The sequence below is a fragment of the Ranitomeya variabilis genome, chromosome 8, assembly GCF_051348905.1.
Source record: "Ranitomeya variabilis isolate aRanVar5 chromosome 8, aRanVar5.hap1, whole genome shotgun sequence".
NCBI lineage: Eukaryota > Metazoa > Chordata > Amphibia > Anura > Dendrobatidae > Ranitomeya > Ranitomeya variabilis.
The window spans coordinates 73,733,074-73,805,162 of record NC_135239.1 but is presented as its reverse complement, the minus strand read 5'-3'; positions in this window follow the sequence as shown (position 1 = coordinate 73,805,162).

Sequence of the window (72,089 nt, the reverse complement as noted above, 5' to 3'; positions counted from 1 at the left end):
TGATTTAGACACAGGTTTCCCAAACGCTTCTCGAGAAGCTTTATCTATATATACTACAGCACAGAAGCATCTATCATTTTTGAGTCTATAAAGCAACAAGAAGGAAAAAACTGGAGGCTTGTGAATTATTTTGTGAGCAGTGGTGTGTAGCAGGATAACTGTCTGTCATTTCATTTTACTTGGGGCAAATACATCTTTAATTGAATTTATTCCAATGATCAGAAAGCCCAAAGACAGAATTCAAATTTTGTATGTGCAGTCTAGGTGAAAGTTATTAATGTAGTACATACGTTAATTACTATTTCGCACACATCTTATAGATTTTGTTTAATTCACTTTCTTATTAAAAAGGTGTTTGAAGAAATTAATACATTATGCTAATGAGTATTTCATTTATTGAAATTCCAGCTATAAAGAAATAATGGCTGGCAAAACTGCAGTTTTGTATGTGGATATTAAGAAAGCATAAACATAATCACAAAATGATAATAATAAATCACTGAAGCTCATTGGACGCTATGAGGAAATTAAGCTTATTATTTAGAATGGAATAGGGTGCTACTGGGACAGGTTTCATGTTACATATGGACTGCCAATGATTAACACATAAACAAAGTAACAACATTCAAGCTATATTTTTGTACCTCTGAATGTTTATATGCTAATCAGCCCAATTTGCACACTAAGCAGCTATGTCAGCAAGCTAAACCACGACTATCCTAGTGTAACACCTGTACAAAGACAGCATAAGACTGTAAAACATGCCATACACATTAGATGACTGTCAGATGAACAATGTTTTGGCCAATGATTCGACCGAGTGCTCCCATACACAGAAGTCCTCAATAGGAATCCGTCCAGCCGGCCTGTGGCCAAGGGGGTGAGCAGGCCAAGGCCTACAGTGGAAGTGCTGCCTTGTTCTCTCAGATCTATTGCGCTGATGATCTTTGCAGCAGACATGCCTAGTGATGCTCCTGTCGCGGTGCATGCCAGATGGAGAAGTTGAGGATATCGCCATGCAAATGATCTCACTGAGAAGGGCAGACAATGTGTGGGGGAGTAGGTGCAGCCTGGCTACATATGGTGGCAGGATACCCTTATTGCTACAGGCACTACTGGAGATGTGCCTGGCAGGGGATCTTCAAGAGACAGCCACCGAGGGTGGCTGTGGCAGGATCCATGGCAGAGATGGCGTCATCCAGGAGGAGAAATGCCAAGGGAAGCAGGAGAGTGGCTTCAGGTCGAGACACAGCACATTCATTTGCAAGCATCCCAGTGCCCCCTGCTGAGATGGTGGCTAAGGGTGCGGGCAGTGAGCAACAAATGGAGTCAGAGGGATCTGAATCCGGTGAGGAGTGATGTATGGATGATGGGCAACTGGATTCAGGAGCTACAGCTGGAGGGTTCACAGTGACTGTACAGCCTGCTTAGTATGATACTATGCCTTGTCTATTGCCCCAGGGGTTTAGGACAGAGCAAGATTTGAGAGGCCAGCAAATATTACCCATTTCCTAACACTGTAAAGTAACACACTGGCGCTATGTATTGGCCTGAACCTTCAGCTGCAAGCACCTTGGCACGTAGTGTGCAACCCTGCCACCCAATATTAAAATTAGAATAAAATCAACAAACAGGTGCTGCGCTAGCAGGAGGAACTGTGACTAGGAATACATCTCAGTCACCTACCTCACTGTTATGAACTGATGTGTCCACTTGGGACAATGAGCTGCTGCAGACCGTCCTCTGCTATCTTGGAAGATCTGTGATTAGAACAGTGCAGCCACGTGAACGATGCACTACCATCCGGGGAGCGTCCTCCCGTAGTGCTGAAAACCCCACCAGTCTCGCCGCTGTAGTGTCCGGCAGGCAGCTACGGCCGATAGCGCCGCCGTGCAGTGGCGTGGTGAGCGGGGGGCGTGGCTTACTAGGTGACGTCACCAGTCCGTATGACAGACACTAACAGGGGCCAATCCCGACGCGTTTCGAGGGTGCCGACCCTCTTTACCCATTTCCTATCATGACTGGATCGGTGGTGGAGTCGGGGTTATTGCCTGCCGAAGCTTGGTTACCATTGCAGGCGGTATCGGCTATTGCAGGCAGCAATTCAATTTGGACAGTCACAGGTAGTGGTGTTTTGCTATAGGTGTGTTGGTGTCGGTTTAGACTGAGAAGGACAAGGCGGATACACTTAAGCTAGATGGCAGGGTAAAAGGGAGATTTATGTTTGTTTTGAAGGGTCATTGGGGGCACACTTAAAGAAAGAAGTGAGGGAAAAGATTTGAGAAATGTAACTTGGATAAGTGTAAGAAAGATGATAGTAAGAAGGAGGAGGAAAAGCACAGGTGGCGTTTGATTGCACAGATGTTTGTCAATTGGCTTCAGGAGCTTGCAATTTTAGCAAGTGTTATTAGTGAAATGGTGCCTGAGAACTGCCCTGGACAGAATGAGGTAATGATGGACAGGCTTGGTTGGGGTATGATGAGCTATTCAGGCAAAGGAAAGCACTGCGGCCGAGCGGTAATGGGAGAGAGGTATGGCCCCTTTGTGGTACGGACAGTGCTTTCTTGGGAAGCAAGTAGCGGTAACCAATCGTCAGTATCAGGGGGAGTTAATCAGGGAGCTCAGGAGTCCACAGAAAAATCAGGAGCATGCTGGTAGTTTAATGACAGTCAGTACAAATATGGCACCAGTTGTAAGTTTGGGCACATGTGTTCCCATTGTAGCAGAATTTTGCATGGGGTCGCTAAATGCTTGAAAAAAGGAAAAGGAAAAGGTTCCGCTTTTACTAGCCAAGGGGGTGACTACAGTGAATTATCTCGCGATGGCCTTTTTTCTACACTCCCTGACAGAAGTTATGTCGCTTATCCATGTTATGTAAATAAAAGCTTATAACCTGACGTTAATTTCATCCATTGGTTATATAAATTATTCTTTTAAAAGCTGAAACCCTCCGAAATGTGGTTTAGGTTAAGAAAATAAATTGGCATCAATGCAGAAATATTGATCAGTTAATAGACCCAGAATGGTCAGATTTTGGCAAGACAAAAGTTTTGTCGCCTGGTCATATAATGCACCCAATCCTAGTTTACATCCTCACCTGTGTTCAGTAAATGATCGGTTAATTAGTGTGTGTGTATAACAAGAAACCCAGCACCCCAGACCTTCACTTGAACGGCAACTTGAGTTCTGACAACATGCCAAAAATACATCCAGTGACCAAAGCCTGGATTTTCAAGAGGCTGAAGACCAGATCCACTGCAGAGGTGGCTGGCACTTTTAATGTGTCTCAGCATCAAGTACAAAAAATTAAAAAAGATTTGAAGAGACTGGAGATGTGTTTGACAAGCCCAGGTCTGGCAGACCCTGCAAGACAACTGCTCAGGAAGAAAGTTTGTTGGTTAGAAAATCCAAAGCCAGACCCTCTTCCACTGCAGCAGAGCTCCAACAGGCTTGGTCACTTCAAGTCCCTGTGTCAAATAGAACAGTTTGTAGGATTCTGTCTCGAAATGGCCTCCATGGTCGAATCATTGCTCAGAAGCCTGCACTAAACGAAAAGCTAATAAAAAAACATGTGGCATTTGCAAAGTCCCACAGCCTGCTAAACAGATGGACTCTGGAAAAGTGTCAGAAGGTGGATTTCTCTGATGAATCTTCAGTAGAATTACACCACAGCTGCCGCAAACACTGCAGGAGACCTACTGGAGCCCATAAGGATCCAAAATACAGTTACATTTGATGGTGGAAAGATCATGGTCTGGGGTTACATTCAGTATGGGGATGTGCAAAACATTTGCAAGGTGGAAGGCAATATCAATAGCCTAAAATATCAAGAAGTACTAGCTACCTCTTATATTTCAAATCATAAAAGGGGTCAAATTCTGCAGCAGGATGGTGCTCCATCTCATACATCCATCTCTACAACAAAGTTCCTCCAGGCAAAAAAGATCAAGGTGCTCAAGGACTGGCCAGCCCAGTCACCAGACAAGAACATCATTGAGTATGTTTGGAGAAGGATGAAAGAAGAAGCATGGAAGACAAAAACAAAGAATCTAGATGAACTCTGGGAGGCATGTAAGACTGCATTCTTTGCTATTCCTGATGACTTCATTAATAAATTCTATGAATCTTTGTTGAACCGCATGGATGCAGCCCTTCAAGCTCATGGAAGTCACACAAAATATTAAATATGACTCTAATAGCACCACAACTTCATTCACCAATGTTATGCAACATATATTTGTATTTTAAGTTAATTATTTGTTTCAATATAACATTACTTTCTGTGGGAGACAAAACTTTTGTCTTGCCAAAATCTGTCCATTCTGTGTCCATTAACTGATCAATATTTCTGCATTGATGCCAATTTATTTTCTTAATCTAAACCACATTTTGGAAGGTTTCAGCTTTCAAAATAATAATTTATACAACCAATGGATGAATTTAACGTCAGGTTATAAGCTGTTATTTACATAACATGGATAAGCGACATAACTTCTGTAAGGGAGTGTAAGTAGGTTCCCTGATAAGATGAAGGTCGAAGTTATTTTTACGTTTTTCTTTTAGGTTTTCAGATTTCATCTCCAGGTCATTAGGTTCCATTTTCGGTGAAGAATCTGCGGTCAGCTTTGGAATATCCTATGGTGGTTATTGAAAAACTGAGGAAGGAAGTGAAGTTGGGGCGCATGGCTGGCCTGTTTTGTTGTTTACTAGTTAATGATGTAATTATTTCCCATTGGGACTGGTGCTTAAAAAAGAACCAAAAACATTTAGGCTGATTCATCATCTGTCTTACTCAATAAAAAACTCAGTTAATTATGGTATTGACCATGACTTATGCTCGGTGGTATATTCATCATTTGATGTGGCTGTCCAGTGGGTGCATCATTACTGGCCAGGGTCTTTATTAGCAAAAGCATACGTTGAGTCATTGTTTAGGTTGCTACCAGTGCATCCTGGGAGTATCCGGTTGTTAGGTTGATATTGGAATGGTGAGTATTATTTGGATAGATACTTGGGTGGTAAAAGATGTTTCAGTTTTGCAGTCAGTCAGTCATTCATTATCTGGATGATTTTTTGTTCATAGGCCCCCCAGAGTCGTTAGTTTGTCAAAATTTATTGTCAACTATGGAATGGGTAGCGGAACAATTGAGGGTCCTCCTAGTGAAGGAAAAAACAGAGGACCCCTGTACTGTTTTAAGTTTTTTAGGCATTCTAATTGATTAGGTTCACATGGAATGTTGATTTCCAGAGAATAAATTGTACGTGCTAAGGCAGCAAGTTGATAGAGCGCAAAAATTGCGTAAAATGACATTGAAGGAATTGCAGTCCCTGTTAGAGAGATTAAATTTTGCTTGTAGGATTATGCCTATGAACATAATTTAGTGCTGAAGATTGGTTCGGCAACTGCAGGTGTTAGAGCTGCATATCATTATATCCATTTGAAAAAGTATCATATAGAGGATTTGATAATCTGGAAAATGTTCTTGCAAAATTTTAATGGAAGGTTATTAATTCAAAATTAGGTGGTCATTGGTCAACAGTTTTGATTGTGAGATTTATATTGACCCGGCGGGCAGTGCTAGCCACTATTGTAAGGGTCAGTACAGTGTGGGCAAATGGCCAGAGTTTTTTGGAAGGTTCATGATTTTCTTAAGAATCTTGTTTTGCTTGAATTGTTTCCTATAGTTGTTGCTGTTTCAATATGGGGTTTGATTTTTCTGAATCAGAAGGGTAGGTTTCATTGCAACAATATGAGTGTGGTTTCAATTATTGATAGCCTCTCTGCCTTATGTTTGCTTAATTAGGCTGCTCAGGGAATTAGTATTAAGTTATCTCGAGTTGAATGCTTTGGTATCAGCAGTTCATGTTACTGGGGTCCAAAATTCTATTGCGGATGCCTTACCTCACTCCAAGTGGGATTGTTTCTACATGCTGGCACCAGAAGCAAAGAGGTCAGGAAAGGAATGCCCTTCGCATCTATGCAAGCCAGTTCTGGAAGAGTGGGATGACAGATTCGGAATTCAATTTCCTGTCAGACATGGGCTTCGTATGAGGTGGCATGGCAGGTAGAGGATAGCTTGGTTTTGTATTGGGGTTATGTTGCATCAGAGGAGGACAGGATGTTGGCAGTTTTGTTTTTTGTGGGTAGAGCAGAGGATATGGGTTTGTCGGTAGCGAGGATTAATTTGTTAATTGCAAGTCTTGCCTTCGGTTTTAAATTACAGGGTCGGAGTGATGTAACTAAGTTGTTCTTGGTTAGGCAGGCTTTAAAAGGTTACAGAAGGGGGCATAGGCAGAAGGATAAGCATAGGTCAGTGTGGTTTGGTGTTTTGGAGAAGCATTGGAATGTATTCAAGCCAAATTAGAAAAGAAAGGCAGCACTCACCGGGCATCCGAGTCAAAAGAGCTTTATTCCACACACGTTAAAACATCTTCACGGCCGGGGGTGTGCTGTGACAGAGAGTGCAGTGGGCCTGACGACGGCCGTTTCGCGCCTGCTGGCCCGTGGAAGGAAGGGCCCTTTGTAAATAATTTATTTCCATCCCATTTCCGGCAAAGGAAGGGCCCTTTGTAAATAATTTATTTCCATCCCATTTCCGGCAATTTTGAGAATGGGATTGTGGGAATTGGGCCTTAATCTGGCTGTTTATGTTTCTCACTCGTTCAGGATTGGCGCAAAAACTGAAGCAGCTAGCAGAGGCTTGCCTATGGAGGAAATTAGACGAATTTGGAGATGGAGTTCTAACCATTACTTGTCTTACATAAGGCGTTGACCTTGGGTAGAGATAAGTGGCTGTTTTCTTATTTGGATAATTGCTGAATTAGTATTTTGTGGTTATTCTTTGTAGGTCGCATTCTGTTTTTAGCATGGATTTTTGTAAACTTCTTGCATTGGGGGTGCTATGTGCTGACATCAGGCTGGACGGTAGGCAATTAGGCGAGCGAGTTGCAATTTAGTAGCTTGGCTTTAGAGGGATGGTGTGAAGCTGGGTGTTACCAGAATTTCATAAGGCAGCTTGATGGGATGGGATGCCGGATTATTTGGTCCTAAATATGGGAGGGAATGATTTGGGGGCAAGTCCGATGAGGGAATTATTGAGGAATATTCACTTTAAACTGCTGAGATTGTGGGCATCTTCCCTGAAGATTTTAGCATTCTGGTCAGATAATGTGCTGAGGAAAAAATGGAGATTGACAAGATGTGAAAAGGGTATCAACAGGGCAAGGGTGAAGATGAACAGGGCATTTTCTGTTTTTGTGTCTAGGAATGGGGGTATTTGTGTGAGACATCAAGAATTGGAGTCCAGAGAAGGAAACTTTTGGTTGAATGATGGCATATACTTCACATCAATTGGAATTGATTTGTGGGCACTCTCTCTTCATCAATGGATTGAAAGGGCTTTGGTTGTGTTGGGGGACTCATGAGCCTGAAGTGTCAGGGCTGTTTGTGGCAGTGGGTTGGCACATATTTGGTGGTTGAAGGAATTATATGGATTATTCCCTTCAGTATTAAATGGAGTAGAGGTTGATCTGGCATTTGGTTGGGCACTGGACATGGTTTGATCCTGGGAGCTTGCAGTGTGGTAAGCTACCATGTACTATGGCAGAATGCTGCCCTTGAGCTGGGGGTTAAAGGCTGAGGGTAAGATGTTTGGATGGAAAATAAAGTATGGTGGTGCCAAATCTCTTATCTTACAAGACTTCCCCCCTCTCTTTTTATGGTATTGTTCGTAAAGTTTAATGCAGTATTATTAAATATATGGCCACTGTGGCCAAATTATCCAAAGCTATTATGTTTCAGTCTTTTAATTTGGTGTTGGTGTGAGCAGGTTGCGGGATGCAGTAATGGACAGGAGACAGAGCAAGAGTTAACTTGGTTTGTTGGAACAGGGGCATACTCCTCGCAGGTAGGAGGAGGTAGGGTAAAACTGGAGTGTGTAATAGAGATAGCAACAGTTCTCAAGAGTTAACTTATCAGTCTGACGGCTTCCTGACTGAAGAGTCCACAATAGGTGTGGTGGCACCAACATGGTCAGCGCGGGATGGATCTGGTGTCACCCTGTAGGTGTCCTTGAGTCGAATCCCAATGGCAGCGGCTTGTCATCAGCATCTTTAACGAGTTCCTTGGTCCGGCATCTACTGTGCAGGGTGCAATACAGTCCACAACACTAATGGAGCCTAACGTGGCTTGGCAGATGTGTACCGGGTGATGAGAGCACAGTTGTCGGTGAGTCACCTGGTCTTTGCTAAGCGGTGCCCGTGCATTACTCACAGGCCCAGAGCATCTGGCATCTCAGGTTGCGGGAGCCAGTGGGCACACAGCAAGATACTGGTCATAGTCTTTGTGAGTTACTGCAGGGAAGCACGAACGCGGGCCTGCGCTATTCCAGTGCTCAGTAGTCGGAGCACTCTCTTGTCCCTGCCATGCGCTGTCTCTTCTGGCCAAGTCTGTCTGTCTGCTTATGCACATGCTCAGCCTCTTACTCAGTAGCCATGCCCCTGCTCGGTCGTGCAAAGGTCGATCCCGGACAACAGAGACAGCCCCGACAGTTCCGGACCCGACACAAGACAGGTACCCCTGGTCCGGTCCTTCTTTTTACATTGGTATGGGTTAGTTAGATAACATTTGATCCGAATAAGCTATAACCAGTCAAGAGTTTTAGTTTGGATTATTTTAACCCCTTTCTGACCTCGGACGTACTATCCCATCTGAGGTCAGAAGCCCCGCTTTGATGCGGGCTCCAGCGGTGAGCCCGCATCAAAGCCGGGACATGTCAGCTGTTTTGAACAGCTGACATGTGCCCATAATAGGCGCGGGCAGAATCGCAATCTGCCCGCGCCTATTAACTAGTTAAATGCCTCTGTCAAACGCAGACAGCGGCACTTAACTACCGCTTCCGGCCGGGCGGCCGGAAATAAGTGCATCGTCGACCCCCGTCACATGATCGGAGGTCGGCGATGCTTCTCCATTGTAACCATAGAGGTCCTTGAGACCTCTATGGTTACTGATGTATGGTAGCTGTGTGCACCACCCTGTGGTCAGCGCTCACAGCACACCTGATTTTCTGCTACATAGCAGCGAACATAAGATCGCTGTTATGTAGCAGAGGCGATCGCGTTGTGCCAGCTTCTAGCCTCCTATGGAGGCTATTGAAGCATGGCAAAAGTTAAAAAAAAGTTAAAAAAATGTGAAAAAAATAAAAAAAATATAAAAGTTTAAATCACCCCCCTTTTGCCCCATTCAAAATAAATCAATAAAAAAAAATCAAATCTACACATATTTGGTATTGCCGCGTTCAGAATCGCCCGATCTGTCAATAAAAAAAAGCATTAACCTGAACGCTAAACGGCGTAGTGAAAAAAAATTAGAAACGCCAGAATTAGGTTTTTTTGGTCGCCGCAACATTGCATTAAAATGCAATAACGGGCGATCAAAAGAACATATCTGCACCAAAATTGTATCATTAAAAACGCCAGCTGGGCACACAAAAAATAAGCCCTCACCCGACCCCAGATCATGAAAAATGGAAACGCTACGGATATTGGAAAATGGCGCAATTGTTTTTTTTTTTTTTGCAAAGTTTGGAATTTTTTTTCACCACTTAGATAAAAAAGAACCTAGTCATGTTAGGTGTCTCTGAACTCGTAATGACCTGGAGAATCATAATGGCAGCTCAGTTTCAGCATTTAGTGAACCTAACAAAAAAGCCAAACAAAAAACAAGTGTTGGATTGCAGTTTTTTTGCAAATTCACCGCACTTGGAATTTTTTTCCCATTTTCTAGTACACGACATGCTAAAACCAATGAAGTCGTTCAAAAGCACAACTCGTTCTGCAAAAAATAAGCCCTCACATGGCCAAATTGACGGAAAAATCTAAAAGTTATGGGTCTGGGAAGGAGGGGAGTGAAAAACGAACACGGAAAAACGGAAAATCCCAAGGTCATGAAGGGGTTAAGAGGCACTAAATGCTTAATGCTTACAGTATTCAAATGAGAGACTACTACTACCTAATGTTTCAGATCCAACCAAGAAAATAAAAAGTGTGAACATTTGATTCAAGTCCATGTAGTTTGTTACTTCATACAGTCTCCTACCAATGTGTCAATCTTTACCTACTGACTGTCAAAAAGGTCTTACTATTCTTGTTTTACAGACCCTGCCATGAATATCTCTGCATTTCAGATCCAGATTCTGCTACTCAAGGATTCTGTCCATCACATGTGTTTGCTTAAAAATTGGATTAGGTAATCACTACCGGACAATAAGGCACGACTCATTCACACTCAACGAAACTGATAGTCAGACAGCCTTTCCATTTTGACCCTGAAACATACTGGCCTCCATAACACTACCCCTTTTCCCCGACTACTCCACACATTCCAATCTAGTCCAGTACTATATTACCAAGTTAAACAAACTATCACACAGATGACTATGATCAACATCAGCCTTCAGCAGTACCAAAGTCTAACACAAAGTTTAGGAATCTATCCCTAACACATCACTAGCTCCTTGACTTTTTCCATAGCCTGAGCAGATGAACGAGAGCCAATTACTGTAGTCTGATGAACCACTTTGACTGGCCTCTTCAATGGTAGCCTACAAAGAACACATGTATGCTAACTTTTTCCATGCCTAGATGCTTGACCCATAGACCACTGGGAAACTAGAGAATGACAAAAAAGCGCAATATAGTCTTATCCGAGTAAACATATGAATAATTGTGCTCAACTGGTTGGTAGATTTGTGTTCATAAAACCATTGAAAAAACATAGGCTACTGCAGAACAATGAGGAGAGACCGAGGAAGAAAACGGAAACAAATGGGTTAACCTGCACTGCCGTAGAAGACTGATAAGAATACGGGAATCAAAGTATTGCAGTTTATTTGTCAACACATTTCGAAGTATTAAAACTTCTTCATCAGGACCAACCTTGTAATAGATAAATATTACAGTTTGATAGTAAAAAAAACAGTTATTGAATAGATATAGAAATAAAGTATAGTGTAAAGTTTCAAAATACAGACCACATTAGTGATATATGAAAGTGGCCTTAGGGAGAGGTTATGATATTTAGGTCCAGTGTAAATCAGTAGACTTGACTATAAACCTTGTAAATGTGGACTTTCATAGCACTCAATAAAACGGCTCTTCTAGCACCAGCCATGTTCTGGTAGAATTCAGGGAGGGGGTTAAAAAATCAATTTGAGAAAAAAATGATAGTTAAAGTTATTCAAGCTTTTGCTTGGTGCATTATCATAATACAATTATCTAAATTGCCACACTGAATAAACTAAAACACCAAAATACATTTGCAGAATCTCATAAGAGAGCAAAGAGTATCATCTCCATATCATATCCCAGCAACTTCAAAGCTTTTTACATCAAATGCAGCGATTTAACTGCGGAGAGAAGGCATTTATTACACTTATTTCAATTTATTCTCTTTTTTTCTAGTGTAACAGAGAATTTATATTTAATAATTGACTTTAAGAAAACATTAGTGGAAATGCCATAAATATGACACATAGACATGAAATCCTGTCGCTGCGTAGGTGAAACTGCCGATGTTAAACGCTTTAATCTTAATGGAGAGAGCTATTTTATCTTGTTAGAAATCGCTGTACAATAGTCTCTTCCACGCTCCAAATGACAGGCTGTGACACAGGCTGCATTACATGACAATTGGTACTTTCAACCCAGGTGACAATTGCTTGTAAAATACACATTATCAAAGCTATGAAGAACACAGTAGACTGATTTAATATGTGAAAAAAAAAATCTCTGTCGGGTTTTTGAAAACTCACCAGATATTGTATCAAAGAAATAAAAAGTGCACTATAGTGGTTCCATAGTAAATAACAGCACAGGTTTATTTTGGAACATGACAATTGCTAGTCTGGACAACTGGCAATAGCACTGATGTCGGGACCACACTCAGTCGGAGCAGCCTTTGGAAGTGGGGAATCACCAGAAATAATACACAAGACACGTCTCGTATAGTGTATCACTGGGAAGTCTCTGAAGCACGCCTGCCTTCAAGGTGCTATCCCCTCTTTATATAGTTGTACAAGTAGTTTCAGTGGTTATACAAGTTTTGCTTGTTTAAACAAAGAGAGAAAAGAGAAGACAAAAAAAACAGTTTCGGCTATGTGATAGTTTCACAACAAACAAAACAGTACAGTTTCGCCTAAGTGGCAGTTTCACAAGCAAAAAATAGGATTTCACACTATAGCTAAAATGTCCTTGAATGGACAGGTCAATATTGATCACAAATTCTTTTTGGTTCATTGAGGTAACCATTTTTGTTCCGCTCTTCACAATCCCCCCTTTGACATATTCCATTCAAGACCTTGTCATATAGACGATTATTTTAGTCATTCTTTTTGTGATATTACAAAAAAAACTTTATATTCTCGCATCCATTACACAAAATTTATTTGTGCATACCGAGATACCCTTGAGTACAACCTTGAATAATACATATATAATTACAATAACTATAACTGTATGTATTAGGCTTTGCATAATCCCGGTAACCCACCCACCGATCCCCCTGAACCAATTGGCCGGGTTAAGAAAAGAAAAGGTATCTGACCACCAGCTATCCTTATTTTGGTCATTGTCTTTGTCATACTGATCCCTGAGTCGTTGTACGTCTTCTAATTTAAATCTCATACTCATAGTACTATTCGGGTCTATATAATGACAGCAGGTGGGTCCGATGATTTGACACATACCCCCTTGTGAGGCAGTTAGGTAATCCAATACCAGGGTATGTTGGTTAGTGACTATTATAAGCTGATTCTGTACAGCTATACTAGTATTTAATATGTCCAATATATCCCAAATCTGGTCACGTAGATAATCCGTGGCTCTAACTAATTTATCCCACATCTGTGTTAACATAGGATAAATAAAAATGGTACTAGCAATTTTGTTGGGAATTCCCATTTGTACTATATGTGGCCTCCCCAAGGGACGTGGTGAGTTATCTGCAGCTCTTTTATACAGTGTGTGCTTGGGCACGGCTTGCATATTCACTTGTTTGTTCGAAATTATGAAAGTAGCCGGGGTTGCGTATTATTTAACAAATCATGCACTAATTTTCTATGATGTTGTACGAATCTATTGTTCAAAGGGGCTAGAGAATTCAATCTTTCCCATGCCTCTGTTGAGGTTAACATTATTAACATCAATATCATGAGTCTTATACTGCTTTTTTGCAATGGCTTGCATGTATCCATGATGCCTTTCCTTCAAGCTTGACTGCTGTTGGAGTTGTTAACAGGACTTGGAAAGGTCCGTCAAATCTCGGTTCCAGAGTCTTTCTGGTGTGTCTTTTCACGTAGATTTGATCACCAGGTTCCAACTTGTGGCCTCCTTCGAGATTTTCTGGATCTGGAAGGGAAGCAAAAACTTGCGAATGCACTTTAGTTAAACGTTTTTGTAATTCTTGTACATAAGCAGTTAAAGTCTCAGTATTCAACATCAGTTGTTGTGGAAAATAACAACCCAAATTTGCTGCTCTACCAAAAAGAATCTCATGTGGTGACAGCTTAGCCTTCCCCCTTGGGGCGTTTCGGATGGAATACAGGGCAAGTGGTAGACACTCGGTCCAAGGCTTTCCTGTTTCTGCCATGGCCTTCTGGATTTTTAATTTTATTGTTCCATTTAATCTTTCCACTTTACCTGAACTCTGTGGGTGATACGGAGTGTGAAACTGGTTTTCTACTCCCAACATTTTCATAACATTCTGGAATATTTCTCCAGTAAAATGGGTACCCCTATCTGACTCGATCACCTCAGGCATGCCATAACGGGGTATCAGTTCATGTGTTATTTTAATGGCAGTAGTTTTTGCTGAGGCTTTATGAACTGGATAAGCCTCTGGCCACCCTGAGAACATGTCCACACACACAAGCACATATTCGTATCCATTGTACCTAGGAAGCTGGATGTAGTCGATCTGGAGTCTTTGAAAGGGATACAGTGGTCTTACATGATGCTTGGTTGGGGTTTTAATGGTCTGACCTGGATTGTGTGCCAGGCATATAGCGCATGCAGCACACATGTTCCGAGCGAAATTACCAAAGCCTGGAGCCAACCACCTTTCTTTTACCTTGAGCATCATACCGTTTGCCGATACATGCGTAGGTAGGTGGAGGTCACTCGCCACTGCGGGGTACCAGGCTCTGGGTAAACACAACAAAGTTCCTTTTTTCCATAATCCTTGCTGATCTTCTGCCCCTTTTTTCTGCCACTGCCCTCGTTCTTCGTCGTCTACCTGTTTCTGAGCTTCCTTCAATCTCTCCTCATCATCTTCAGAGCTATCTAGTGTGTGGGCATGATGTAAGGGTTTACATGCTGCCTGTTTTGCTGCTTTGTCGGCTTTATCATTACCCCTGGCTTCCTCGGTGTCGAGTCTCACATGTGCAGCTACCTTTATCACCGCTATTTCTTTAGTTTCTTGTGCTGCCTCCAGAATCTGTCTAATGAGGGAGGCATGTTTAACAGGTTGGCCTGAAGCAGTCATATAACCTCTGGCTCTCCATATTACGCCAAAATCGAAAATAATGCCATGTGCATATCTAGAATCAGTGTATATGTTTGCTGTCTGATCTTTGGCTATTTTTAGAGCTTCAACTAATGCCGTAAGTTCTGCTTCTTGTGCAGACTGATTAGCAGGGTGAGGTTCTGCTTTCAGCACTTCATGCTGAGTTACTACCGCATAACCTGTATGAAATTGTCCATTCATATCTGCATATCTACTGCCATCTATGAAAAGTTCAAATGTAGCATTACAGAGTGGCTTGTCACGTACATTACGTAAGCCCTGAGTCTCTTGTTCCATTAATTGTACACAATCATGCATTGACTCTGATGGGTCAAAGGAGTTGGAGAGTGCAGTTTCCTCAGGTATGGTACCCCCCTCAGACTCTAAAGGGAGCAAAGACGCGAGATTAAGAGTCTGAACCCTGGCAAAGGAAATGTTGGGCGGCAGTAGTAGGGAACATTGGAGACGGAGGTGTCTGGCCATTGAAATATGTTTAGGTTGGACCTGGTTAAGAATGCCATGTACATCATGAGTGGTCTGAACTAGAAGTGGGTGATCAAGAACAATCTCAGAAGCTTTATCTAATAACAGTGAAATTGCGGCTACTACTCTTACACAAGAAGGTGCGGCTCTAGCTACAGGGTCCAGATGAGCTGATATGTATGCCACAGGTCTCTGTTTGTTTCCATGTTTTTGTGTGAGCACCCCTGTAGCATGTGAGGATATCTCAGCTGCCATCAATTGAAAAGATAGCACCTTTAGCAAATAAAAATTTGGATACAAAGGTTTTAGGGCCAAAGCTCACATTTAAAGGTTTTGTAAAGGGCAACGCCTGAATTTTACCATCATACCCTTCTGCATATGTTACCTTTGAGGATATATTGTCAGGATATTGTAAAAAGTCTTGATTTAAAATGGAGGATGTTGCTCCCGTATCTATCAGAAAAGGTACATTTTTACCCTCAACCTCAACTTGTATTATTGGTCTTCTAGAAGGAAGAGAGACCTGCATAACCTTCAGTCATTCTGAGCTGTCTGTTTGATCAGGCGCTGGGTTGTTTATCCTATTTTTGGGTACAAAGGTTCCTGAATCTATATCTGCTTTTCTCTTCCTACATTCCCTTTGGAAATGTCCTGGCTTCTTACAGTAATGACAAGTAAACTTTTGATTAGCAGAGCCAGTATTAGCCTGTGCAATTCTTACTGGCTTAGAATTTTCTCTTAAGTCCATTTCTATCCCTACAGCTTTCTGTCTAGCCAGGTGTGGGTCTTCCAAGGTTCTCCAATCAGGGGTTGCGGCCTTAAGCTTTTCCTTCACTTTTGGAGACAATCCATCTATAAAGGTTTTTGTAACTAACCTCATCATTCCTGAAGCGGTTAGATCCATGCCTTCATCTCTGAAATTATTTTCTACACTTAGATAATATTCGTCTACTGATTGTCCAGATTTCTGAGCCACCACTCCCGTTGTTCCTCTCTGCCTCTGTTTTTCCCTCATGAAAACCATTAAGTGATCTACAAATTGCGTACCTGATTCTATCGTTTGTAAGGCACCATCTCCTGCCTGGGGCCTATGTACCTGTAGATTTGCTAATAGCTCCTGGAAGAGTCCAGGAGTCATTTTCATTCTACATAATTCTTCTCCATCTGCCCAAACTCCAGCGTGAGTCTGCATAATTTGCTGTATATATTGTGCAAATCCAACTGGACACTGGGTGGGATCTGGTGCGTTATGCAAGAGAGACATGCCTTCAGCGGGGGACCAAGGGAAATATTGTCGAGTTTGGTGATATCTAGTTCCCATTACTCCGTCAGCACCAGGTTCCCTAAAGGGTCTTGGTACTACCCTAACAGGGGCAAGTACAGCGCCATGTCTAGGTGTACCACAGGCTAGGCAATCATTTCTCCAGTCTGGATTTTGTTGTCCACAGTGCGGACATACCCATCCTCCTGGTCCGGCTAAACTTTGAGGTGGTGTTTGGAGAAAAGATGGGGCATGTGGGTTAAGGTATGGGGGTGGGGTGTTCTTATATTCCACATTTTGTTTTTCTCCATAGCCTGCGGGTCTAATACACCCCTTTTTATTCTGTTGATTATATGTCCATCCCTCTTTTTCTGCTACGCTAGAGACATCAATCAACGCTTGGATCTGATCTATCCATTTCTTGTCTCTGGTTATGCCTTTTTTTTTTCCTGAATTCCTTCCCATTTTTTTCTACTAAAGGCTTCTGCCTTAGTAACTCCAAACTTACTAAAAAATCTTTCTCAGCCCCTTAGTGGCATCTTCACCACTTCTCTCCTTTATGATAGTATAGATATCTAATTCTTCTGGTTCCGACTTTGTTTGCTTATTCCCCATTTTCTTATCCTGAGCTTTTTTCTTTTCTTGCCCTAGGTGGCGTTTGGGTATGAGAATACCTCGTTACCTTCTTCCTAAGGAGCTAGGATGTTTAACGGCTTCTGCGTACCGTGTTGATGTAAGAAAATCCTGATTCCTACACCTATAGCAAACAACACAAATGCAACCAGACAGAGGATCAAAATACAACGTATCTTGTCCCAGGCTAATTTATCTGTCCTGGGCTCATACTATCATACACTTATCCGTCACCAGGTTTTCGTCAAAGACAGGATCAGAGATTGAACATAGGCGCGGAGGTCTCCCCGAAAGGACGCAACCACGTTGCCCAGTGGGACAGTCACTTCTTCTGTTTCAACACCCTGGGCGGCTTATAGGGCTATTCCCAACTTCCACACACCTTCTATTCACATTCACTCTCATTCAATGCCGTACTCCGTGAGGTGGTCAATTCCTGAGTAGTTCAAGAACCCGAGCTATAGGTATCCTCCTCTACTAGAACTACCCGCTAAAGGACACGACACAGAAAATCTTACGGACAGTGCAGGGCAGATATAAGAGATCTAACAGTGTCTCTTACCTGGCCAGGTTTTTATTCATCTGCCGTCCATTATCCCAGATTCTCTTTTCGTTCGTATTCTGCCGGTGTTCTTGAAGGAGTACATAGACCTCGGGTCCCTGTTCGGGCGCCAGGAAATGTCGGGACCACACTCAGTCAGAGCAGCCTTTGGAAGTGGGGAATCACCAGAAATAATACACAAGACACGTCTCGTATAGTATATCACTGGGAAGTCTCTGAAGCACGCCTGCCTTCAAGGTGCTATCCCCTCTTTATATAGTTGTACAGGTAGTTTCAGTGGTTATACAAGTTTTGCTTGTTTAAACAAAGAGAGAAAAGAGAAGACAAAAAAAACAGTTTCGGCTATGTGATAGTTTCACAACAAACAAAACAGTACAGTTTCGCCTAAGTGGCAGTTTCACGAGCAAAAAATAGGATTTCACACTATAGCTAAAATGTCCTTGAATGGACAGGTCAATATTGATCACAAATTCTTTTTGGTTCATTGAGGTAACCATTTTTGTTCCGCTCTTCACACTGATTTTTTTGTCGGTGCTTATAAATATGAGCAGTGGTCTAGCATCGGTTCCCTCCCTATGCCTAGGGCACGGCAAGTGTTTTGCACCCTCAATCCCGTCAGATATAAACTGTTAAAAATAAATATAAAAGGGGCATTCATTAAAGATTTCCCCTGATCACTTCCTGTGGACGGAGAGTAATGAAACTTGGCCCCCTTGACGCGGGTTGTGAGCTTGCATATCTTGACCAAATATCGACTAATACCTCACATATTTTATATGTATTTTCTGCACTTTATTTTTCAGGGTGCAGCTGGACTCATTTGGTCTTGTAAACCGTGGTGTCTGTTCATATGGGATGCATTTAGATAGCACTGGGCAGCCCACCTGATCAAATAGTATGGGCATCACTAATAGGCTGTTAACCTGGATGTTATGCATCACCTGTATGTGAACATACCAAGCAACCACCCCCTCCATGGATTGGTAGGCTGTGAGTGGTTGTCCCATCAGTATTTTTGCACCTGTGTTGTCGCCATCTTAACTACATGGGTCCACTGCATCCTGATAGTGCATTTGTTTGGATGTCTGGGCAGGTAAACAACACCGCCTACATACAACTTACTAAAGTAGGAGTGTTTGAATATGTTCTGGTATTTTAGGCGTTTTTAAGGATGGCCAGAAACCTATCCATTAAAAAACGCCACTTCTAAAAAAAAGACAGAAAAAAAATAATGAAAGAAGCAGTCTGTGGATATGATGTCCCAGAAACCATTGAAAGTCATAGGGGTAAACAATTTGCTACAGAAATAATGAAAGAAATGATGCAGGCTCTGTAAATAGAGAATTCCATCCATACCCTCTATCTTCCCGAGACCAATGGCAAAGTGGAAAGTTTTAGTGGGAAACTTAAGCTAAAATTTCAAAAAGAAATGGCAGACACAGGAAATAAATGGGTGAAGGGCTTGTCCATTGCACTCTTTTAAGTTAGACACACCACAAGTAGGAAGACAGGCTTTTCCCTGTTCAAGGTCCTTTTTGGTAGTGAACACAGTTTTGATGGGGTAGGAACTAGATTGGGAATTCTAAATAGAGTTCAACTAGAACTTCTGACCAATAAGCTCTCCAAGGTTGAGGATTATGATTCACAAGATTATGCCACAATTATTATCAAAAAGTTTCAAGACCCAAATAAAAGGGCTAGAAGTCGATAGTAATTTCTACACGGAAAAATAAGGTGAATTGTTATTATTATTATAGCGCCATTTATTCCATGGCGCTTTACATGTGAGGAGGGGTATACATAATAAAAACAAGTACAATAATCTTAAACAATAAAGGTCACAACTGGTACAGGAGGAGAGAGGACCCTGTCCGAGAGGGCTCACAATCTACAAGGGATGCGTGCGGATACAGTAGGTGAGGGTAGAGCTGGTCGTGCAGCGGTTTGGTCGATCGGTGGTTACTGCAGGTTGTAGGCTTGTCGGAAGAGGTAGGTCTTCAGGTTCTTTTTGAAGGGTTCGATAGTAGGCGAGAGTCTGATATGTTGTGGTAGAGAGTTCCAGAGTATGGGTGATGTGCGAGAGAAATCTTGTATGCGATTATGGGAAGAGGAGATAAGAGGGGAGTAGAGAAGGAGATCTTGTGAGGATCGCAGGTTACGTGCAGGAAAGTACCGGGAAACGAGGTCACAGATGTATGGTGGAGACAGGTTGTGGATGGCTTTGTATGTCATGGTTAGGGTGTTGTACTGGAGTCTCTGGGTAATGGGGAGCCAGTGAAGGGATTGACAGAGAGGAGAAGCCAGGGAATAGTGGGGGGACAGGTGGATTAGTCGGGCAGCAGAGTTTAGAATAGATTGGAGGGGTGCGAGAGTGTTAGAGGGGAGGCCACAGAGCAGGAGGTTACAGTAGTCGAGGCGGGATATAGTTTCACACAAAACCCTAAAAATGGGCCCAGCAAAATTGTTAGCACTGTTCCAAAATTGTGTGTAATCAACTTTGTTTCAATCATATGATGCTCATTCAAACTCACCTGTGGCAAGTAAAGGTGAGGGCAATATGAAAATCCTACCTGAAACCAGATAAAAAGGGGAGAAGTTGACTCAATCTTTGCATTGTTTGTGTGTGCCACACTAAGCACGGAGAACAAAAAGTGGAGAAGAGAACTGTCTGAGGACTTGAGAACCAAAATTGTTGAAAAAGATCAACAATCTCAAAGTTACAAGTCCATCTCCAGAGTTCCTTTGTCCATAGCGCGCAACATAATCAAGAAGTTTACAACCTATCGTGCTGTAGCTGATCTCTCTTGACACAGATGGCAGAGAGAAATTGATGAAACGTTGTAACTCAGGATAGTCCGGAAGGTGATTAGCAGCGTCAATCAAGTTCCAAAGACATTTAAGCTGTCCTGCAGTCTCACGGTACATCATTGTCAGCTCAAACTACCCGTCAACATTTGAATTAAATGAAACGCTATGGCAGGAGACCCAGGAGGACACCAGTGCTGATGCAGAGTCATAAAAATGCTAGACAGCAAATGTACAGGTGCTTCTCACAAAATTAGAATATCATCAAAAAGATAATTCATTTCAGTTCTTCATTACAAAAAGTGAAACTCATATATTACATAGAGTCATTACAGACAGAGTGATCTATTTAAAGTGTTTATTTCTGCTAAAGTTCATGATTATGGCTTACAGACAATGAAAACCAAAAAGTCATTATCTCAGTAAATCAAAATGCTTTATAACACCAGCACGAAAAAAAGATTACAAAATCCAAAGAAATGTTGGTCTACTGAAATGTATTTTCAGTGAATGCACTCAATACTTGGTTGGGGCTCCTTTGGCACCAATTACTGCATCCATGCGGCGTGGCATGGAGGTGGAACACCTGCCAGGGCCGTGGGGTACTCAGTACCAGGTCAGGTACTTAAAGGGACGTGCCACAGCGGCGGTGATCCAGTCCGTGGCCCTGGGCGCCCATGTTAAAGGAAAGGTCTTTAAAGGGGTTTTTGAAATAAAAAAAGTTTGTGACACACCTGTGATATTCAGTCAGAGGTGACTAACGCTGCTAAAAGGGGTCCTCTGCGGTGATGTTATGGCAGCCAGATGGTATAACTTCCCACAGGTGAAGTAGGTCCCCAGGTCTCCCCGTGAATAGATGGAAGATGGTGAGTGGTGCAGTAAAGAATGAAGGACGCAGTTGTGTAGTCTTTTTACCTGGTTTACTGATGGTAGCAGGCAGCCACAGTCCAGGGCACCAGATCAAAGGTACAGGCAGGGTCTGGCCGGCTTGGAAGCGAGTTCAGAGTCCAGCCTTGCCAGGTGGAGTTAAAAGCCTTCCTTCTAGCGCTGGGTTGTTGTAGTTCCTTACTGCCTATGGCTTCTTAGCAAGGTCCTCTATCCTTAAGTGAAGTGGGACACAACCTCATATGAGAGGTAACTCGAGCCTTTTTACAGGGTCTCTATCATGACCTGGGCTCTACGTGTCACTGTGTCTTCTGGGTATTAGGGTGGACAGGTTACGTGTAGTCTAGCTGTCCTACCGGTTTCTGCTGTGCCTCCTAGAGTATGACACAACCTTGGTCTTCCGGCTACCGGTATCTGCGCTCTATCAGGGAGGTAACCCAGCGCCAGCTATTCTCCTTTGTTGTCACACTCCTGTGCTTCACTCTCCGGCACGTTAGCTAAAAGCTGTTCTTCCTTCTGTATCTCGCCATCTAGGAGCTACAGCAGTTCAGGCTGTATGGCCCCTCCCTTGTCCTTCTGCCTCAGACTGCTCCAGTCTCCTGTCTGGCACAAACTATCTAAATCTTCCTAACTATCTAGCAACTGCCTAGCAACTAACTCCTCCTCCTGACCAGAGTGAGCAGCTCCCCTGAAGTCGTGTGTAGGGTTCCCCCTTCTGGCCTGGAGTCAGAACCGTGTGGTATGTGCTAATTACCTGTTAAGTGGAATCTTCCATCGCTTCCAAGCGTGACATCACTCTCCCCATAAGGAAAGCAATGCCACTGTGACAACCAGGAACCTGGGGCATCACAGAGTCAATCGGCCTGTGGCACTACTGAGGTGTTTTGGAACCGAGGTTGCTTTGATAGCAGCCTTCAGCTCATCTGCATTGTTGGGTTCTGGTGTCTCTCATCTTCCTCTTGACAATACCCCATAGATTCTCTATGGGGATAAGGTCAGGAGAATTTGCTGGCCAATCAAGTACAGTGATACCGTTGTTTTTAAACCCAGTATAGGTACTTTTGGCAGTGTGGACAGGTGCCAGGTCCTTCTGGAGAATGAAATTTCCATCTCCAAAAAGCTTGTCAGCAGAGGGAAGCATGAATTGCCCTAAAATTTCCTGGTAAATGGCTGCACTGACTTTGGTCTTGATAAAACACAGTGGACCTACACCAGCAGATGACATGGCTCCCCAAACCATCACTGATTGTGGAAACTTCACACTAGACCTCAAGCAGCTTGAATTGTGTGCCTCTCCACTCTTCCTCCAGACTCTAGGCCCTTGATTTCCAAGGTCTAGTGTGAATTTTCCACAATCAGTGATGGTTTGGGGAGCCATGTCATCCGCTGGTGTTGGTCCACATAATATGCTCGCGTACTACTGCTCTGTCCGGGATCAAGCGCTGTTCTGCTTCACTTCTCAGTGACATCACTGCAATTTCTACCAGCCAGTTCATTCTATGATTATGCATGAGCTAGAAGTCTCTTTTAGGCCCCCTTCAAATGACCATGTTTCCAGTGCGTGTGGTATCCTTAAAAAAAAACAGATACCCCTATCCATTATAATCTATGTTTTTACACGAGCGATGTGTCCATGCAAAACACACAGAGAAATTTCCATTTTTTCTGGCAGCTCGGATGACAAGGTCCAATTAAAGTCTGTGGGTCTGTGAAAAACAAGTACAGCACACAGGTGGCAGATGGCATGTATAGGAGAAGCTTTGTAATTTCATTCTTTCTTTAACCACAGTAATGGAAAATACTGATGACACTAGTACTGTTTTTTCACTTACGTGTTTAAACACAGACAATGTAAGGCTATGATACCCCACAGAATGACATTGTGAAAGCCAATGCACAGTATGACCTGCAAAGTCACTGCAAAGCAGTTATGCCTTGGAGAGGTGGAGTAGAATGGTGCTGAATAGTGTTGAGCGATACCGTTCGATACTTGAAAGTATTGGTATCGGAAAGTATCGGCCGATACCGGCAAAGTATCGGATCCAATCCGATACCGATACCCGATACCAATACAAGTCAATGGGACTCAAGTATCGGACGGTATCCCTGATGGTTCCCAGGGTCTGAAGGAGAGGAAACTCTCCTTCAGGCCCTGGGATCCATATTAATGTGTAAAAGAAAGAATTAAAATAAAAAATATTGCTATACTCACCTCTCCGACGCAGCCTGGACCTCACCGAGGGAACCGGCAGCGTTGTTTGCTTAAAATTCGCGCGTTTACTTCCTTACGTGAAGTCCCGGCTTGTGATTGGTCGCGTGCCGCCCATGTGGCCGCGACGCGACCAATCACAGCAAGCCGTGACGTAATTTCAGGTCCTTCAGGATTTTAAAATTACGTTCTGGCTTGTGATTGGTCGTGTCGCGGTCACATGGGCGACGCGACCAATCACAAGCCGTGACGTCACGGGAGGCTGGACACGCGCGCATTTTAAAATGCACGCGTGCCCTGCCTCCCGTGACGTCACGGCTTGTGATTGGTCGCGTCGCCCATGTGACCGCGACGCGACCAATCACAAGACAGAACGTAATTTTAAAATCCTGAAGGACCTGAAATGACGTCACGGCTTGCTGTGATTGGCCGCGTCGCGGCCACATGGGCGACGCGACCAATCACAAGCCGGGACGTCACGGGAGGCAGGACACGCGCGCATTTTAAAATGCGTGCATGTCCAGCCTCCCGTGATGTCACGGCTTGTGATTGGTCGCATCGCCCATGTGACCGCGACGCGACCAATCACAAGCCAGAACGTAATTTTAAAATCCTGAAGGACCTGAAATTACGTCACGGCTTGCTGTGATTGGTCGTGTCGCGGCCACATGGGTGGCACGCGACCAATCACAAGCCGGGACTTCACGTAAGGAAGTAAACACGCGAATTTTAAGCAAACAACGCTGCCGGTTCCCTCGCTGAGGTCCAGGCTGCGTCGGAGAGGTGAGTATAGCAATATTTTTTATTTTAATTCTTTCTTTTACACATTATTACATTAATGTTGTTTCGATACCGATACCCGATACCACAAAAGTATCGGATCTCGGTATCGGAATTCCGATACCCGCAAGTATCGGCCGATACCCGCAAGTATCGGCCGATACCCGATACTTGCGGTATCGGAATTCTCAACACTAGTGCTGAACACTGAATAGAGCAGCGGTAGGTGAGTATATTAAAACACTCACCGTACATGACATGCACATATACACAGTAAATAAAAATATACAGTAGATGGGAGTGTGATGTTAGTTACTACTCTCTGAAAAGCCATGAGGCTTGGGTAATCAAGGGGTCAGGGGGCAGGTACCAAGAGGGCTCGTCATTTACAAAGGGGTAAGACAAAAGGCATAATCAGGTCAAAGTCCAGAGTCAGAATTTCAAGGTCAGAGTACATCAAGACAAAAGGGGTGATACAAACAGGTAGTTAATAGGCAACTCCAGGATCCTGCAACAAAAGGTGAGAATGTGTGAATTCAGAGCAAGGCACAGAGGACAAACCACACAGAGCTTAAAGCTACAACTGACGACTCTCTGGGGCAGACAGCTCAGTTAAATAGCTGGGCAATCACCTGGAACAGGGAACACCTGAAGGAAGCTCAGCACCTCCCAGTCCCAGTTTGGACGGCTGAGCTGTCACTCAAAACACCAGCAGCTCAGCACGCCCCCACACTAGATTTGATGACTAAGCTATCAATCAAAATACTAACAGTTCATCGCTCCCATCAATAGATTGGACGACAGAACTGTTAATCACTGTGTCCAAGATACACTGAGCAATGGAATCGTTACAGGGAGTGCTTCTTTAATATGGTCCTGCCTTTTGTCAATCCTGAACACTGCTTTTAAATACACTACTTAGAAAATTTCCCTTTGGACAACCAATAAGAACTGTACAAAACTGCTGAGACCAACAGAATACAAAGAACTCGAAACAAAGTTGCATGAAAGGAGGGATAGTATAGGTGATAACGAGGTCCAGGAAAGTTATTTCATAACCAATCTCTTTCTATTAAAGGTTTTTCCAGGCCATGAAGAAAACTATCAAGGAAGTGCAGCATTGGGTTTACTTACTATGAGTAATGTGCACATGATGTCCTATATCATGCAATTTGTGTGTTTGCGGTCATATGCTGACAGTTTTCGCCTCCACTTCTTTCAATGCTTCACTGAGAGAATAGGAAGATAAAGAACCGTAGTTGCCTTGTGACCGTAAGTATACAAAGCGGATATGAGCAGTTAAATGAAACACGGCAGAATCCTAACAGTGTGTATATTACACACGGTTAGGATTTGTATCATTACATTTTATCAGTACTTATCTACTTGGCCCAGAAACCCATTTAACTACCCCTGTAAGATTATCATTGGTTTTCTTGTTTCACATAATCAGGCTCGAAAAGAGTTTCTCTGCTGACGCATCAATACTAAACTGCTGCATTTTACATATGACTTCAATTTCTCAACATAGTTGTAAGGTTTTAATTTAGATTAATTTAATTTAGATGTACATTTTTTTTTATTTATTATTATTATTATTATTATTATTATACACAGCCAAATTCAAGCAGTTACACCTCTAAACAGTTTATTTTACTAACTTTTTATGAAGATGATTCTCAAAAAAGAAATGCTATACGGTAATTGCTTTCAGGGCAGATATAAAGTCTCTTAAAGAAAAATTAATGCTACTATTTTTTTAACTAGGGCAAATAAAATGGCTACATTTAGCATCACCTCTTGCTTTGTCTCATAGAAAACTTTAAATGGTATATAAATTAATGTTTATATGTAACAAGAAAATACATTTCACAGTATTAATGGAAGGTTTTGTTCTTTAACACGACATGCAATTTTCTTTCTGTACAGCATTGATTGCCAAGGAAGTAAAGGAGTGCTGTCAGTGAAAGATTAGAAAATTTAAGGCTGCATTTAGAAAGTCAGCCAACCATTAGCCAATGCTCTTAATTACATTTAATAAATGTGCAATCTTTTTAATGAATCCAAAGCAAACATTTGGAAAACGGCTTTGAGATCCTATTATAATGCTCAAGGCTCTTAAAAAATGTATGTCTTTTGCAATAGATTTGAGCCAGTTGTCTTAGTCAATTTTTTAAATGGAAAACACTGAATTATTGTAAACTAATGCATGAAAGCATAAAAGAGCTTCAGACGTTCTGTTATTGTTCTGATCAGATACCACGCTTGGATATAACTGTAATCTCAATTATTTTGATCACAAAATTATTGTTAGCCACAAAGCTTGGTTTTCGGAACTCAAATGAAGCTCGCAAGAAACTGTTCGCTGAACCTTCTTCAGAGGTGAAGAGGTGCCTGTTCTTGTACATGACTAATAAAAAGCTCACAGTCCTGTTACACAATTAGGTTGATACTTGGGGATCCTAGGACAGAGTAATGTAGCCATTCTCCTTTCGCCGCATCTTCTATGCATCAGATAGATAGACCCATCCGACTTAGTAACTTTCTGACACAATATGTACTGACCCAGCAGGGGGGTCGGTGAGCGGACTGCATGACACACACAATGGGATGATATAGGGAAAAGGAAGGCCCTACCGATAGGGAATGATGGATAGTCACCACCTGAACTCTAACCTGAGTCTGTCCCTGCACTCCCCTAACACCCTAAGTGGGTCCTTCCCCCACCGCTGTCAGGAACCTTGTCCCTCGCTGTCACCTCACACTGCCCTGGCTAGTGCACTGTCCAGCAAGAGCGCTAGTCTCACCACTGCAAATGCTAACAAACACAGGGGAGAGTGACAAACAAAAGAGGGACAAGGAATAAACACAACACTTAGCCTCCAGACTCCGCTGCCAAGCACCACACCGCAGGTAACACAGAAACAGGACTCCAAAACTCCCGAAATAGCTGACACCAGAGAGCATGCAACTGCATGGCTAGTCTTCATAGTAATCATCATCAGCTGATGAATCAGGTGACCATTTAAAGGATGGTGGGAGTGGTCACCACCCACATCAGTTGACAGAGCAATTCTGCAGTTGCAGCAAAATTGCCAGCCAGGGAAAAACTGACATTAACCCCCACTGGTCATGAAAGGACAAAAGCTACATTTAAAATCAGAGCTGTCACGTATCCAAAAATGGATTGTGACACTCTCTTTTGGAGTGGTTTCCCCTTTGACATTCTCCATGAACCACTCACCACCTCTTTTCTTGTCCAACCGCTCCACCTGTTACACCACCCTCTTCTTGAATTTCCTGACCAGAACATATTCATTAAATTAGTATTCTCTGAGATATAATACACAAGCTTGAAAAAAGGGGAATGCCCCCCAAACATCAGTCACGCTGATCCTGCACCAGGAGCATCTCTGAATGTCTGGAATAGCCTCTACCTTCATTTCTCAGCCTGTTTTCCAGAGGTGAATGTAATAAGAGTCTCTCAGGTTATAAGATTATAGAACGCTTGGCGATGTGTATTATTATTACTTTTAAAAAAATCAATTTATTTCAAATAGGAATCCAGATGGAACACACACAAGTTTTTTTTATTGTATAGTGTAGAGGCCAAGATCCTAAATTCAGTGATGTGTCACTTACTGGGCTGCTTGCTGCTGATTTGATTAAATCACTGTTTATCAGCAGGAGATTATCACTAGAGTCCTCTATATTAATAAGCTCTGTATAACCCCGTCCCCACCACTGATTAGCAGCTTTCTGCCTATGCATAATGTACACAGAAAGCTGCCAATCAGTGGTGTGGGGAGGGTTAAACAGAGCTCAGCATTCACAGAACTGGTAGATCTGCTGCAGATAAAGCAGTGATTTTTATCAAAAGTGCAGCAAGCAGCTCAGTAATTATTGGATCCAGTTGGATGAAATACGTAAGGTGGACTGCGCTGATGGAGTAAATCGATTCTTCAACACTGATGATGATGATACTTTTGCTTATTCACAAAGTGTTTGAACGCTGTAACATTATCTTTATCTAGTGAGCAATCACTTGATTTTTCACTCGTTTTTTCCCTTGATAAAGACACCAGTACGGCATTGAAACAAGTTGTGCATAAAAAACTTTATTATCATCATCATTGTTAAAGAATGTATTCACTCCAGCAGAGCAGCCCACCTCACGTTTCTCATATAACTCAATACTATATTTCCTGGAGGGATTATCTACCAGCCACGGGGCAGCAGTGGCTGTTTTTCTTCATGCCTAGATAGGAGTTTTACCTGCCACAACTGTACCAGGTGAGCGTTAACCAAGCACTTACCCACTCTCCCTCCATGCGGTACCACCCTATTGTGCAAACTGTTCCCCACAACGAGATTCAATTAAACTGCCCAGTAAGGCTTCTTTCACACTTCAGTTGTTTGGCGTCAGTTTGAATCCGCCATTTTCCTCAAATAGCGGATCCGCCATTTTTTTTGGCGGATCCGCTATTTTCCCATAGACTTGCATTAGCGACGGATTGTGACGGATGGTTGTCCGTTCCATCTGCCATGTGACGGATCCGTCGAAATTTGGCAGACGTTATCTACACATAGACGGACATTATAACGTTTTTTTGTCTGCGCCGAAATGGCGGTTCACGACGGATCCGTCGCATCCGTCATTCCATAGAATGGCCGCCTATGGGCGACGGATCCGTCGCCCCAATCCGCTTTTTCAATTGCGCATGCTCCAAAAAGTAAATACTTTTCCCAGACAACCCCCAAGTAACGGATCCGTCAAAAAAACAGATCCGTTAGAACCGTTTTCTCAACAATTCGTCCGTCCGTCTGTCGATCCTTCACTATGTCGGAGCAGACTGACGCCAAACAACTGAAGTGTGAAAGAAGCCTAAGTGACACATCACTGAAATCAGGGTCCTTGCCCATAAATGTTCTCAGGTGGGGTAGCAAACACCTGGAGATAGATTCCTTTTAAAAATATAAGCAATGTTTTGAAAACCTACATGTTGGTTGTTCCATCATTACATTTTAATTAAATACAGGCGATGAAACTGCCCACAGTCCACCTGCCCACCTATCCACAGCAGCAATAGGACAGAATCTTACACATTCTCCCTCCTTCAATCTTTTCATTAATACAAGCTTAAAGGGAACGTGTTAGCCTGCAGACATGAGGTCAATCTTCAGGTTAATAACAATAGAAAGGTGCCTGACTGCTGTACTTAAAGTGTGGCTACCAGGAAAAAATGAAATGTATTCTTCCTGGAAGCCACTGACTTTCAGACGCACAGACATGCCGGTGCAAAATGTACAATGTACAGCCCATAGGCCTCTAAAGTATAATGCACTCGCAATAGGCCTATATATAGTATAATGCTCTCCCCATAGACAGACTCTATAGTGTATAACGCACTTCCACAGGCCTCCATATAGTATAAAACACCCCCATAGGACTCTATAGAATAATGTACTCCCCATAGGCCTATATATAGCATCATGCATCCTCATAGACCTCCATATAGTATAATGCACTCCCCATAGGCAGACTCTATATAGTATAATGCACTCCCCATAGGCAGACCCTATATAGTATAATGCACACCCTTAGGCAGACTTTACACAGTATAATGCATTCCCTATAGGCAGACTCAATTTAGTATAATGCACTCCCTAAAGGCAGACTTTATATAGTATAAATCACCCCCTATAGGCCTCTATAGTATCATGGGGATATAAGCAGAACAAATGATACTAGGGTCCATGTTAATAAAAAAATGCAAAACTTTATTGTTAAAATACAAAAGACTGAAGAGGGAGGGGGTTGTTACAGGACTATCGCACATAGTATATTGCAAACGAATGGCCACGCAAGAGCTAAAATTGTGGCGATGAGGTATTAGTATTCTCCCTCACTAGAACACCCCATACTCCAACATATATTACATAGGGTATCACTTAGGGTTTTTTGCGGCATATCTCACCTCCACTGTGCCTTAAAGACCAGCCAACTCATGCTGTATAGTATCACAGTCAAGTACTCAGTCAGAAGTGTACCACACAATAATAATCCTATAGAGTAACAGTCATTACCGGCAATCAAAGGCAGTCCAGGGCACAGTCCACAAGTTAATCCCTGCGCATCCACCCGACACGCGTTTCGGACCTTCCTTCTTCAGGTGTGCATTATATAGCATAATGCACACCCTTAGGCAGACTTTACACAGTATAATGCACTCCCTATAGGCAGACTCGATTTATTATAATGCACTCTCTAAAGGCAGACTCTACATAGTATAAATCACCCCCTTCTATAGTATAATGTACAGCCCATAGGTCTCTATATTATAATGCACTCCCCATAGGCAGACTCTATATTGTATAAAGCACCCCTCATAGGCCTCTATAGTGTAATGTACAGCCCATAGGCCTCCATAATATAATGCACTCCCCTTAGGCAGACTCTACATAGCATTATTATTATTATTTATTGTTATAGCGCCATTTATTCCATGGCGCTTTACATGTGAGGAGGGGTATACACAATAAAAACAAGTACAATAATCTTAATCAATACAAGTCATAACTGGTACAGGAGGAGAGAGGACCCTGCCCGCGAAGGCTCACAGTCTACAAGGAATGGGTGAGAATACAGTAGGCGAGGATAGAGCTGGTCATGCAGCGGTTTGGTCGATCAGTGGTTACTGCAGGTTGTAGGCTTGTCAGAAGAGGTGGGTCTTCAGGCTCTTTTCGAAGGTTTCGATGGTAGGCGAGAGTCTGATGTGTTGTGGTAGAGGGTTCCAGAGTAGGGTGATATGCGAGAGAAATCTTGTATACGATTGTGGGAAGAGGAGATAAGAGGGGAGTAGAGAAGGAGATCTTGTGAGGATCGGAGGTTGCGTGTAGGTAAGTACCGGGAGACGAGGTCACAGATGTATGGAGGAGACAGGTTGTGGATGGCTTTGTACATCATGGTTAGGGTTTTGTACTGGAGTCTTTGGGCAATGGGGAGCCGGTGAAGGGATTGACAGATGGGAGAGGCCGGGGAATAGCGGGGGGACAGGTGGATTAGTCGGGCAGCAGAGTTTAGAATAGATTGGAGGGGTGCGAGAGTGTTAGAGGGGAGGCCACAGAGCAGGAGGTTGCAGTAGTCAAGGCGAGAGATGATGAGGGCATGGACAAAGGTTTTTGCAGATTCTTGGTTGAGGAATGAACGGATTTGTGAAATATTTTTGAGTTGAAGTCGGCAGGAAGTGGAAAGGGCTTGGATATGTGGTTTGAAGGAGAGATCAGCATCAAGGATTACCCCGAGGCAGCGAGCTTGTGGGACTGGGGAGAGTGGGCAGCCATTTACTGTAATGGATAGGTTCGTTGGGGGGTCGCGTGAGATGGGGGAAAGATGATGAATTCTCTTTTGTCCATGTTCAGTTTCAGAAATCTAGCGGAGAAGAAGGATGAAATAGTGGACAGACATTGAGGGATTCTGGTTAGTAGGGAGGTGATATCTGGTCCAGAGATGTAGATCTGTGTGTCATCAGCAAAGAGGTGATACTGAAAGCCATGAGATTCTATGAGCTGTCCCAGGCCAAAGGTGTAAATGGAGAAGAGCAGGGGCCTTAGGACTGAATCTTGTGGGACTCCGACAGATAGGGGGCGAGGTGAGGAGGTGGTGTGTGAGTGGGAGATGCTGAATGTCCGGTCTGTTAGGTATGATGAGATCCAGGATAGGGCCAAGTCTGTGATGCCAAGGGATGAGAGGGTCTGTAATAATAGGGAATGGTCCACTGTGTCAAAGGCAGCCGACAGGTCGAGGAGGAGGACAGAGTAGTGTTGCTTGCTCTTGGCGGTTAAGAAGTCATTGGTGACCTTAGTTAGGGCATTTTCAGTGAAATGGTGTGACGGGAAGCCAGATTGTAATCGGTCAAACAGGGAACGAGAAGAGAGATGGGAGGACAGTTCAAGGTAGATGTGTTGTTCCAGTAATTTGGAGGCATAGGGGAGAAGTGATATAGGGCGATAGCTAGATACAGAGGATGGGTCAAGAGAGGGCTTTTTGAGGATAGATGTGATGGAGGCATGTTTAAAGCTTGAGGGGAAAACACCAGTTGTTAGTGATAGGTTGAAGAGATGGGTTAGGGTTGGGATGAAGACTGTGGTGAGGTTTGGGATGAAGTGGGATGGGAGCAGGCCAAGTGCACAGGTGGTGAGATGCGATCTTGAGAGTAGAGTGGAGAGTTGATCTTCTGTAATGGTGGAGAAGTTGGTTTTGGAGGTGGAGGGCTGGGAAGTCGGGAGGAAGGGCTCTGGGGGTTGTTGACCAAAACTGTCTCTGATGTTATCAATCTTCTGCTTGAAAAATGAGGCAAAGTCTTCAGCTGAGATAAGTGGGGAGGGAGGAGGTGCCGGGGGATGGAGGAGAGAATTGAAGGTGATGAATAACTGTTTAGGATTGTGAGACAGGGAGGATATGAGAGATGAGAAGTAGTTTTGTTTTGCTGTGGCGAGTACGGTCTTGAAAGTAGTGAGGGACTGTTTGAATGCGATAAAGTGCTCGTTGGAGTGGGATCTTTTCCATCTGCACTCAGCAGCCCTGGAAGCTCGCCTCAGTTCTTTGGTCAGGCTGGTGTGCCAGGGCTGTCTGTTGATTTTGTGAGCTTTGGTATGTGTAAGTGGGGCAGCAGATTCCAAAGCTACAGCTATTGTGGTGTTATATAGAGCGGCAGCGTCATCCGCATTGTGTAAGGAACTTATATCTGTGAGAGGGAGGAGGGATTCAGAGAATGAATGTAGGTCAAGATGTTTAAGATTTCTGCAAGGGTGTGAAAGTTTGTGGGGTGGGGATTGTAGACATGGAGTGGAGAGGGAAGAGAATGTGAGTAGGTTGTGGTCAATGAGAGGAAGAGGTGAGTTAGAGAGGTTAGATAGGGACACAAAACAACAGAGGAACAACAGCCATAAAGATCCTAAACAAATAATTTTATTGCAAAATCATTACAAAAATACCAACAATGAACAGGTGTAGAAGTATAGGGGAAATGACATCCAGGCCACGACCAGGCCAAAAAAACACAGGACCAGGTGTACACACACGGACCAGGTCAACAGCAAAGGTACAATATAATAGTATTATAATAGATTATATATTGCACAAGCCCATTAGAATTACAAAACCATGTTTGCCAATAAATATTCGTATCCTGGGCAGTATAGTAATCCAACAACTGACATATCATAGATGTACATATTTTAGCTGCACACTCGGTGCACAGGACAGAATGTATAAAGTACTTGCCCATTAGGCGTGCCGAACCATGCCTATAAATAAATATTCATAGTATGGGCAGTGCAATACTAAAATCAATTGCCATATCCAAATGTACATACCTAAGCTGTACGACCGGTGCACGCACAGGACCACCTGGCCTAACCCCAACGCGCGTTTCGGAGCTACCGCAACGCTCCTTCTTCAGGGGGTGACAGAAATCATGGCAGAATGTGTCTTATATAGTGATCTGTGCAGGTGAACTGGCCGCACCTGGCTACCAGCGGCGCAGACCGCCCCCATCATGGCCGCCGACAACAAGGAACACGCGGGGCCCCACGTGACCAAGCGTCGGACGGCAAGTGGAAACGTCCATGCCGCAAAGCAGCCGGCGCATGCGCACAGAGGAAAAACATATAAAGATGCCATATTGGAAAAGGGAAAACATTAAGGGCACAAGAAATGAAAAGAAATAACGTGGAATATTAACATGGGGACAAAGAAACCAAGAATATTAGCATGGGCACAAAAAACTAAGCAAAAGATGTGCAAAAACCATAAAAAATAATAAAAAATAATAAATAAATATAAAAAGACATAGACAATACAATACAATAACGGACCAATATAAACAAATAATAATAATGAGTAACATCTGATATAACATATCAATGGAAAGTAATAAACCCACAAACATGAATACAAATAATAAAAAACAATATCCATGACAAAAAAATATTGCAACTAAATACAAATCCCACAAATTAATATACCCCAGTGAACAATACAATGCCCCCAGAAAAAGATATAAACAAACACAACATAAACAAAATAAAGAAATGTCCAGCATGAAAAATCGTAACAGACAAGACAGAATGTTGACACGTAGCCGCAAAAACAACTTGATGGATGGATCCATGCGTATTCGTAGGAAGTCCAAAGTTCAGTACTACAAAGTTCAGTATTTCAATACTAGACAAAACAAATATGACAATAAGCACATAAAAAAGACACAAACACTATAAAAAACAGGAAATATTATAAAATGTAATAAAATCAAGTGGCCGGGTTATGGCACAAGAGGCCACACGATGCGCAGCAGAGCAATGAATCACAAAAATGGGACAAAGGAGATGTTCTCATTCAGACCATCCGGATGGATGGTCCGTAGAGTCCACATCCATCTGGTTTCCAGTTGGGCCAGGCGTTTCGAGAGGGCACCCCCCCTAATGTTGATGTTAAGGAGATCAATGCCTCTAACCCTCAGCAGTGCTGCATCACAGGAGTGGAAGTCTCTAAAATGCCTGGGCAGTGTTTTAAGAGTGGTAATGTCATCACATTCAGCCGCCGCCAATATACCAAGAACGTGCTCCCTTACTCTAACTTTGAGCTGTCTCGTGGTTAAGCCAATATATATCAGGCCACATGGGCACGTAGCATAATATATCACGTACCTAGAGGTACATGATATGTATTTTTTGATGGAATAAATCTTAGTGCCATCCGAGCTAGAGAAAGTGGAGCATCGCTCGATATTGGGGCAGGCGACACATTTGCCACAGGGAGAACATCCACTCCGCGGGGCAGCACTGCTGAGGAATGTAGTCGCCGGTAGCCCAACATAGTGACTGCGAGTGAGTTGATCTCTTAAATTTCTAGCCCTCCGAAATGTAAGTGACGGACAGGCTGGAAGAAATTTCTTTAAAGTTCGATCAGCCTGCAAAATTGGCCACGCTCTCCTTAATGCTGTCCGTATACGATTATGTTGGGGATGAAAGGATGTGATAAATCTAATCTGACTGTCTCTCTTTTTATAGTGTTTGTGTCTTTTTTATGTGCTTATTGTCATATTTGTTTTGTCTAGTATTGAAATACTGAACTTTGTAGTACTGAACTTTGGACTTCCTACGAATACGCATGGATCCATCCATCAAGTTGTTTTTGCGGCTACGTGTCAACATTCTGTCTTGTCTGTTACGATTTTTCATGCTGGACATTTCTTTATTTTGTTTATGTTGTGTTTGTTTATATCTTTTTCTGGGGGCATTGTATTGTTCACTGGGGTATATTAATTTGTGGGATTTGTATTTAGTTGCAATATTTTTTTGTCATGGATATTGTTTTTTATTATTTGTATTCATGTTTGTGGGTTTATTACTTTCCATTGATATGTTATATCAGATGTTACTCATTATTATTATTTGTTTATATTGGTCCGTTATTGTATTGTATTGTCTATGTCTTTTTATATTTATTTATTATTTTTTATTATTTTTTATGGTTTTTGCACATCTTTTGCTTAGTTTTTTGTGCCCATGCTAATATTCTTGGTTTCTTTGTCCCCATGTTAATATTCCACGTTATTTCTTTTCATTTCTTGTGCCCTTAATGTTTTCCCTTTTCCAATATGGCATCTTTATATGTTTTTCCTCTGTGCGCATGCGCCGGCTGCTTTGCGGCATGGACGTTTCCACTTGCCGTCCGACGCTTGGTCACGTGGGGCCCCGCGTGTTCCTTGTTGTCGGCGGCCATGATGGGGGCGGTCTGCGCCGCTGGTAGCCAGGTGCGGCCAGTTCACCTGCACAGATCACTATATAAGACACATTCTGCCATGATTTCTGTCACCCCCTGAAGAAGGAGCGTTGCGGTAGCTCCGAAACGCGCGTTGGGGTTAGGCCAGGTGGTCCTGTGCGTGCACCGGTCGTACAGCTTAGGTATGTACATTTGGATATGGCAATTGATTTTAGTATTGCACTGCCCATACTATGAATATTTATTTATAGGCATGGTTCGGCACGCCTAATGGGCAAGTACTTTATACATTCTGTCCTGTGCACCGAGTGTGCAGCTAAAATATGTACATCTATGATATGTCAGTTGTTGGATTACTATACTGCCCAGGATACGAATATTTATTGGCAAACATGGTTTTGTAATTCTAATGGGCTTGTGCAATATATAATCTATTATAATACTATTATATTGTACCTTTGCTGTTGACCTGGTCCGTGTGTGTACACCTGGTCCTGTGTTTTTTTGGCCTGGTCGTGGCCTGGATGTCATTTCCCCTATACTTCTACACCTGTTCATTGTTGGTATTTTTGTAATGATTTTGCAATAAAATTATTTGTTTAGGATCTTTATGGCTGTTGTTCCTCTGTTGTTTTGTGTTGCATTCTTGCAGCTGATCCTTATTAGTCCTCTTTTGCATATTAGATTCAATGCCATATGGGAGACTGTCAGTTTATAATATATTTATAATATGCTTGCCTCAACATTTCTAGGTTAGATAGGGAGCAGAGGCGGGTGAAGATGAGGTCCAGTGTGTGACAATCTTTGAGGGTGGCTGTAGAAGACCATTGAGTGAGGCCGAAGGAGGAAGTGAGAGATAGAAGTTTAGTGGCAGCTGAGAGGGAACTGTCAATGGGGATGTTGAAGTGGCCCATGATGATAGTGGGGATGTCAGCGGAAAGGAAATGAAGTAGCCAGGTGGTGAAGTGATCAAAGAAGGTGGTGGCTGGCCCTGGGGGGCGGTAAATGACAGCCAGTTGGAGGTTGGAGGGGGAGTAGATGCGCACAGAGTGCACCTCAAAGGAAGGGAGGGTAACAGAGGGTGGACATGGGATTGGGGTGAAGGAGCAGTTATCTGACAGGAGAAAACCAACTCCTCCACCAGGCTTGCTGCTGGGGCGGGGTGTGTGAGAAAGGTGGAAGCCACCATACGAAAGTGCAGCAGAAGAGGCTGTGTCAGAAGGGGTGAGCTAGGTTTCGGTGATGGCGAGGAAGGAAAGTTTGGTAGTAACAAAAAGATCATGGATGTAGGAAAGCTTGTTGCAGACGGAGCGAGCGTTCCACAGAGCTCCTGTTAGTGGGACTGGGGAAGTGGGGGCTGGGTGAATGGGTATAAGGTTAGAGAGGTTACGGAAGTTTATGATAGAGAATGGATGGGAGGTAGAAATGACTGTGGGAATGTGGTGAGGAGGACCAGGATTTGGAGAGATATCACCAGCAGTGAGAAGGAGCAGAGAAAGTGTTAGCAGGTGGGAGCAGGAGAGGGCATGAGGGGGCTGTCTGTGTTTGGAGGCAGAGGATTGTAGGTTAAGGAACAGTTCTGAGGAGGAGGTGAGATGGATGGGGAGGATTGAAGCAGAGATAAACAGTTCCTTACTTGGTGTGGGGATTAGGGGAGGTAGCATAAAGTGAAGAATTATAGGGGTGAGAGTGAAAATAAACAGAAACATTGTTTACAGTGACTGTTCAGTTCCCTTCAGGTTCAATTCAGGTTTTAATTCTACTGAAATTGTCACACTTCTAGGACACACTTATAGGAATCACACTGCAGACTTAAGTCATTGCAGACTTGAGCTATGCAATAAATGTAAAACTAAGTGCGTTCAGGTGTGAAGCAGAGAGGAGTGGTCTCTGTTCATCTTGGTCAGAGAATTAAGAGTGGACCAGATACATACAATCAAGCATTGAGTAAACAAGGTCATAAATAACACTAGGGTAGAACTGGGGTTAGCTGAAAGGCATACCATGAGAATGCTAGGAGCAGAGGAAAGTCTGTGTGCAAAGCTGGGTGATGTACTATGTGCACTTCATAGACAGACAGCAGGAGAGCTGGGTGGATGAGCATACCATGAGAATTCTAGGAGCAGAGGAAAGTCTGTGTGCAAAGCTGGGTGATGTACTATGTGCACTTCATAGACAGACAGCAGGAGAGCTGGGTGGATGAACATACCTGTCGGAAGAATAGAGATGCTTGTTAGAGTGCGATGGTGGCAGGTAGCAGGGCACAGTCTGTATACATCTTTCAGGTTTTAATTCTACTGAAATCGTCACACTTCTAGAACACACATGTAGGAATCACACTGCAGTATAATAGTATAATGCACTCCCCATAGACAGACTCTTTATTGTATAATGCATTCTCGATAGGTATACTCTATATAGTAAAATACACACCCCATAGGCAGACTCTATATAGCATAATGCACCCCCATAAAATAACAATACTCACCACTTCTCATTCCCCCACCTCTCCGAGCACCCGCACATCTCAGGACAGCGGGTGCCATGTAATGACATCATCGTGCCTGCTGTCTGTGTTTGAGTCAGGGACATCAGTTGCAGAGGTGGAATGATGTGAGAGGAAGCGTGACGCTTGCTGACTAGTGTTGAGCATTCCGATACCGCAAGTATCGGGTATCGGCCGATATTTGCTGTATCGGAATTCCGATACCGAGATCATATACTTTTGTGGTATCGGGTATCGGTATCGAAACAACATTAATGTGTAAAATAAAGAATTAAAATAAAAAATATTGCTATACTCACCTCTCCGACGCAGCCTGCACCTTACTGAGGGAACCGGCAGCGTTGTTTGCTTAAAATTCGCGCTTTAACTTCCTTACGCGAAGTCCCGGCTTGTGATTGGTCGCGCGCCACCCATGTGGCCGGGACACAACCAATCACAGCAAGCCGTGATGTAATTTCAGGTCCTTCAGGATTTTAAAATTACGTTCCGGCGTTGTGATTGGTTGCGTCGCGGTCACATGGGCGACGCGACCAATCACAAGCCGTGACGTCACGGGAGGCTGGACACGCGCGCATTTTAAAATGCTAAAATCCTGAAGGACCTGAAATTACATCAAGGCTGAGGGGTCTATATGATAGAAAATAACCAAGTGTGACACCATTCTAAAAACTGCACCCCTCAAGCTGCTCAAAACCACATTAAAGAAGTTTATTAACCCTTTACGTACTTCACAGGAACTAAAACAATGTGGAAGAAAAAAACATTTAACTTTTTTTTGCAAACATTTTACTTCAGAACCATTTTTTTTAATTTTCACAAGTGTAAAAACAGAAATTTAACCACAAATTTTGTTGTGCAATTTTTCCTGAGTACGCCGATACCTCATATGTGGAGGTAAACCACTGTTTGGGCGCACCGCAGAGCTTGGAAGTGAAGGAGCACCGTTTGACTGTTTCAATGCAGAATTGGCTGGAATTGAGATCGGACGCCATGTCGCGTTTGGAGAGCCCCTAATGTGCCTAAACAGTGGAAACCCCCCACAAGTGACACCATTTTGGAAACTAGACCCCCCAAGGAACTTATCTAGATGTGTGGTGAGCACTTTGAACCCCCAAGTGCTTCACAGAAGTTTATAACGTAGAGCCGTGAAAATAAAAAATCGCATTTGTTTTCACAAAAATGATTTTTTCGCCCTCAAATTCTTATTTTCACAAGGGTAACAGGAGAAATTAGACCACAAAAGTTGTTGTGCAATTTCTCCTGAGTACGCCGATACCTCATATGTGGAGGTAAACCACTGTTTGGGCGCACCGCAGAGCTTGGAAGTGAAGGAGCACCGTTTGACTGTTTCAATGCAGAATTGGCTGGAATTGAGATCGGACGCCATGTCGCGTTTGGAGAGCCCCTAATGTGCCTAAACAGTGGAAACCCCCCACAAGTGACACCATTTTGGAAACTAGACCCCCCAAGGAACTTATCTAGATGTGTGGTGAGCACTTTGAACCCCCAAGTGCTTCACAGAAGTTTATAACGTAGAGCCGTGAAAATAAAAAATCTCATTTTTTCTACAAAAATGATCTTTTTGCCCCCAAATTTTTATTTTCACAAGGGTAACAGGAGAAATTGGACCACAAAAGTTGTTGTGCAATTTCTCCTGAGTACGTCGATACCCCATATATGGGGGTAAACCACTGTTTGGGCGCACCGCAGAGCTTGGAAGAGAAGGAGTGTCGTTTTACTTTTTCAATGTAGAATTGGCTGGAATTGAGATCGGACGCCATGTCACGTTTGGAGAGCCGCTGATGTGCCTAAACAGTGGAGACCCCCCACATATGACACCATTTTGGAAACTAGACCCCTTAAGGAACTTATCTAGATGTGTGGTGAGCACTTTAAACCCCCAGGTGCTTCACAGAAGTTTATAACGTAGAGCCGTGAAAATAAAAAAATCGCATTTGTTCTACAAAAATGATCTTTTTGCCTCCAAATTTTTATTTTACCAAGGGTAACAGAAGAAAATGGACCCCAGAAGTTGTTGTACAATTTGTCTTGAGTACGCCGACACCCCATATGTGGGGGTAAACCACTGTTTGGGCGCATGGCTGAGCTCGGAAGCAAAGGAGCGCCATTTGACTTTTCAATGCAAAATTGACTGGAATTGAGATCGGACGCCATGTCGCGTTTGGAGAGCCCCTGATGTGCCTAAACAGTAGAAACCCCCCAAAAGTGACCCCATTTTGGAAACTAGACCCTCCAAGGAACATATCTAGATGTGTAGTGAGAACTTTGAATGCCCAAGTGCATCACAGAAGTTTATAATGCAGAGTCGTGAAAATAAAAAATATATATTTTTTAACAATAAAGATTTTTTAGCCCCCAAGTTTTTATTTTCACAAGGGTAACAAGAGAAATTGGACCCCAAAAGTTGTGGTCCAATTTGTCCTGAGTATGCTGGTACCCCATATGTGGGGGTAAACCACTGTTTGGGTGCACGGCAGAGCTCGGAAGGGAAGGAGCGCCATTTTGGAATGCAGACTTTGATAGAACTGTCTGCGGGCGTTATGTTGCGTTTGCAGACCCCTAATGTACCTAAACAGTAGAAACCCCCAACAAGTGACCCCATTTTGGAAAATAGACCCCCCAAGGAACTTATCTAGATATGTGGTGAGAACTTTGAATGCCCAAGTGCTTCACAGAAGTTTATAATGCAGAGTAGTGAAAATAAAAAATAATTTTTTTCCCACAAAAAAGATTTTTTTAGCCCCCAAATTTTTATTTTCACAAGGGTAACAAGAGAAATTGGACCCCAAAAGTTGTTGTCCAATTTGTCCTGAGTATGCTGGTACCCCATATGTGGGAATAAACCACTGTTTGGGCGCACGGCAGAGCTCGGAAGGGAAGGAGCGCCATTTTGGAATGCAGACTTTGATAGAATTGTCTGCGGGCGTTATGTTGCGTTTGCAGACCCCTAATGTACCTAAACAGTAGAAACCCCCAACAAGTGACCCCATTTTGGAAAATAGACCCCCCAAGGAACTTATCTAGATATGTGGTGAGAACTTTGAATGCCCAAGTGCTTCACAGAAGTTTATAATGCAGAGTAGTGAAAATAAAAAATATTTTTTTTCCCACAAAAAAGATTTTTTTAGCCCCCAAATTTTTATTTTCACAAGGGTAACAAAAAAATTGGAAACAAAAGTTGTTGTCCAATTTATCCTGAGTATGCTGGTACCCCATATGTGGGGGTAAACCACTGTTTGGGCACACGGCAGAGCTCAGAAGGGAAGGAGCGCCATTTTGGAATGCAGACTTTGATAGAATTGTCTGCGGGCGTTATGTTGCGTTTGCAGACCCCTAATGTACCTAAACAGTAGAAACCCCCAACAAGTGACCCCATTTTGGAAAATAGACCCCCCCAAGGAACTTATCTAGATATGTGGTGAGAACTTTGAATGCCCAAGTGCTTCACAGAAGTTTATAATGCAGAGTAGTGAAAATAAAAAATATTTTTTTCCCACAAAAAAGATTTTTTTAGCCTCCAAATTTTTATTTTCACAAAGGTAACAAGAGAAATTGGATGCCTATATTTGTTCTCCAATTTGTCCTGAGTATTCTGGTACCCCATATGTGGGGGTAAACCACTGTTTTGGCACACGGCAGAGCTCGGAAGAGAAGGAGCGCCATTTTGGAATTCAGACTTTGATAGAATTGTCTGTGGGTGTTATGTTGCGTTTGCAGAGCCCCTGATGTACCTAAACAGTAGAAACCCCCACAAGTGACCAAATTTTGGAAACTAGACCCCCTAAGGAACTTATCTAGATATGTAGTGAGAACTTTGAAAGCTCAAGTGCTTCACAGAAGTTTATAATGCAGAGTAGTGAAAATAAAAAAATATTTTTTTTTCCAACAAAAAAGATTTTTAGCCCCCAAGTTTTTATTTTCACAAGGGTAACAGGAGAAATTGGACCCCAAAAGTTGTTGTCCAATTTATCCCGAGTACGCTGATGCCCCATATGTGGGGGTAAACCACTGTTTGGGCGCACGGCAGAGCTCAGAAGGGAGGGAGTACCATTTGACTTTTTTAGCGCAAAATTGGCTGTCGTGTTTGGAGACCCCCTGATGTACCTAAACAGTGGAAACCCCCAAATTATAACTCCAACCCTAACTCCAACACACCCCTAACCCTAATCTCAACCCGATCCATAATCCTAATCACAACGCTAATGATAATCACAACCCTAACTCCAAAACAGCCCTAATCTCAACCCTAACCATAACCCTAATCAAAACCCTAAATCCAACACACCCCTAACCCTAATCCCAAACGTAACCTGTTATGACCCCAATGGCGAGGGACTCAGAGGAACGTGGAAGTCTGCAGAATACAAAAATCCAGCTCATAGGGCAGTGGTAACTGGGTTGACCATATATCTACTCCTAACGCCAACACTAGAAGTAGCCGGGGATCATTCCTACGTTGATTCTAGATGACACGCGCCAGCCGGAGAATCTAGCTACCCCTAGTAGAGGAAAACAAAGACCTTTCTTGCCTCCAGAGAAGGGGACCCCAAAGCTGGATAGAAGCCCCCCACAAATAATGACGGTGAGGTAAGAGGAAATGACAAACACAGAAATGAACCAGGTTTAGCACAGAGAGGCCCGCTTACTGATAGCAGAATAAAGAAAGGTAACTTATATGGTCAACAAAAACCCTATCAAAATCCACACTGGAAATTCAAGAACCCCCGAACCGTCTAACGGTCCGGGGGGAGAACACCAGCCCCCTAGAGCTTCCAGCAAAGGTCAGGATATAGATTTGGAGCAAGCTGGACAAAAATACAAAACCAAAACAAATAGCAAAAAGCAAAAGGCAGACTTACCTGATATAACTGGAACCAGGATCAGTAGACAAGAGCACAGCAGACTAGCTCTGATAACTACGTTGCCAGGCATTGAACTGAAGGTCCAGGGAGCTTATATAGCAACACCCCTAACTAACGACCCAGGTGCGGATAAAAGGAATGACAGAAAAACCAGAGTCAAAAAACTAGTAACCACTAGAGGGAGCAAAAAGCAAATTCACAACAGTACCCCCCCCTTAGTGAGGGGTCACCGAACCCTCACCACGACCACCAGGGCGATCAGGATGAGCGGCATGAAAGGCACGAACTAAATCGGCCGCATGAACATCAGAGGCGACCACCCAGGAATTATCCTCCTGACCATAGCCCTTCCACTTGACCAGGTACTGAAGCCTCCGCCTGGAGAGGCGAGAATCCAAGATCTTCTCCACCACGTACTCCAACTCGCCCTCAACCAACACCGGAGCAGGAGGCTCAGCAGAAGGAACTACAGGCACAATGTACCGCCGCAACAAGGACCTATGAAATACATTGTGAATAGCAAACGACACAGGAAGATCCAGACGAAAAGATACAGGATTAAGGATTTCCAATATCTTGTAAGGCCCAATAAAACGAGGTTTAAATTTGGGAGAGGAGACCTTCATAGGAACAAAGCGGGAAGAAAGCCACACCAAATCCCCAACGCGTAGTCGGGGACCCACACCGCGGCGGCGGTTGGCAAAGCGCTGAGCCTTCTCCTGTGACAACTTCAAGTTGTCCACCACATGATTCCAGATCTGGTGCAACCTATCCACCACAGAATCCACCCCAGGACAGTCAGAAGGCTCCACATGACCCGAAGAAAAGCGAGGATGGAAACCAGAGTTGCAGAAAAAAGGCGAAACCAAGGTGGCGGAACTAGCCCGATTATTAAGGGCAAACTCAGCCAACGGCAAGAATGTCACCCAATCGTCCTGATCAGCAGAGACAAAACACCTCAAATAAGCCTCCAAAGTCTGATTGGTTCGCTCCGTCTGTCCATTAGTCTGAGGATGGAAAGCAGACGAAAACGACAAATCAATGCCCATCCTACTACAAAAGGATCGCCAGAACCTGGAAACGAACTGGGATCCTCTGTCTGACACAATATTCTCAGGGATGCCGTGCAAACGAACCACGTTCTGGAAAAACACAGGAACCAGATCGGAAGAGGAAGGCAGCTTAGGCAAAGGAACCAAATGGACCATCTTGGAGAAGCGATCACATATCACCCAGATAACGGACATGCCCTGAGATAGCGGAAGATCAGAAATGAAATCCATGGAGATATGTGTCCAAGGTCTCTTCGGGACAGGCAAGGGCAAGAGCAAACCGCTGGCACGAGAACAGCAAGGCTTAGCTCGAGCACAAGTCCCACAGGACTGCACAAATGACCGCACATCCCTTGACAAGGAAGGCCACCAAAAGGGCCTGGCCACCAGATCTCTGGTGCCAAAAATTCCCGGGTGACCTGCCAACACTGAGGAATGAACCTCGGAAATGACTCTGCTGGTCCACTTATCCGGGACAAACAGTCTGTCAGGTGGACAAGACTCAGGCCTATCAGCCTGAAATCTCTGCAACACACGTCGCAGATCTGGAGAAATAGCTGACAAGATAACTCCATCTTTAAGAATACCAACAGGATCAGCGACTCCAGGAGCATCAGGCACAAAGCTCCTAGAAAGAGCATCGGCCTTCACATTCTTTGAACCTGGTAAATACGAGACAACAAAATCAAAGCGGGAGAAAAACAATGACCAGCGGGCCTGTCTCAGATTAAGGCGTTTAGCAGACTCGAGATACATCAGATTTTTGTGATCAGTCAAGACCACCACACGATGCTTAGCACCCTCGAGCCAATGACGCCACTCCTCAAATGCCCATTTCATGGCCAACAACTCCCGATTGCCCACATCATAATTTCGCTCGGCAGGCGAAAATTTCCTAGAGAAAAAGGCACAAGGCTTCATAACAGAGCAACCAGGGCCTCTCTGCGACAAAACGGCCCCTGCCCCAATCTCCGAAGCATCCACCTCAACCTGAAAGGGAAGTGAGACGTCAGGCTGGCACAAAACAGGCGCCGAAGTAAACCGGCGTTTCAACTCCTGGAAAGCCTCCACGGCAGCAGGAGCCCAGTTAGCTACATCGGAGCCCTTCTTGGTCATATCCGTCAAAGGTTTCACAATGCTAGAAAAATTAGCGATAAAACGACGGTAGAAGTTAGCGAAGCCCAAGAACTTCTGAAGACTCTTAACTGACGAGGGCTGAGTCCAATCAAGAATAGCTCGGACCTTGACTGGGTCCATCTCCACAGCAGAAGGGGAAAAAATGAACCCCAAAAAGGGAACCTTCTGTACACCAAAGAGACACTTTGAGCCCTTGACAAACAAAGAATTTTCACGCAAAATTTTAAAGACCAACCTGACCTGCTCCACATGCGAATCCCAATTATCAGAAAAAACCAAAATATCATCCAGATAAACAATCAAAAATTTATCCAGATACTTCCGGAAAATGTCATGCATAAAGGACTGAAAAACTGAAGGCGCATTGGAGAGCCCAAAAGGCATCACCAAGTACTCAAAATGACCTTCGGGCGTATTGAATGCGGTTTTCCATTCATCACCTTGCTTAATGCGCACAAGGTTGTACGCACCACGAAGGTCTATCTTGGTGAACCACTTGGCACCCTTAATCCGGGCAAACAAGTCAGACAACAGCGGTAAAGGATACTGAAATTTGACAGTGATCTTATTTAAAAGCCGATAATCAATACAAGGTCTCAAAGATCCGTCCTTTTTTGCCACAAAAAAGAATCCCGCACCAAGAGGGGAAGAAGACGGACGAATATGTCCTTTTTCCAGAGACTCCTTGATATATGAACGCATAGCGGTATGTTCAGGTACCGACAGATTAAACAGTCTTCCCTTAGGAAATTTACTGCCTGGGATCAAATCTATAGCACAGTCACAGTCCCTATGAGGAGGCAGTGCACTGGACTCAGACTCACTGAAGACATCCTGATAATCAGACAAATACTCCGGAACTTCCGAAGGCGTAGAAGAAGCAATAGACACAGGCAGGGAATCCTCATGAATACCACGACAGCCCCAACTTGAGACTGACATAGCCTTCCAGTCCAGGACTGGATTATGGGTCTGTAACCATGGCAGCCCTAAAACGACCAAATCATGCATTTTATGTAAAACCAGGAAACGTATCACCTCGCGGTGTTCAGGAGTCATGCACATGGTAACCTGAGTCCAATACTGCGGTTTATTTGCTGCCAATGGTGTAGCATCAATACCCCTAAGAGGAATAGGATTTTCTAATGGTTCAAGAGTAAATCCACAGCGCTTAGCAAATGAGAGATCCATGAGACTCAGGGCAGCACCTGAATCTACAAACGCCATGACAGGATAAGATGACAGTGAGCAAATCAAAGTTACAGACAGAATAAATTTAGGTTGCAAATTACCAACGGTGACAGGACTAACAACCTTAGCTATACGTTTAGAGCATGCTGAGATAACATGTGTAGAATCACCACAGTAGTAGCACAAGCCATTCCGGCGTCTATGAATTTTCCGCTCATTTCTAGTCAGGATTCTATCACATTGCATTAAATCAGGTGTCTGTTCAGACAACACCATGAGGGAATTTGCGGTTTTTCTGTCACATTGCACCGAATTAGGTGTCTGTTCAGACAACACCATGAGGGAATTTGCGGTTTTGCGCTCCCGCAACCGCCGGTCAATTTGAATAGCCAGTGCCATAGTATCATTCAGACCTGTGGGAATGGGAAAACCCACCATAACATTCTTAATGGCTTCAGAAAGGCCATTTCTAAAATTAGCGGCCAGTGCACACTCGTTCCAATGTGTCAGCACGGACCATTTCCGAAATTTTTGGCAATACACTTCAGCCTCGTCCTGCCCCTGAGACATAGACAGCAAGGCCTTTTCTGCCTGAATCTCAAGATTGGGTTCCTCATAAAGTAAACCGAGCGCCAGAAAAAACGCATCAAGATCAGCCAATGCCGGATCTCCTGGCGCCAGCGAAAAAGCCCAATCCTGAGGGTCGCCCCGTAAGAACGAAATAACAATTTTTACTTGCTGAGCAGAATCTCCTGATGAACAGGGTCTCAGGGACAAAAACAATTTACAATTATTCACGAAATTCCTAAACTTAAACCTGTCTCCGGAAAACAGTTCAGGAATCGGTATTTTAGGTTCTGACCTAGGATTTCTGATAACATAGTCTTGTATGCCCTGCACACGAGTAGCCAGCTGGTCCACACTTGTAATCAAGGTCTGGACATTCATGTCTGCAGCAAGCATAGCCACTCTGAGGTAAAGGGGAAGGAGAAAAAAAAAACTCAGAATCTTCTTTCTTATAATCCCTCTTCTGCAATGCATTAAACATTTAATACTGGCCTGGCAAACTGTTATGACCCCAATGGCGAGGGTCTCAGAGGAACGTGGAAGTCTGCAGAATACAAAAATCCAGCTCATAGGGCAGTGGTAACTGGGTTGACCATATATCTACTCCTAACGCCAACACTAGAAGTAGCCGGGGATCATTCCTACGTTGATTCTAGATGACACGCGCCAGCCGGAGAATCTAGCTACCCCTAGTAGAGGAAAACAAAGACCTTTCTTGCCTCCAGAGAAGGGGACCCCAAAGCTGGATAGAAGCCCCCCACAAATAATGACGGTGAGGTAAGAGGAAATGACAAACACAGAAATGAACCAGGTTTAGCACAGAGAGGCCCGCTTACTGATAGCAGAATAAAGAAAGGTAACTTATATGGTCAACAAAAACCCTATCAAAATCCACACTGGAAATTCAAGAACCCCCGAACCGTCTAACGGTCCGGGGGGAGAACACCAGCCCCCTAGAGCTTCCAGCAAAGGTCAGGATATAGATTTGGAACAAGCTGGACAAAAATACAAAACCAAAACAAATAGCAAAAAGCAAAAGGCAGACTTAGCTGATATAACTGGAACCAGGATCAGTAGACAAGAGCACAGCAGACTAGCTCTGATAACTACGTTGCCAGGCATTGAACTGAAGGTCCAGGGAGCTTATATAGCAACACCCCTAACTAACGACCCAGGTGCGGATAAAAGGAATGACAGAAAAACCAGAGTCAAAAAACTAGTAACCACTAGAGGGAGCAAAAAGCAAATTCACAACAGTAACCCTAATCCCAACCCTAATCCCAAACGTAACACTAATCCCAACCCTAATCCAAACCCTAACCCTAATCCCAACTCTAACCCTAACTTTAGCCCCAACCCTAACCATAACTTTAGCCCCCGTCGTCACAAAAAAAGTTCAATGTAACCTTTTCTTTGTACGTCGCGTCCGCCATTTCCGCGCATGCGTGGCCGTAACTCTGCCCCCTCCTCCCCAGGACATAGACTGGGCAGCGGATGCGTTGAAAAACTGCATCCGCTGCCCACGTTGTGCACAATTTTCACAACGTGCGTCGGTACGTCGGGCCGACGCATTGCGACCGCCCCGTACCGACGCAAGTGTGAAAGAAGCCTAAGGCTACTTTCACACTAGCGTCGTACTCAGCCCATCGCAGTGTGTCGGGCCGACGTACCGACGCTAGCGTTGTAAGCGCCGCACAACGGGTGCAGCGGATGCTGTTTTTTCAACGCATCCGCTGCCCCATTGTGAGGTGCGGGGAGGCGGGGGCGGAGTTCCGGCCACGCATGCGCGGTCGGAAATGGCGGACACGTTGCACAAAAAAGTTACATGTAGCTTTTTTTGTGCCGACGGTCCGCCAAAGCACGACGCATCCGTCGCACGACGGATGCGACATGTGGCAATCCGTCGCAATGCGTCGCTAATGCAAGCCAATGGAGAAAAAACGCATCCTGCAAGCACTTTTGCAGGATGCGTTTTTTCTCCAACGACGCATTGCGACGGAAGCCAAAAAACGCTAGTGTGAAAGTAGCCTAACCCTAACCCTAACCCTAAATTTAGCCCCAACCCTAACCCTAACCCTAACTCTAACCCTAACCCTAACTCTAACCCTAACTCTAACCCTAACTCTAACCCTAACCCTAACCCTAACTCTAACCCTAACTCTAACCCTAACCCTAACCCTAATTTTAGCCCCAACTCGTCTTCTCCTGCCGGCCGGCAAATGGCAGCAGATGGCGGGCGCACTGCGCATGCGCCCGCCATGATGAAAAAGCCGGCTGGCAAGAGAAGACAGAAGAGGACCCAGGGACACCGGGTGAGTATGTTAGGGTCCCCGAATCCCCCTATTTCTCTGTCCTCTGATGTGCGATCACATCAGAGGACAGAGAATTACAGATCGCTTTTTTTTTTTTTTTTTTTTGCGGTCGCCGGTAAACTGTTAATTACCGGCGATCGCAAAACAGGGGTCGGTGCAAACAGACCCCGATCATGTTCTTTGGGGTCTCGGCTACCCCCGGCAGCCGAGACCCCAAAGATCTTCCGGGTGCCGGGCGTCGGGCGCACTGCGTGTGCGCCCGCCATTTTTTCCCGGAAAAAAGATGGCGGCGCCCATGGGGAGACACGAGGAGCACCGGGGGAGGTAGGTAAGTATCGGGGGGCTATTGGGGGCCATCGGGGACCACATTTCTCTGTCCTCCGATGTGCGATCACATCGGAGGACAGAGAAATTAAACGGCAAATCGCGTTTTGTTTTTTTTTGTTGCGACCGCCGGTAAACGGTTAATTACCGGCGATCGCAACTCGGGGGTCGGTAAAAACTCCCCGAATCATGTTCTCTGGGGTCTCGGCTACCCTCGGCAACCAAGACCCCAGAGAAAATCCGACTCTGGGGGGCGCTATTCACTTTTTCCACAGCGCCGTTAATTAACGGCGCTGTGGTTTAAGTACCCTTAGCGGCCGCCGTTAAAAGGCGTATCGGCGGTCGTTAAGGGGTTAATTATATTGTGCTGTTGTTTTATCCTCTATTTTTTGATATGAAGTGAATAAAGTACCAAGACTTTGCTTTTTCACCACCTCGTCGAGCTGGATTTTTTTTTATTTCCAAAAATCTAAACTCACTGAAGACAGATTTGTTACATTCCTGAGATAGGAGATGGCAATTGCTACCGAAAAGATTCTAAGTAAAGGGGTGAGAAGAAGAGGAGGAAGGAAAGCCGGAGAGCCATTTCTGTCTATATGGATGCTTACCTGTAGCAACTGCCTTTTCCTATCTCAGGAATGTAGCAATCTGTCTCCACCGAATACAAATTTTACCCGGAAATTTAAAATTTTGAAAATGATTATTCAGTTCAGGAGGAGAAAGAAGCAGATTTCCCTACTAAGATGTATTACAATGTTTCTTATTTTCATGTTTACTATTGACTCATGAAATAAAAATTAAAACAATGTTTACCCTTAAACACCCTTTAGCAATGCCCCGCCTCAAGAATAACTTTGCCCATTTTAGGCAGGATTTGCATAAACCCAACGCCCCTAAGGTATGGTTGCTGGGACAGTTTTGGTTAAAATGGAACGGTTGGAAAGTATGAATCTCAATACATGATACATGATGTCAAGTTGACTTCTTCACTAGCTTGTCTATACAGAGAAAAAAGGAAAAGCATTGTACAAATATAGTAGTAAGTTCAGATAAAGAAATACAGATAGCTTTTAATAATGATCCAAGGCTGGTCTTGCTTTTGACTAAGTATACGGGTGTAAGGTGGCCAGGGTGGTAGTTGTGGCAACGGGCTGTATGGTTCCCACACCCTGGCACCCCACAGATGAAATGTAAAGTCCTTTGTGCTGCATATGCAGCAACACACTCATGGTTATTGTCAGAGGCCTCTAGGCTACTGTCATGTCGCCTCCATATTCATGAGCTCTGCAAATCACTTCAGAGACGGGATCTTTTTCCAACAGTTGAACTTTACTAAACAGCTGTATATTCATCACACGGACAGCACAATTCACACAGAGCCACATATTCTGCACTTTCCCTGCCTTCTGGGCAGACTCTTTTCTTTCTGTAGTCTCTCTCTCCTTCCTTCCGTTATTCACTGCCATACTTCTAGAGAAACTCTGTTCTGTCCATGCTTTCCTCGTCACCAGCTCTCTGCCATCCCTTTGTTGATTCCAATTGAGAAAGGTTCCAGGAACGCCATCGTAGCTACTCCTGCCCTGGTCATAGACCCCAGATCCTCTTTGGGTCGGTCCTTCCTAGCTGATGCCCGCATGCACAATATCCAGCCTGGGGCCCATTCCTGTCATAGCAGCTCTATCCCCATGGCTGTCCAACTGTTCACTCTCACTGCTAGATCTTGCCATGGGCAAGGCTGCCCAGGCTTCTGCCTCTAATAAGAAAGTGCCCATCCTATACCTCCCTGCTCTGTGCTGCTCTGCTCTGTGGCCCCTCCCATTTGCTTAACCCCTATGCTTTCTGTATCGTATCTATTCTCTAATGTGCCCCTCTCTATTCTAACCCCGCCATTACTCTATGCTAACTTCTATCCCTAATCCTAAACATATCAAGTACACCACATTACAATACATGACACACATTAATGAACCGCACATTACATCAGGGTGCCGCACGTGAAACATGTGTTCAGTGTTCAGTAGATAGAAGGCACGTGAGGGTCCCCACCACCTCCTTACACTGGCACAAAAAAAAACTTCCAAAAACTCTACTTCTCAGTATATTTCTGTAGTAACCAGGAGATTTACTAACTCTACCAGAAGGCTGGGAGTTCTTCCTTTTAAACTGTATCCTATCGGAAAAGTTCATGGAATTAGTAAGTATGTATTAGTCTATGGGGCATGCACAATGAGCCTCTGCTGCCTTTGAGGTGTCTGGTGTTTATCCCTCTGAATCATTATCAACCATCTTGAAGAGTAACCATCATTTTCTTTAATTTTTATTCAAACTTTTTTATTATTAATATTTAATATATTATATTATTATTATTATTATTATTATTATTATTATTATATTAATATATTAATATTATTTTTATTACAAACTTTCTTATTTTCACATATACTATTGTTTTAAATAGTATATGTGAAAATAAGAAAGTTTGTAATTTATCTAATTAGCTTTGTTTGCCACATTCTCCTCCTAGACTGATCATTCAATCTGAAAACTCTTAGCAATGGGAACAATCTGCATTCAATGAAGACAGATTTTACCTATGAATTAAGAGACGACTTAGTCAGAGGTATGACAGTTGGTCCTCATAAACTTTTATGAAGAAATGTAAGAGTATGAGTACACAATATAGTTTGGCTGTATTTTCCCAAAGCATTTTTTATGTTTATTTTGTCTTTATATACTTGTATGTATACAGTATAATAATGAGTGGCATCCAAGTAGAAGACACATGAAGGATGGTCTGGTCACGTCTTTCTTTTGGCTTTGGAAACCTGAAGCAGTTAAAAGAAGATCAAAAAGACTGAATAAATGCACAGCTAGTTGTTTTTTGCATTGCTATGCATGAGTTGTTGTTTTTTTGCATTTTTTAGCTCTTTTTTTTAAGATGGATTGCAGACCTGAAAAGGACATTATGTTCACAGTCATTTCAGGAGAACTTGCAGCAGAATGTCTGTGTCTGCTTCCAGCTTGTCCTTTCTCCTCTCCACTTGCTTCTCCATAGAACATCACTGAGATTGGAGATGCCAGTTGGGTGTTCATTAGAATGTCGTAGCGAGAAAGAAATTCAAAACGCCAGAATTGTTTTTTTGGTCGCTGCGACATTGCATTAAAATGCAATAACTGGCGATCAAAAAGAACATATCTGCACAAAAGTGGTATCAATAAAAACGTCAGCTTGGAACACAAAAAATAAGCCCTCAACCGACCCCAGATCACGAAAAATGAAGACGCTACGGGTATCGGAAAATGGCGCAATTTTTTATTTTTAGCAAAGTTTGGAATTTTTTTTCACCACTTAGGTAAAAGAGAACCTAGACATGTTTGGCCTCTATGAACTCGTAATGACCTGGAGAATCATAACGGCAGGTCAGTTTTTGCATTTAGTGAACCTAGTAAAAAAGCCAAACAAAAAACAAGTGTGGGATTGCACTTTTTTGCAATTTCAGGGCACTTGGAATTTTTTTCCCATTTTCTAGTACATGAGATGGTAAAACCAATGATATTGTTCAAAAGTACAACTCGTTTCACAAAAAATAAGCCCACACATGGCCATATTGATGGAAAAATAAAAAAGTTATGGCTCTGGGAAGGAGGGAAGTGAAAACGAACACGAAAAAATGGAAAATCCCAAGGTCATGAAGGGGTTAATTAGCAGCTATCTAGATTTCTGGCATAAAAGCTTTGATGAATTGGCCCCCAAATCTTTTTTTACGTAGAGATATCATGTGTCCGCAATAAGAAATCTGTTGTAGAAGCTATTTGGAAGTGCACAAGTGCACTGGGGGGAGTGTTCATACACTTAGACTATTATTTCAATGTCCATTGACAATGCACTTACTCATGACTGCAATTTCAGTTTTCTAAGGCTACTTTCACATTAGCGTCGTACTCGGCCGGTCGCAGTGCATCGGGCTGACGTACCGATGCTAGCGTTGTTTGCGCTGCACAACGTGTGCAGCGGATGCTGATTTTCAGCGCATCCGCTGCCCTATTGTGAGGTGCGGGGAGGTGGGGGCGGAGTTCCGGCCATGCATGTGCGGACGGAAAAGACGTTCTTGACGCCGCAAAAAACGTTGCAAGCAACGTTTTTTGCTGCCGACGGTCCGCCACAACACGACGCAACCGTCGCACGACGGTTGCGACGTGTGTCAATGCGTCGCAATGCGTCGCTAATGTTAGTCAATGGGGAAAAAACGCATCCTGCAGACAACTTTGCAGGATGCTTTTTTTCACCAAAACGACGCATTACGACGTATTGCTAGTGTGAAAGTACCCTAATTGTTATATAAAGCAGGCTCATTAGGTGATGTGGATCCTATAAGCCTAAGGTCAGGGTGGGCACACAAGTCATGGGTGTAGGTGCAGAAACTGGGTGGAGCACATGGAACAGGGACAGCTGAGGGACTGGAAACCTCAAGTAGACAGGCAGTCACATAGAAAACCAACTAAAAGTCTTGGAAGCCGCAAGCAGACAGGAGACGTTCAGGAAGCTATAGGCGGAGAAGTAGAAGGAAAACTAAAAGTTTAAATAAAGTCCTAAAAATCACAACCAAGCAGATGGGATGCTGGAAGTTGCAAGCAAGCAGGACATGTCTCGGAGATCACAGGCAAGCAGGCAGGATGCTGGAAACCGTAGTCAGGCGGGAGACATTGAGGCAACCACAGGAAAGCAGTAGGGATGCTGGATAGTGATGAGTGAGTGTGCTTGCTACTCATTTTTTCCGAGCATGCTCGAGTGCTCTCCCAGTATTTTGGGAGTGCTCGTATATTATGTTTAAGTTCCCGCAGCTGCATGATTTGTGGCTGCTAGACAGCCTGAATACATTGCCTGTTTGTTAGGGAATTGTAAAACTCGAGTAATGATCACAGTCGCTCATCAATAATGCTGGAAGCTGGAATTAAGCAGGAAATATCCAGGAGACCACAGGCAAGCAATAGGCTACTTTCACATTTTCGTCTTTTGAAATCCTTCACAATGCGTCATTGTTGGAAAAAAACGCATCCTGCAAAATTGCCCGCAGGATGTGTTTTTTTCACATAGACTTGTATTACCGACGCATCACGACGTATGGACACACGTTCCATATGTCGTGCACTGGATGCGTCGGTATTTGGCGTACGGTAGTAGCGAAAAAACGATCAAGGGAGCGTTTTTCCGTACGTTGTGTTCTGCATTTTAAACTGCGCATGCCCGGCCGTAACTCCACCCTCTCCTCCCTGGGCGTTTACTATGGGCAGCGGATGCGTTGAAACACTGCGCTGCTGCCCACATTGTGCAAAAAATCGCCAACATCCATCGGTACATCGCGCCGACGTTTAGCGAAGGCCGCGTACCGACGGAGGTGTGAAAGAAGCCATATCTGCCAATGGGCCTTGTAGTCTTGTCATATCTCATTCACCAAAATTTATATTGGCTTTCTACGTTGTTGCTCAGGTCATGCAATAAAAATAACATTTTAGAGTGACAAATTGTAACCTGTCAAAAAACTATGCACTTATTGAATGAATAGGAACTTATTACAGGACTATTTTTAAACTAATTTAACTGTCTCAAAGTGAAAAAAGTGATATGTGGCTTATTTGTGGAGACAAATAAAGCGAATCTCGCAAGACAAAAACTCACCCCTCCACTAGCTATGAGTGTTTTATAAATCACTGAATTTCCATGAAAATCCAGCTTGAGAGGTTAATTATTTAGTCATTTGCTGCACCCAAACAGGAGTGTCTTGAAAATCCAAACTGTTAACATCCCTGGAGACCGGTAAGTAGAAATGCTAGAAAAGTCAGTATATGTAATAGACAGCTCAGTAAAAATGGATCTCCTAGTACATTAAATATATCATATATGCATCTTCTGAGTTAGCGAAATTCCAATTCTTTGCTAAACTTCTTCCTTTCATAAAAACTTCAGCTGTCCCAGAAATAATGAGCTTACTATTTTCTCTCCAGAAAACGACATTTGCATTTGGAGAGGTAAAAAAAAAAATAATAATAATAATCTGCCTGGTGAAAAATAATTTCAATAATGCAAGGCAGAAAAACAACTAATTCTGTCATTACAAGTGGTACATGGAAATGTCCTATTCACCCTGCCTGGATTTCTTATATGAAAGAATTTTTTGACAAGGTGAAACCACATTTGAGATTTAAGCACTTGAAGGCGTTAATCTATTTGTTATCAGATTGTTGCAGGAAAGGGTTAATTCAATAAGTTTTTACCATTTACTAGGCAGAAAAAAATAATAGTAAAAATCTTCTCTAATGTATATTTCATTGCTTTTCTTTCTATGCCCAATAACTTAAAATTGAAAATTGTGTCCGTGCATTATTTTCTCCTGCCATGTAGGTGAGAGGTATTTATATTGTGGGCGCCTGACCCGCGGCTGATGTCATATCGATGGGAAAGTATTTCTGCCAGATAGCGCGGCTCCATAAGTCTATCTGATGTAAATACTGTTTACCGAAGAAATCTTGTACCACAAAGTGACTGCTAATGAATTTCCATCTATCTCATAAAGGAAGGAAGCGTCTTCTGTTGAGGTTTGGTATCTTGATGAAGGGTTTGGCATGCGGTACGTCTCCCAGGCCTCAGCGAGTAAATTATTAAACAACGTAAAAATAGCTTCGCTGATCTACATTATCTTACGCATGTTCCAGGGTTGTTCCGAATCAATAATATTATGTTCCTTTTTATGATATGTGTCAATAACAAAAGAGAAACTTGCAAGCCATTTTGAACGGAAGCACGCCGTATCATGTGTGCAGCTACTGAACGGTGGGGAAATAGACAAATTTGCTTTATTTTCATATTCCAGTGTTGGCACCTGTGTGGGGGCACTTATGAGCTGCATACAGCTATTTCCCAGAGCAAATGGATATTTATTTTTTCAAGGAAACTAAAAAGGGCAATTTAAGTACTCTTACAGATGACCTTATTTTTGGTTTGAGCGTGATCCAACAAAACATCAGATCGCACTTTGACCAATGTTATTTTATGCGTCCTTGCTAATTTCTGATTTTTTTTATTGGACCAGGTCTGTCGAAGAAGAAAATCTCAGCACTTTGCCATGCATATCAATTGGTCCGCCCAAAAAATCAGGCCACACGCGGATGACATCTCAGTGCAGCCTGATTTTCACAGACTGAGACTGAGAGAATTTATATAATGGGGGATTTTATTTTTCCATCTTCTCCACATCCCAGAGAATTGGATCACACTGTGATCATAATCTAATCACAGTCTGATTACCATAATCAGACTAATTTTCTTAGACGAGAGAAAATACAGTCTTGTGACCCTAATATAAATCAATTCTAATAAAAATTACAAAAACACATTTTTTTCCTGTAGTAAATTCATGTTTAAAATCACAAATAGACATTGATTGGTAACTATAGACCAGTGTTTCCCAAACTCCCGTCCTCACGGCCCTCAGCCGATCATGTTTTCAGGATTCCCTTAGCATTGCATAGAATTTTTAAATCATACTTACAGTAAGTGTAACATTTACAGAAGTTCAACTTCTGAATTATATACATTAAAGATATGATGTATCAATGTACATAGAGTGGCATGTAAAAGTTTGTGCACCCCTGATAAAAAATTACTGTTGTTGCGAAAAGTTAAGCACATAACATAAGGATACCGCCTATAGTATAGTAGAACACGGCACTCCGGGTATCTGAGAGGTGCTCAAGTTAGGTATCCAACCCGTAGTAAATCAAAAAATATACTTGGCACTCAAGAGAATTTTTGTAGTGAAGTCAAAACATCATTTATTCAGTGCATCCAGTTCAACATGAACGTTTTCGGTCCAAACATAGGACCTTCATCAGACAGGATTTTTGAATACTGGAATACACAGTGTGTCTGTATGGGCCCACGTGAGGAGCCAGTGTCAGACAAAATCCAGGAGGTATGGTCCCGCCTTATGCAGTATGTGAGAATGCGCTGCCAGAGGGCGAGATGCTCGCTGATGCAGAGAGCGCTTATGCAATGGACGGGTCTGGGCTGCAGAGGGGCGAGGTACTCGCTGTGGATGAGAGTGCTGATGCTGCAGTAGAGAAAGGCGCCGTACAGAGTGTCCAGGAGGACACTCTGTACGGCGCCTTTCTCTACTGCAGCATCAGCACTCTCATCCACAGCGAGTACCTCGCCCCTCTGCAGCCCAGACCCGTCCATTGCATAAGCGCTCTCTGCATCAGCGAGCATCTCGCCCTCTGGCAGCGCATTCTCACATACTGCATAAGGCGGGACCATACCTCCTGGATTTTGTCTGACACTGGCTCCTCACGTGGGCCCATACAGACACACTGTGTATTCCAGTATTCAAAAATCCTGTCTGATGAAGGTCCTATGTTTGGACCGAAAACGTTCATGTTGAACTGGATGCACTGAATAAATGATGTTTTGACTTCACTACAAAAATTCTCTTGAGTGCCAAGTATATTTTTTGATAAGGATACCGCCTGTCAGATGATAAATGCACTAGCAGGATGCAACAGGCCCCCCACTAATAAAGGCAGGGGCAGCACAGGTGCAAACTACTGATAAAAACAGCCACCCACAAACCTATTTGATTATGGAGCAGTTTGCTGCCTAGTAGATAAAATCCACACAAATGAGAATGAAGTGTCTGGCTTACAGCATATTAATGATGTCTATAATGATAATTATCAGCACTATATACATGCACCCCACAGGGACAGGCGCCCCAATACACCAAGCCAACAAAAAAGGGTCTAACTGCATCCTGCAAAAAAATTATAAAAAGTGCAATAAAAGATGAAAAAAATAATGCATCTGATAAATACATTAGATGAGGTATTGGATAATATTTTAGCCAAAATAGATAAGCTCGCAACCCAACATCAAGGGTCCTCATGCTTGCGAGTCCTAACACTAATTTCAAAAACGGCTAACATAGAAAAATTGAAAAAAACACAAACCATAAGGATACAGCCTTCCCAAATCCTGTCAGATGACAAATGCACTAGCATTGTGAACAGTTAAGCAAGTTGAAAATGAAATGATCTCTAGAAGGACAATAGTTAAAGATGACAGATTTAGTTTGCATTTTAGGCAAATTAATATATATGTTTTCATCTTTTACATTTTAGTAAGTGAAAAAAGGAAAAATGGGCAGGTGCAAAAGTTTTGGCACCTTGAATGGTTAGTACCTAGTAACACCCACTTTGGAAAGTAGCACAACTTGTAAATGTTTTTTGTAGCCAGACAAGAGTCTTTCACTTCTTGTTTGAGGGCTTCTCATCTATTCTTCCTTGGAAAATTCTCCCAGTTCTGTGAGGCTCCTGGGTCATCTTGAATGCACTGCTTTTGAGGTTTGGCCACAGATTTTCAATGATGTTCAGATCAGAGGAATGTGAGGGCCATTGTAAAATCTTCATCTTCTGCCTTTTGAGGTAGTCTATTTTGGATTTGGACGTGTGTTTAGGATCATTATCTATTTGAAGAAGCCATCCACTTTTCAACTTCAGCTTTTTTACCAATGATATGTTTGCATCAAAAATTTGGTGAAATTTCATTGAATCCGTTCTTCCCTCAATCTATGAAATGTTCCCACTGCCATTGGCTGCAACAGAACCCCAAAGCATTATTGATCCACCCCCATGTTTTGTGGTTGGTGAGATGTTCTTTTCCTTAAATTCTGTGCTCTTTTTTCTCTACATATACTGTACTGTACCTTTGAACATTGTGCCCAAAGATTTCTATTTAACCTCACTTGTCCACAGGACTTGTTTCCTAAATGCATCAGGCTTCTTTAGATGTTGTTTTGCATACTTCTGACTCTGAATTTTATGGTAAGGATGCAGCAGAGGTTTTTTTCTGATGACTCTTCCATGAAGGCCATATTTATGCACGTGTCTCTGGACAGTAGAACAATGTACCACAACTCCAGTGCTAAATCTTTCTTATGGTCTTTTGCAGTCAAGCGGGGGTCCGGATTTGCCTCTCTAGCAAGCCTACAAGCAGCTCTCGCTGAAATGTTGCTTGATCTTCCAGACCTAATCTTGACCTCTATTGTTCCTGTTAACTGCTATTTCTTAATTACATTTCGAACTGAGATAGGGACAACCTCAAACTGCTTTGCTATCTTCCTACAGCCTTCTGCTGCTTTGTTGGAAATTAAAAAGTGCCATTTGACTTTTTGAATGTAAAATTTGCTGGAATAATTAGCGGACACCATGTTGCATTTGGAGAGCCCCTGATGTGCCTAAAAAGTGGAAACTGCTCATCAGTGACACCATTTTGGAAACTAGACCACTCAGGGAACTTATCTAGATATGTGGTGAGCACCATGAGCCCCCAGGTTCTTCAAAGAAGTTTATGCCGTTGTCGTGAAAATAAAAAAATCTAATTTTTCACGCAAATTTTCTTTTAGCCAGAATTGTTTTATTTTACCAAGGGTAACAGGAAAGAATGCACCATGCAATTTGTTGTGCAATTTCTCTTGAGTATGCTGATACCCAATATGTGGAGGGAAACTACTGTTTGGGCTCATAGCAGGACTCGGAATGGAAGGAGCAGCATTTGACTTTTGGAATGCAAATCTTGCTGGAATCAATATTGGACGCCGTGTCAAGATTGGAGAGCTCCTGATGTGCCTGAAGAGTGGAAGCTCTCCACAAGTGACACCATTTTAGAAACTAGACCCTTCAAGGAACTTATCTAGTTGTGTGGTGAGTACCTTGAACCCCCAGGTGCTTCATAGAAGTTTATAACGTTGAGCAGTGAAAATAAAAAAATTAAATTTCCCCCCCAAAAAAAAATGTTTTCTAGCCCCAATTCCTGTATTTTCACAAGGGTAACAGGAGAAAATGCCAAACATGTTGACGCTATGTGTGATTTAGACACACTGTGGCTCAGAAAGGAGAGGCCATTTGGATTTGGGAGTGCAGAATTTGCTGAATTTCTTTTTTCTTTTTTCCAGAGCCTTTGCACTACTTGTAATGTGGAAGCCCTTTATATTTCTGTTAACAGATGATAGAGCTGAGCAGAAACTTACTTTTGTGGATTGATTGGAAACTTTTGTTGGGAATGTTTTCTATACCATTCGGGACCACATTTATCCGGCATTCTACACTGAGCACTTACATTATGGTTAACATCTAAATCTCTAAGTGATGCGATTTAAATGAAACCCCCGAAGGATCCATTCACTATAATGAGACAGCAGATTTACTCTGGACACATCTTGTTTCTGTTCAGCGGTGTCACTCTTTTCAGAGATGCACAAAACTGTGGTGGACAGCGCTTATGCATGCCTAAAAAGACAATGTCGGATCATAGGTGGTCAGACGGCATCCACAGTGCCTGCATCTGCCTCATTATAGAGAATCTTTCACCACGAGTTTCAGCTGTCACACACAGAAGACGCTTTTTATTGCAAAAACAAGTTTTTGCATTGTCATATTTTTATAGCTATAAGTTTTCCATATATTTGCAGATAGAGTCTTGGGAGGGCTTATTTTTTGCGGGATGTTTTGATGTTTTTATTTGTACCATTTTCTGGCACATGACATTTTTTAATTGCTTTCTATTCTGATTTTTGGAAGGCAAAATAAACAAAAAATAGCAATTCAGGAATTGTTTTTTTTTAAAGGAGGTTTATGCCATACCATGTGGCCAAAACTCATAAGGCAGTTTTGGATCAATTCGATTACAGCTATAGCATATTTATATCTTTTTTTATGTTTTGTTGCTTTTACACAAAAAATATTTTATAGAAAAAATAATTATTTTAGCATAGCTTTATTCTGAAATCTATAACTTTTTTCTTTTCTGCTGATGTAGCTTGTTTTTTGCTGGACAAGATGATGTTTTCAGGGACACCACTTTTATTTACATAGGTCTTTTTCATCAAGTTTATTTCACTTTTTGTTCGGCGGTAAGCTGATAAAGCATAATTTTTTGCCTTGTTTTTTTATTTATTTTTTAAAGGTGCTTTCTGAATGGGTTAAACTGTGGGACAGTTTTATAGGTCGGGTCATTCACTTTTGTGTACTTTTTTATATAAATAAATGTATTTATTGGACTCATTTTTTAAATTATTATTTTGTGATTTTTTAAGTATTATTACCATTTTTATTCATTAATTTTATACAATGTCCCAGGATGGGACATCAACTTCACACTGACAGATCACTGATCTAATACTATGCAATGCGATCAGTGTCTGATATGAGGCATGTCAGCTCGTGCTCTAAGCATGAGCTGACATGCCACTGTCTCTGGGTAACCCTGCTGCCATCTTCCTGCACGGGGACACCATGGAGTCTATCAGCATAACCCAATTGCAGGGCATTGTACTGATGGGAGCAAAGAGAAAGCTCCTTCCCTCTGCGATGCCCTGTAATGTTGCTGTCACTATTGACAGCACCATCACAGGGGTTAAACATCCTCAATCGGTGCTAGCACCATTTGTGGGCATTGCTGCAAGATGTCAGCTCTCATTTAGTGCTGACACCAGCATTTGATTGTGGCGGCTGTAAGCGTGAACATGGTGTGGTATATATAAGGCGGTTTGCAGGAACGCAGCTCCCTGGGCGCCATATATACAGTATGCAGCGCATGTTGTGAAGGGGTTAAGAGTAATTTACTGACTGTTTTTTAGGAGAGGCATCTATTAGGTATGGCCAGCTTTACTCTTTAATGCTGTTAGGACCCTTAGTATTCAGTTGTTGTTGTTGACCCCCGTCATTGATCACCCATCATTTTCAGGCTGTAAGACCTGACTAATAACCTACATGAAAATCTTTTAGAGGCAACTTATAGTGAATAATTTTCTCTGATAACTTAGAGGGCAGCAATAAGCTATACAGACAAGACAATGCCTTTAATGACAATAAGTCTGACCTTCAAGACCCCCATCAAGAAATAGAATGAAGGAGATACACATATTTCCACATTGGCTTGTCCCGAAACATTCATGTTCCTGGTACTGAAGCTCAGTTCCATTCATGTAAATGCACAACAAGGTGTATGCATCGACATTGGGTTACATCACTTTGGGTCAAAAAACTTAATTGATTCCATAATCTCAAGCGCGTCATTCACACTAAACTGATTTTGAAGAAATAAAGGATCACAATTAATCCAACTATCTAAATTAATGAAAAACATTATTGCGCATTAAAATTCTACTAAAATATGCTAAAAGGAATTTGAATGTACAAAATATTTAAGTGCATTGTGAGCCACATACATAATAATGGGTTAACAGCCTCCTTCGCTTTCTACGGAGTCTGCAATAAAATACTGTACGAGTCATTAATATTTCAATTTGTAAAGACTTTTACGATCAATAAAACCTCCATTTGTTACTCAGTCAGATATATAAAAGTATTTCTTTTTTGTTACAGGGCAGAGTTAAACGCTCGTTTGAACGGATTCTACAAACATGTCAGCCATGGTCCCGAAGGATTTTCTCGTCTCCATTTCAGTAACGTTTTCAAATTTTTTGCCTAAAGGCTTCATCCCTCTGAGTTTTTGGCCAATGGCAAAAAAAAGTTTAAAAGAGAGTGAAAGAAAGCGCTTTTCTTCTGGGTTTTAGGAAAAATTGCATCAGATATTTATTTATATAAGTGCTTTAGTTAATCTAGGGCATAATCTTAGCAGTTGGGATGTTCAGAAAAGTTCCAAAAAGTTACAATAATTAAATCTTGTAAAATATTACAAAATATTACATCGGAAACTAAGATAGACACAACTTTAGAGATTTAATCGAGATTTTACTGTACCATTGCAAGACCAATAGTTAGACAAGCGTAAGATAGCACATTTGGCTTTTCAACGTATAATGTACAGTTGTGCTCAAAAGTCTCCATACCCCGGCAGAATTTTTGTTTGCTTGTCCTTTTTTCAGAGAATATGAATGATAACACCAAAACTTTTTCTCCACTCATGGTTAGTGGTTGGGTGAAGCCATTTATTGTCAAACTACTGTGTTTTCTCTTTTTAAATCATAATGACAACCCAAAACATCCAAATGACCCTGATCAAAAGTTAAAAAAAGGGGGTAAAATGTGGATTTAAACTGCGCTGCTGAATGATTCAAGGTCCAAATATGTAGCCATTAAATTGTGGATTTATTCTCAACGGGTTTCAAAGTACAAGAATTCTCTTCATCAGGGCACCAACTGATTGAAAGTTCACATACCACATTTCTTAATACTGTGTATTGCCCCCTCTAACATCAACGACAGGTTGAAGTCATTTATGGTAGTTGTGGATGAGATTCTTTATTTTCTTCTTGGCAAAAAGCCTCCAGTTCCTGTAAATTCCTGGGCTGTCTAGCATGAACTGCGTGCTTGAGATCTCCCCAGAGTGACTCAATGATATTGAGGTGAGGAGACTGAGATGGCCACTCGAGAACCTTCGCTTTATTCTGCTGTAGCCAATGAGAGGTTGACTTGGCCTTGTGTTTTGGATCATTGTCATGTTGTAATGTCCAAATACGTCCCATCCGCAGCTTCAGGGCAGATGAGTGCAAATTTGCCACCAATATTTGCTGATAACGTGGTGCATTCATCTTTCCTTCAACTTTGACTTTATTTCCTGTGCCTTTGTAGCTCGCTCATCCCCAAAACATCAGCAATCCACCTCCATGCTTTACAGTAGGAATAGTATTCCTTTCATCATAGGCCTTGTTGACCTCTCTCAAAGTGTAACATTTATGGTTGTGGCCAAAAAGTTCAATTTTGATCACTCCAAATTACCTTGTTTCAGAAGTTTTGAGGCTTGTCTCTTTGCTGTTTTGTGTATTGTAGGTGAGATACTTTGTGGCTTTCTTCTGGTGACTCGACTATGCAGCCCATTTTAATTCAAATGCCTCCTTATTGTGCATCTTGAAACAGCCACACCGCTAGTTTTCAGAGAATCCTGTATTTCAGCTGATATTATTTGAGGGTTTTTCTTTGCATCCCGATCAATTTTCCTAGCAGTTGTGGACGACATTTTTGTTGGTCTATCTGACTGTGGTTTTGTTTTACAGAGCCCCTGATTTTCCATTTGTTAATCACAGTTTGAATGCTGCTGACTGGCATGATCAATTTCTTGGATATCTTTTTGTATCCCTTTCCTTTATACAGTTCAACTACCTTTTCCCGTAGATCCATTGACAATTTTTTTGCTTTCCCCATGACTCACAATCCAGAAATGTCAGTGGCTGTATGAAAGATGCAAGAGTCTGTCTGGATCCCAGAAACTCACTCAGCTTTTATGCACACACACTGATTACAAGCAAACATGTCACAGGTGAGGATGTTGCCTTTAGTAGCCATTCAAACCCATTTATGTCAAATTCTGTGCATGTTATCAGGCCAAAATCACCAGGATATGTGAATTTTTGATCAGGGTCAATTGGATGTTTTGGATTGTCATTAGTATTTAAAAAGAGAAACCACAGTAGTTTGACAACAAATGGATTCACCCAACCACTAACCATGAGTGGAGAAAAAGTTTTGGTGTTATCAGTTTCTCTGAAAAAAGGCCAAAAAAAGTAAAAATTCTGCCGGGGGATGTAAACTTTTGAGCACAACTGTAATTAGAATGACATTATCCCACTGCATGGTTACTTGCATGGTATCTCCAACTCTTAGGCCACAGGACCCTGAATAAACATATAACATTCCTATGAAACAATGAATTAAAATTAAATTTTTACACTCTATAGTCAAGACAATAAAGCAAAGAAGTTACAATGGACATACAGTATCTGTAGCCAGAGTATTCCTTTAATATTTTATTAAATAAACAAATACAAAAATGAACAAAAAAAGAGGCAGCAGCAGAGAAGCACTAAGATATAAACACTAAATGAGTTGTCAAGTAATGGACAATAAATGGAAAAAATATGTACTTACCTCCCAGACTTGCACTGTTCATCTGCAGTCAGTGCTGTATCCACCAACGATCTGCTGGTGTCAACATTTGGCGATGATGTCATGTGAGCATTGCAGCTATTGCCGATCAGCTGCAGCGTTCACAGTCTGTCTGAGCCCAACTAGAAGAAACAATTATATTGCTTTCCTGGAAATTGCTATAAACTGTCTTCTCTCTTTATCGTGTTCTTGAATGTGTTGATTTAAAGGAAACCTGCCATGTCCCAAAACACTATTAATCTGCAGATATAGGGGTAATCTGCAGGTTAATAGCATTTTAAAGCTGTGTAGGCACCGCACTGAAAGCCCATCTGCCAGGATGAAATTAACTTTGATCTTCCTAGCAGCTCCCGGCTTTCAGTCATAGAGGCTGGCACGTCTTCAGTCACCGCTCAGCACATAGTAAGCTATAACCACACCCTGGCACTGATTGACAGCCGGCTCACCAGGGTATCAGTGCTGAACTTGCTGTCAGTCAGTGGGAGGGCCACCGTTCATTATGTAGAGTGGTAACTGAAGCCATGCCAGCCACGCCTCTGTGAGTGAAAGCTGGAGGCTGTCCAGAAGAATAAAGTTCATTTTCTCCTGACAGCTGGACTCTGTGATTGCATAGCTTTAGAATACTATTTTGCAGATTAATTCATATCTGTAGGTTAATGGCATTTAAGGACATGACAGGTCTCCTATAACAACTAGCAACTTACTAAATATTAAAGGAGCATTTCCATTTTTTTAATGTTGGAATGTTGCTAGGATATGCCAACACTGAATAAGGGCTGCAGCATGTTCATTCTCAAGATCAGTGGAGAACCCAGAGGTCGAATCACCACAATCGTAAAGGGATGCAATTACTTTATTACATGAGTATCCCCCTTTAATGGCTTTAGATTCTAAAATTGAATGCGTAAATGATTTGTAAAAATGTCTCATTATTTAATAATTACATATTATAAATATACATTACATTGTGCAACAAGTCATATGTTTATTTTGGAAATATTTCCCAAAATACAACCATTGATGCCTTGTTCAACAGAAGTCTGTATAGAGGTAAAAGTATTGTATTAGATGGACTGGGGTCTAGATTGGGAAAATGTGTTCCAAGGAGAGAATAGCTACAAACTGTTCCAGTGTAGAAACTATACTATAACACCAAATCCTGGGACTGCTATGGGTGTTGTCAAGTTCTTAAATTGCTTTAGTTAGCTGAAAAAGTCAATTGGAAATTTGCCTATTTTCATAATGTCTGTCATTCTCCTGCAGTGAGACTTCTTCTCTTTTATGATATACAGTCAATTTCCATGGAGTCAAACCTGTAGGGCCTGGCCACTAGTGCACAGTAGCTGTAATCTAGGAGAGGGGTTAACTCTTAACATCCCAGTCAGCTTTCTACAGCCCACTGATTTCTACATAGCAGTTAGTTGTTCACCTCCCTCTTCCTACCTCCTTTCTATCTCTCATGTTGTCACCAGTAGTGATGAGCAAGTATACTTGTTACTCGAGATTTCCCGAGCATGCTCGGGTTGTCTCCGAGTGTTTTGACATGCTCGTATATTATGTTTGTGTCCCGCAGCTGCATAATTTGCGGATGATAGACAGTCTGAATACATGTGGGGATTCCCTAACAAACAGGCAATCCCCACATGTATTCAAGCTGTCTAGCAGCTGCAAATCATGCAGCTGCGTCGACATAAACTAAATCTCCGAGCACGCCGAAAATACTCGGAGCATGCTCGGGAAAACTCAAATAATTAGTATACTCACTCATCACTAGTCACCAGTCCTGCAGCTTTCACACCAGGTCTCCTCCTCAGAGCTCTCTGAATTCACTCTCCCAAGCTGTGTACTTGTTCAAATACCCTGCTATCTCTATGTGCAAGTACATGGATAACAGTGTAAACTCAGAAAAATAAATGGGCAGCTGAATGGGTTATTGCAGAACTTGTGCTGAGCTTTATAGATCTACTAAAACTGCAGCTCTACTATTCACCAGAGCTGTCAATCAAGGAAGAAAACCCGCCCTGCTAGAAACCAGGAAATAAGGAATCTGTAAGGAGATTTCATAAACTTAAATAAGTAATACATGCAAATACCACCAGAGAGATGACTTTAAAATAAGTGACTAGGACACACATTTTATGCAAAAACAGTTTCTGCAAATGCAAAATCAATAAAATTTTACAAAGGTTACATTATCAATGACAATTCATGTCAAGAATTACCACGACAAGTAATTTTGCTATATTATATTGCTAAGTGTATGTTAAATGAACACCTTCTCGATGGTAATCCTTAAAGTCTGTGGATGTATCAGTTTGATATTATGAAATTTAATTTCGCCCCTGGCCTATGGACATGACTCTGGTTCCTAAATATATTGCTGATGTAAACAAGATAGCTTGGTGGTATTGAACAGATGAATAAGTGATTTGAGTAGAGTGACTCCCAATGGTGAGTACATTACATCCACAAATGCCTCTATTGTTAGTACATCTGAAAGTAGCAAAGGCTGAAAAGGGATAGATAGTGTAACCTAACGCCAGCTGTTCTGCAGCCTCAGCAGCCTTCATAGTGCATTAAAGATCCACTAGGATCAATAGCACATACTGGGTGAGTAGTTTAGGAAACCATCGGAATGTTTCAATAAACTTTGCTGTTACCAGAAGGAGCAGGGATTGTTTGTAAAAGTCAATTATATAGACAAAAACATCACTTCCATGCTAAAAGAAAGAATGGGAAAGATTTTATATTAGAAAATATGTCATTAGCTGTATTACCAGTCATGTTTAAAAAAAAACTAAGAAGCTTTTTCTCCATGTCATGCAGCTGAAATTGATTTGTAATCCATTATCAAATAGTTTACGTTTACAATTTTGGAAATAAAATGGTTGAGATCGAAAATATGCAAGAACGCTGGTTCAATATGCACCAAATAACTGCTGTACATGTATTAAATGTTTTAGACATTATTCATATCTTGCTTGACAAGGTGGTCTTCTAAAAATTGGGCTTGGCTTGACATTAAAAGAGACATAATCTGGAATAGCCAAATATTTTGCCCTAAATTACTGGTTCCATGTAACCAACTAATAGAGGGTTTAAAGTTATAATGACTAAAGATGTACTACATTTATAATCTCCCATCATGTACTGTAATTAAAGGGTAACGTTTCTCCTTGCGGAGAGTTAAGGTACCTTCACACTAAGCGACGCTGCAGCGATGCAGACAACGATGCCGATCGCTGCAGCGTCGCTGTTTGGTCGCTGGAGAGCTGTCACACAGACCGCTCTCCAGCGACCAACGATGCCGAGGTCCCCAGGTAACCAGGGTAAACATCGGGTTGCTAAGCGCAGGGCCACGCTTAGTAACCCGATGTTTACCCTGGTTACCAGTGTAAAATGTAAAAAAACAAACAGTACATACTCACCTTCGCGTCCTCCGGCGTCCGCTTCCCTGCACTGACTGAGCGCCGGCAGTAGCAGGGCACAGCGGTGACGTCACCGCTGTGCTGTGCTTTCACTTTACGGCCGGCGCTCAGTCAGTGCAGGAAGCGGATGCCGGGGGACGCGAAGGTGAGTATGTACTGTTTGTTTTTTTACATTTTACACTGGTAACCAGGGTAAACATCGGGTTACTAAGCGCGGCCCTGCGCTTAGTAACCCGATATTTACCCTGGTTACCATTGTAAAACATCGCTGGTATCGTTGCTTTTGCTGTCAAACACAACGATACACGGCGATCTGACGACCAAATAAAGTTCTGAACTTTAACCAACGACCAGCGATATCACAGCAGGATCCTGAACGCTGCTGCGTGTCAAACTCAACGATATCGCTATCCAGGACGCTGCAACGTCACGGATCGCTAGCGATATCGTTTAGTGTGAAGGTACCTTTACAGCTCAAGCCTGACATGCAAAGGTGAGGAGACTTTTAAGCCTTGTAATGCTCCTCTGGGAAATATGCAAATTGACTCTTCAGAGATCCGAGAAGAAGAGGACCAGAACTCTAGTGCCACCTATTGGAAGTAGCAATCCTAAAAGTCAATATTCAGTAAAAAATAGTAATAACGGTCCTAGGAGCACTGGAAATGAGACCAAAGCAAGGATTTTAGTGTTGAACCATGTTGAACTTCCACCTGATGAAGACGGTTTAACCGTTGAAACGCGTTGTGGTTCAACACTAAAATCCTTGTTTTGGTCTCATTTCCAGCGCTCCTAGGACCGTTATTACTATTTTTTACTGCATTTTGTATCCTCCTAGAAGGTTAATGGCTGGAGCTGCAGTGGACTCTTTGCTTTTAATTTTAATTTTAGCTGTGACCCTCACAGCACTCCCCAGTGACCGCTTTCTTTTCCCTTGAATTTCATAAAAGTCAATATTGACCCTCTAACAAGCCTTGTCACATGACTTTTGGTTTTGGCTTTTATCCTAAGTCATGTGACAAGGCTCGATAGAGGGTTGATATTGACTTTTAGGATCACTACTTCCAATAGCTAGGGCTAGAGTTCTTGTCATCTTCCTCTCTGAAGAGACAATTTGCTACTGTACTATGGCACATTGTAAGATTGTCTAGTCTCTGTTTACACTGTATACAAATCAGACAATTTCAGCAGTTCTGAGCCACTAAAAGTTCAGTGTATGATTGATCCAACTTAAAACAAAAGCCTGATCTGTCGTAGCTCCAATTCACATATTATGTAGGCAGCATGGTGGTTTTATTCTTTCTATTCTACACCCTTTAAGGGTATATTAATATGTTGAATTTTTGCAGCCAGAGTGGAGGCAGGAAAAACACTGCGTACAATAAACGTATTTTTTTTATTTATTTTTTAAGTGTTTTTCCTTTTCTTTTTTATCCATTAAGTTTTAAGGGTTAAAAGCATTGCAAAAATGCTGAACATATTGCCTTCCCCTGTTTTGGCTACAATACTTCAGTAAAAATTGCTGGAAAAACACCATATGTGAACATACTCTGAAAGGGCTGCGCTCTTTGCACATAACCTTTTTGGTGTAATTTATTATGAGAACCGTAACATGATCAATTTTCAAGTGGAATCCAACAAATCTTGACAGATTCCAGATGACTTGTTATGGAATCTTCTAGAGTTACGGTATTTTTAAATGTATGAACAGAGTTATATCACCACCTGAAGCACAATGGACTCAAAGAGAAATAGCAATTCTCTATCAGATAGAGAAATGGAAATGGGCAGCATGGTTACTCAGTGGTTTGCACTGAGTTTGCAAATCCCACCAAGTACAACATCTGCAAGGCGTTTGTAAGTTCTCCTGGTGTTTGCATGTGTTTCCTCTGGTTTCCTCCCATATTCCAAAGACATGCTAACAGGGAATCTAGATTGTGAGCACCAATGGAGACAGTGATTATAATGTATCTAAAGTGCTGTGGAATATGATGGCGCTGTATAAAGCAAAGCAAAATTATGTTGTGAGTCCCATTCTAGATTATAATCTGTGCACATTAAAGGGAACCTGTCACCCCCCTCCCCCAGGGCATTTTTAAGTAAAAAAGCCACCTTCAGCAGCACTAAGGCTGCATTCTGTGAAGGTGGCTCTTATGTTTAGCATGCCTAGGAAAGCTGAAATAACCACTTTTATTAATTTAGCGCCATACCTCTATTGAGTTAGGGAGGTATGATTTCTCCCTGACTCAAGCGCCTTGCAGCCGTTCATCATCCCACCGGGCGTCGCCTCCTCTCTGTCGTGACGTCACCGGCAGTGGAGTGAGTCACCGTGCTCCATTGAAGAAAGTGCCGATGTAAGACTGTTAAGGCTGGAAAACAAGGCCGAAGGGTGAACCCACTGGACCGCGACAGCAAACCTCCGCTGGGCGAGTAGACCAGGTAGACCACCCCCTATACAGGGAGCGTTAGGAGCAGGACCAGGGGAGACTACTGCCACGGCAGCTGGTACCCAAGAAAGGAAAAGGAAACATGGAGAGACAAACCGGAATGCGAGGTGAAGAGGTAGGAAACCGGACTAGGATGAAACAGCAGACTGGAACGGCAGGGACTCAGGTACACAGGAGGGAGGAAGATAATGGGTAATCTGGATGGAGAGCAGGGTGAAGACACGGGATCACTGACGAGGATGACACAGACAGCAGGAACGACAGGAACTCTGGAACACAGGAGGGACAGAGGTAACGGAAGACCAAAACTAAAGGAATAACC